Here is a 72,089-nt window from a genome sequence, read left to right as displayed (position 1 = left end):
GGGCTGGTCCACAGCTTGTCCAAAACAGCAAATTTACCATTTTTTCTGAAGATGCTGGAGATGAAAGCTCTGAACTGGCATGTATGGAGCAGGCTGACTCTCAGAGCACCCTGGGAGGCAGTGGCTCTAATACGGGTGGTGGGGGGAGTGCAAGAAAGAAAAGGCAGGTTCTAGTTATAGGGGATTCAATTATTAGAAAGGTCGATTGGGTAATCTGCCGTAAAGACCCTTAATGCTGCTTGCCTGGTGCTAGGGTCTGGCATGTGGTGGAACGAGTGGACAGATTATTGGGAGGGGCTGGGGAAGACCCGGCAGTCTCAGTACACATAGGTACCAATGACCAATTAGTCTAGGTGGTGAATTCCTCAAGAACAATTTTAAAAAACTAGGTGTAAAGTTGAGGCGAGGACTTCCAAGGTAATTTTCTCAGAGATATTATCTTTGCCATGAGCAACGCTAAGAAGACAGCGGGAGCTTAGGGAGATTAATGTGTGCCTGAAAGATTGGTGTAGGGAGGAGAGTTTTGGGTTTTTGGAGAACTGGGCTGATTTCTCAGTTGGCTATAGGCTCTTTGCTAGGGATGGGCTGCACCTCAATGATGATGGTGCAGCTGTTTTGGGGGAGAAGATGGCTAGACGGTTGGAGTAGATTTTAAACTAGGCGTGGGGGGGAGGGTTCAGTAAAAGATTCAGTGGAAGACAGGTTAGATGAGATAGTGGGCAAAGGAAGGGAAAATGGGGGTGGAGATTTGGTAGGGAGGACCACATGTCATATGTTAAGTATGGTACCAGTATTAAATGTATGTTTGCAAATGCAAGGAGTCTGACTGGTAAAATGGGAGAGCTGGAGGTGCTGGTGCTGGAGGGAAAATATGATGTGATTGGTGAGGCCAAAACATGGCTGAATGAGTCGCATGACTGGGCAGTTAATATCAGCAGCTATACTTTGTTTCAGAGGGACAGAGGCAATAGAAAAGGAGGAGGGGTATGTCTGTTTGTTAGGCAGGATTTAAAAGCTTATATAAAGGAGGAGGTTATGTTAGAAAATGAAGGGGCAGAAGCCTTATGGGTGGAGTTCTTCACCAATTGTAAAGATTCCAGCAAATTAATTGTAGGGGTATGCTATAGACCCCCTAATGTAAGTGACGAAGAGGAGGCTAAGCTCCTGATGCAAATAGAAAAGGCTGCTAGTTTGGGTAAGGTAATGATAATGGGAGATTTTAATTACCCAGATATTGACTGGAGCAACAGTACTGCCAGATCAGTTTATGGGAACAAGTTTATAAACTTATTACATTTTATGGCACAGGTAAATGCTATTCTGGATCTAGTGATCTCAAATAACCCAGAACTTATAGCAAATGTGCAAGTCATTGAACCTCTGGGTAATAGTGAACATAATGTTATATCATTTAATGTCTGGTGCAAAAAACAAATATACACTGGGGCAACAAAAACCATGAATTTCAGAAAAGCTAATTTTAGTGCCTTGAGGGCTGCCCTTCAGAGAATTGATTGGGGCATTATGTTTTCAGCTAAAAACACAGAACAGAAATGGTTGTCATTTAAAATGTTATTAAATCATTGCTGTTCTCAATTTATTCCCTTAAGGAGTAAATGTAGAAGTTCTAAGAATCACCCTATGTGGCTTAATATAGAAGTAAAGAAGTTAATAGGAAAGAAGAGGAAGGCATTTAAAAACTACAAATCTGTTGGGACAGAAGCTGCGTTTAATGAATATAAACAGTATAATAAATGTTGTAAATCAGCAATCCGGAAGGCAAAGAAATGAAATGAAGAGTGCATTGCCCCAAGTAGTTTTTTTTAAATATATTAATAGTAAAAAGAGGCAGGTTGAGAGTGTTGCTCCATTAAATAATAGTACCAGTATGGTTGTAACAGATACAGAAAAGGCAAATGTGCTAAATCAGTTCTTTTCTTCAGTGTATACAATAGAGGAGTCTGAATTCATAGCTGCACTGATGGCTCAGCTCACTCTAGTCAGTGGCTGAATCAGGATATGATCCATAAAGCTTGGCATACACCCCTGGGTTCTAAGAGAGCTTAGTTCAGTTTTAGACCAGCCCCTATTTCTGATTTTCTCAGATTCGCTTTCATCTGGTATGGTACCTATGGATTGGAGAAAAGCTGATGTCATTCCAATATTTAAAAAGGTATAACGATCTCAGCCTGGCAATTATAGGCCAGTAAGTTTGACTTCGGTGGTGGATAAATTATTTGAAGGCTTGTTAAGGGATCACATTCAACATTTTATCCTAGTCAATGGCATTATGAGCAGCAATCAGCATGGCTTTATGATGGATAGGTCATGTTAAAAAGATTTGATTGCTTTTTATGATGAGGTAAGTAAGATGTTGGACAGCGGGAGGGCAGAAGATGTGATCTATTTGGATTTTGCCAAAGCGTTTGATACCGTGCCCCACAAACGACTGCTTTCTAAACTAAGGTCTGTTGGGCTTAATGAAGCCATTTGCACATGGATAGGAAACTGGCTGCAGGATCGGGTACACAGGGTGGTTGTTAATGGTACATTTTCTGCTTGGAGTAAGGTTCTTAGTGGGGTCCATCAGGGCTCGGTATTGGGTCCACTTTTATTTAACTTGTTCATTAATGACTTAGGGGAGGGTATTGTAAGTAATATATCAGTGTTTGCAGATGACACAAAACTATCCAGCCTAATAAATTCCATCCAGGATGTGGCATCCTTGCAACAGGATCTTGACAAACTGGCAATCTGGGCAGCTAAGTGGCAAATGAGATTCAATGTTGATAAATGTAAAGTCATGCACCTGGAATGTAGAAATATCCAAGCCACTTATACCCTTAATGTGACTGCACTAGGCAAATCCATTATGGAAAAGGACCTTGGAGTCATTGTAGATGATAAACTTGTCTGTGGCAAGCAATGCCAGTCAGCAGCATCAAGGGCAAATAAGGTATTGAGCTGTATTAAAAGGGGCATAGATTCACAGGAGGTGGTGGTCATTCTTCCACTTTATAGAGCACTGGTAAGGCCCCATCTAGAATATACTGTACAGTTTTGGTCCCCATCACTCAAACAGGGCATTATTATATTAGAGAGGGTGCAGAGAAGGGCAACTAAGCTGGTAAAAGGTATGGAAAAACTTAGCTATGAGGAAAGACTGGCCAAATTGGGGATGTTCACGCTGGAGAAAAGGCACTTAAGGGGTAATATGATAACTATGTATAAATATATAAGGGGATCATATAATGATCTCTCTAATGCTTTATTTAACAGTAGGTCTTTCCAGCTGACACAAGGTCACCCATTCCGATTAGAAGAAAAGAGGTTCCGCCTAAATATTCGGAAGGGTTTTTTTTACAGTGAGAGCTGATGTGGAATTCTCTCCCTGAATCAGTTGTACAGGCTGATACATTAGATAGTTTTAAGAAGGGGTTGGATTGTTTTTTAGCAAGTGAATGAATACAGGGTTATGGAAGATAGCTAATAGTGTCAGGGAGCCAGGATGCTCCCACCAGGGAGGTTGTCAGGATCAAGGAGGAAGCCCACAACGGAGTCAAGGTCGCGGTGTCCGAAGGGTTAATCCAAAGAGTAGTCAGAATCCAGGCAAGAGTTCAGGGGCAGGCAGATAACAGCAAAGTCCAAAGTCCAGGCAGGGGTCAAGATAAGTAATCAGGAACAGGATTAGCAATAACAGCTCACAGGAAACCCAGGATACACTTAGGAAATGTATTCCTATACTTGGGCGCCATTCTGGCGTCTAGATGGCGTTTTTATTTTGAATTTGGCGCCATTGTGACGTCATTGGTGTCCTTGCGTCGACGTCGGCGCGCTGACGTCATCGCGCCGGCGCCACTACCCACGTGGCGGCCATGGGCGCCGCCATTTTGGGAGCGACGCCGGCAGGAGAGGACGCGCCGCCCGGAGCTCCAGGACCTGCTCCGGGCGGCGATCAAACCGTACCCCCCCCTCACGGGGGGCCTCTGGACCACCAGGACTTGGGTTCTGGGGAAATTTAGAGTGGAAATCCCTCACAAGACGAGGAGCATGCACATCAGAGTGTCCTTCCCAGGAGCATTCTTCAGGGCCAAAGCCCTTCCACTTGATGAGGTACTGAAGAGAGCCCCTGGAGATTCTGGAGTCAAGGATCTTTTCCACCTCATATTCTTGTTGACCATCCACAGAAATAGTAGGAGGGGGAGACTGGTTCACAGAAAAGCGGTTGGAGGTAGCGGGTTTCAGCAAAGAGACATGAAACACGTTGGGAATTCACATCTCAGGGGGAAGCTGAAGTCTGACAGCCACAGGATTGATCACCTCCGAGATGGAGAATGGACCCACAAACTTCGGACCCAACTTAGGAGATGGCACCTTCAACCGAATGTTCCTGGAAGACAACCAGACTTTATCACCAACCTTGTAGGGAGGAGAGGGCCTACGTCTACGATCTGCAAACGTCTTGTGAACCAGAGCGCTCTTCTCTAAGTTCGACTTGGTTGCAGCCAAAATAGCAGACATGTGGGCTGCATGGTCATCAGCAGCCGGGACGTCAGACAACACAAAGTCTTGGGGGAAGGCTTGAGGATGCTGACCATACACCGACATGAACGGAGACCTTCCAGTGGAAGTGTGGCATGCATTGTTATGAGCAAATTCCACCCATGGGAGGAGATCAGACCAGTCATCTTGACAAAGGGAGACGTGATTCCTCAAGAACTGTTCCAAAGCTTGGTTTACTCGTTCAGCTGCTCCATTAGTCTGGGGATGATAAGCGGAGGAGAACTGGAGAGTAATACCCAGATCTTTGCACAGGGAACGCCAAAACTTAGCAGTAAACTGAGAACCACTGTCAGAGACCACTTCCACAGGAAAACCATGCAAACGGAAAATATACTGGATGAAGAGCTGAGACAACTCCACAGCAGAGGGAAGCTTCCGCTGGGGAATGAAATGGGCAATCACAGTGTTTCCACTAGAGGGGGGAAGTTCAACAATAAAGTCCATTGCTAAATGAGTCCATGGACGAGACGGGATAGGCAATGGTTGTAATAACCCACTGGGGCGAGAATGGCTAGGTTTGGATGTGGCACAAACGGTACAGGCAGCAACAAAGTCTTTGACATCTTTACGAATAGTCGGCCACCAGACTAAACGTCTAAGGAGTTCAAGAGTCTTTTCTGGACCAGGGTGTCCTGCTTGCTTGGAGCAGTGGGTTTGTTGAAGAATAGGAAGACGTAACTCGGAGGGAACAAAAGCCATCCCAATGGGAGTATCCGGAGGAGCAGAAGACTGTCCAGCCAAGATTCGTTCGGCAAATTGGGGAAATAGAGATGCAATAATCTTGGTGGGGGGAATAATAGGTTCAAGTCTTTCTGGTAGACGATCGCCCGGAGTGAAACTTCTGGAGAGCGCATCGGCCTTCCGATTCTTGGAGCCAGGACGATAGGTCAGAACAAAGTTAAAGCCTGTCCTGACGAGGATTCAGTCTCTTGAGAGAATGTATGAACTCCAAGTTCTTATGATCAGTATAAATCGTGACCGGAATTGAAGAACCCTCTAGGAGGTGACACCACTCTTCAAGAGCAAGTTTGACTGCCAGAAGTTCTCGATTCCCTACATCGTAATTCTGTTCTGCAGGAGAAAACTTTCTGGAGAAAAAGGCACAGGGGTGCAACTTCCCATCAGCAGAATGTCTCTGGGATAGAATAGCCCCAGCACCTACTTCAGATGCATCCACCTCAATGCAAAAGGGTAACTTAGGATCCGGATGACGGAGGACTGGGGCAGAAGAAAATGCATCCTTTAGGGCCTGAAAAGCTTCTACAGCAACTGGAGGCCAAGACCTGGGATTACCCCCTTTTCGGATGAGAGTAAGGATAGGTGCAATACGGGATGAGAACCCCCTGATGAATTGCCGGTAGTAGTTGGCAAATCCGATGAACCTTTGAATAGCCTTGGTGCTCAAGGGAAGGGGCCACTCTTGGATTGCTGACACCTTAACGGGATCCATCTCGAAACCTTCTGGAGAGATGATATAACCCAAGAAAGGAATCTTAGACACCTCAAAGACACATTTCTCCAACTTGGCGAAGAGAGAGTTCTTCCTCAAGCGAGAGAGTACTTCTTTCACCTGGGAGCGATGAGATACAAGGTCTTTCGAGAAGATCAGGATGTCATCCAGGTACACGACCACAGACTTTCCCAAGAGATCCCGGAAGATGTCATTCACGAGCTCTTGAAAGACAGCGGGAGCATTACAGAGGCCAAAGGGCATCACGAGATATTCATAGTGCCCATCCCGAGTGTTGAATGCCGTCTTCCATTCGTCCCCTTCACGGATGCGGATGAGGTTGTACGCCCCACGGAGATCTAATTTAGTGAAAATTTTAGCCCCTTTCAATCGGTCAAAGAGTTCAGCAATCAGAGGCAAGGGGTACCGGTTTTTAACAGTGATTTTATTAAGGCCCCGGTAGTCAATGCAAGGACGAAGGCCCCCATCCTTCTTTTCCACGAAGAAGAAACCTGCCCCGGCAGGGGAAGTAGAAGGGCGGATAAACCCCCGCTGGAGATTCTCCTGAATATAATCTTTCATAGCGGAAGTCTCCGCTGGAGAAAGAGGATAGGTGCGGCCTCTAGGGGGCATGGTTCCAGGCAGAAGATCGATAGGACAATCGTAGGGTCGATGTGGAGGGAGGAATTCTGCAGACTTCTTACAGAAAACATCGGAGAATTCCTTGTAGAAGGAGGGTAGAGTCTTCAGATCAGACGTAGAGATATTTACCCTCTGGAGGGGTTCAGCAGGAAGACAGTGCTGCTGGCAAAATGGGCTCCAACGCGAAATCTGCCCTGCGGACCAATCAATGGTGGGATTATGCAGGCACAGCCAAGGAAGACCCAAAACAACTGGAACGGAGGGGCAGGAAATAATTAGGAACGATAGTCTTTCTTTATGCAAAGTCCCAACCTGCACAGGCAATTCCCCAGTCGTCATGGAAATAAACTCAGCCTCCAGGGGTCTGTCGTCAATGGCAGTGACACGAAGAGGAGTAGACAAAGGAAATAAGGTAACTTCCATATATTTGGCATATAGAGCGTCCATGAAGTTCCCAGCAGCTCCAGAATCAATGAACGCTGAGCCGACAATGGTCTTAGTGGCCAGACGAATCTGTAAAGGAAGGAGAAACCTGTGAGTGTTCTCTTGAGACTTCGGAGTAGTGCCCCCTACATGAGTTACCCTAGATATACCTCGGGGAACAGAACTCGTAGGCTTCACCGGACAAGAGTTCGCAAAATGAGATTGTCCACCACAATACAGACATAGGCCAGCCATCCGTCTACGGAGTCTTTCTTGCTCAGAGAGACGAGCTCTTCCAACTTGCATAGGCTCCTCCGAGGGAGAAGTAGAAGCTTGAGTAGCTGGAGTAGGCAAGAGAGGTCTTTGGAAGCAGGGTGCCAACAAGGGTTGAAATTTTTTACTGCGCTCCTTCTCTACTAGATGCTCTCTGAGATGAGTGTCCACCTTAATGGATAGCGCAATCAGATCTTCCAGCAGGTCAGGGAACTCCCTGGAGACAAGATCATCTTTAATACGAATAGACAGACCTTGATAGAATACGGCCTTATAGGCATCGTCGTTCCAGGAAGTCTCAGCCATCAAAGTTCAAAAGTCAATAGCATAGTCACTGACACTGCGGTTTCCCTGTCGGAGTTGGAGAAGACGAGAAGGGGCATTTGTGACCCGACCCGGGGCATCAAACACAGTACGAAATGCTTGAGGAAAAGCCTTGGCATCAAAAGTCAGTGGAGAATTCTTCTCCCAAAGAGATGTTGCCCACTCAAGCGGTTTGCCCACCAAACGAGACATCACATACCCCACCTTGGAACGTTCATTGGGGAAGTGCGAGGGTTGAAACTCGAACTGGATCTGGCACTGTGTAGCGAAACCTCTACAGGCCTGTGGGTCCCCACTGAAGCGAGGAGGAGGCGGAATACGAGGCTCACCAGACGAGAAACCTGTGCTAGACGAGACGACCGCCATGGGAGGATTTACAGCCGCTTGGGAAGCAGGAGGCGCTGGAGGCACTCGGGAGAGAAGGGTATCGAGTGCCTGTCCTATGCGGTACTGCTGGGCTTCATATTCCTCCATGCGGGATGCCAGTCCGCGGAGCGCTCGTCCGACATCAGGCGTAGCTTCCTCAGTAGGATCCATGGCCCAAGTATAATGTCAGGGAGCCGGGATGCTCCCACCAGGGAGGTTGTCAGGATCAAGGAGGAAGCCCACAAGGGAGTCAAGGTCGCGGTGTCCGAAGGGTTAATCCAAAGAGTAGTCAGAATCCAGGCAAGAGTTCAGGGGCAGGCAGATAACAGCAAAGTCCAAAGTCCAGGCAGGGGTCAAGATAAGTAATCAGGAACAGGATTAGCAATAACAGCTCACAGGAAACCCAGGATACACTTAGGAAATGTATTCCTATACTTGGGTGCCATTCTGGCATCTAGATGGCGTTTTTATTTTGAATTTGGCGCCATTGTGACGTCATTGGCGTCCTTGCGCCGACGTCGGCGCCGCTACCCACGTGGCGGCCATGGGCGCCGCCATTTTGGGAGCGACGCCGGCAGGGGAGGACGTGGTCCTGGAGCTCCGGGCGGCGATCGTGACAAATAGTACAAGTTAATCCAGGGACTAGTCCGACTAGTCCATTTTGGAGTCAGGAAGGAATTTTTTCCCCCTCTGGGACAAATTGGAGATGCTTCAGATGGGGTTTTTGCCTTCCTCTGGATCAACTGGCAGATAGGCAGGTTTAAAAAAGTAAAAAGGTCTAGATTTCTTAAAAAAAAGAAAAAAAATCTCAATTTTCATTTCGGGTGAATAGGATCAACCCGCAAACTTGAATCGAATTCTATTCAAGTTTTTTCTGCGAAAAAAACTTGAATGTCAGGAAGGCTGCAAACAACTTCAAATTGATTCCAGGACGTCGTCCATAGGCTAAAACAGCAATTTGGAAGGTTTTACGTGGCAATAGTCAAATTTGCATTTTGTATGATACATTTTGAAAATCAAATTATTATTTTTTTTTTAAAAAAACTGAAATCGAATTTTAATAATTCCCCAGTCGAAGTTCAGGAAACATCAAAAGATGCCTGAACAAGGCTGGACCCACAAAATAGTAGAGCGAGAGTCAGACGCATATGGACAAAAAATATAGACTTCATTAATAAATCAGAGGACTTAAAAAGTAGATTACTTGAGAGAGGCTATAATAGAGAGAATCTGGAAACGCCATTTAAAAAAGCAGCAAGCACTGATAGAAAAAGTTTATTTAACAGATACAAAGTGATGGAGAAAGTTCATATAGGTAGTGGTAGTAACCCCGGTGCACATCTAAATGTACAGGTAAATAAAAACAAAAATGCTTGTAAAAAGAACTTTTCAGAAAAAATAACATATATCTTAACTTATAGCCCCCAATTTAATAAAATCAAAAATATTGTGAATAGAAAACTAGCCATTAAAGGACACAACTTTGTATCAAGAAGAACACAGACTCTTGGAAACATACTGTCCCCCAGTCTCATAAGGACTAATACTCCAAGAAAAACCTGGTTACATACAAAGGGGAGCTACAAATGTGGCTCAATAAAATGCATTACATGCAAATACATTGTTGTAACTAACCACTTCCACAATCACTACAAAAAATTATGCAATTCAACATTACATTAATTGTAAAACCAGAAACATAATCTATCTCCTTACCTGTGAAAAATGCAAAAAACAATACGGGGGCCAAACGAGTTGACAGTTAAAAGAATTAGAGAACACATTCTCAATAATAATAATAAAGAATGTCACTAGACATTTAGAGGAATGTAATAACGAGACTTCCTCTCTTTTGAGAGTCATGGGTATAAATAGAGCAGTTCCCAACATAAGGGGTGGAAACATTCTGAGTTACTGAGTATAGAAACTAAATGGATATTTTGATGTAGAGAGGGGGCTGGAGATCCGCGCTTGCTGGGTATCTGAGGGGTTAAGCTGCACCAGGGAAGAGTGGATCCACGTATCCACAAGCGAATAATTTGTAAAGCAGAGGTAGGTGCGCTTTGCCGGACTAACTAGTAATTGCCTGGAAAAGAGAACAGGGGGACTCGATGGTGTATTATCCTCTTTTTTAAAGGGGTAGTGTGTGCTACAATTCTGAGACTGATTGCCCCAGGGGGTCAGGAAATATGTGAACAAAGCAAATCCTTCAGAGTTTGTAACCTTTACTCCAGCCTATATGAATCTAAATCCCAATGCTCCCCTGAGTCCTTAGCGTAGTACTTGAATGAGATTTCGATCCCCAGGTAACGACTCATTACTAATATATGGGCCACCCATGAGGTCACGGGGGAAAGGGTAGTAGTGTCCCTCAATACAGAAAAAGCTTTTGACACAGTGGAGTGGTCATATCTATGTGACCTCCTGGCTCGATATGGACTGGGTAATCGATTCATAATGTGGGTGAAAGCTCTATATAACTCTCCAAAAGCCAAAATTCTAGTGAATGCTGAGTTATCCCAGGAATTGGCAAGAGGCACAAAGCAGGGATGCCTGTTGTCGCCCCTCCTCTTTGCCCTGGCCATTGAGCCACTGGCCATAAAAATCAGACAAAACCCTGGCATAGAGGGACTTAAGATGCAGAGATTTGAGGAAAAAATTTAGTTGTATGCAGATGACATAATAGTCTACCTGGCCAACCCCAAACAGTCGCTATCTAAGCTCCTCACTACTGTCAGGCCTTAAAGTTAATTGGGCAAAATTCCTGGTATTCCCTATAGACTCTGCGGTCATTAAGGATCCTCATTATGGACTTCAGTGGGTACCATACTTTACCTATCTCGGTATAGTGATATAAAAAGACTCACTGAAATTCCCAGAACTGAACCTGGCACCAATGATTAGATCCCTCAAAACCAAACTTCAACACTGGTCCAGCCTACCGCTATCCCTCCCAGGCCGTATTAATATCCAGAAAAATGGTATTCCTGCCCAAATTCCTTTATGTATTTCATAATGCACCCATTCTGCCAACCAAGTAGTGGTTCAAAGCACTAGATGCTTCTGTTAGAGAGTTTATATGGGCAGGGGGAACAACCATGAATCACTCTGTCAATGCTCCAGGCTCCGGTCAAAAAAGGTGGCCTAGCCCTCCCTAACTTTTTATCCTACTTTTATGCAAGCCAGTTAGTGTATGCATGGTGGTGGCTTAACCCTGACCCTAATAACCAAGCAACCAACAGTGGTGGAGACAGCAGTGGTCTCCTCATTTGAGGCCCTGGCCATAGAGGTCATAGAGGTCTTCCATCTCACTACCATATAACACCCCCTATGAAAACTGTGACCCAAATCTTTAACAGAATGGATTGCTCTGCTTACCAAAAAACAACCAGCTGGTCTTTTACAGTTCAAGACCCTGCCCAGTGTGGGCCAAAGTAGGAGGAAAATGGTTAAATGACATTGTGCACCCTGGAGGGCTCAAGCAGTTCCCACAGCTGAAAAAAGAGTTTTGTTTACAGAATCAAATGCTGTTTAAATTCCTACAAATTAGGCACGCATTCCAGACCCAGTTTCCGGGGGGAGCCCCCACTATTACTGAATGTACCCTTGAGCGTTACCTCCGCAGACCTGAGCTTACCAAACCGAGTGGTTTGGTAAGCTCAGGTCTGCGGAGGTAACGCTCAAGGGTACATTCAGTAATAGTTGGGTTTTATGCAATCCTACTGCAGGGTGAATTTAATACCATTAGGCACATCAGCTGCAAATGGGCCCAAGATCTCCCCCAGCTAGACTTGGGAGACTGGGAAGTATTGGTCGAACAAATTCCTGAAACTAACATATCTATGAGGGATAGATACTTACAGGTTAAGTTTCTAAATAGGGTGTACCTGACCCCAGATAGGCTGGCATGAATTTATCCAGGGTTTCCAGATACCTGTTCAAAATGTAACTTTGAACAGGGAACATATTTACATGTTTTGGGATTGTCCCAAAATTCAGCAATTCTGGACAACAATACTCCATTTTATGAACACTTCGTTGGGACTTCCAAGCATCCAGACACCGGAATTCTGTCTGTTGGGGCACACTGGAGACCTGACCCTACCCTCTGGAGATAGGCTATGTCTACTACAATTATTGCATTATGACAAAAAGCAATCCTGCTGAACTGGAAAGCCCTGGAGCCGCCGTCTCTGAATAAAGTTAATTTATGACATGCTTCCGCGGCAGAAACTGACATATCTGGCACGAGGATGCCCTGCCAAGTTTGAAAAGAGTTGGAACTGTTGGCTGGCGGATCCACAGACAGACAATGCAGCACTTTAACACTGACTAATTTACTTTGTGGTAACTCTATAGTCTGAACATAGCAGGCAAGAGCAATAGCTAATACTCGTGAGATGGGATTGCCCATCACAACCTCTTTTCCATATCTTCCACCCCTTCTTTTTTTCCCTCTTTTCTGTCAACTTTCTCTTGTTAAAATGGAGAATGTTAATAAAGAAAAGCTTTAAAAAAAAAAAACTTCGAACATTCTAATTCGGAAATTCAAACTTTTACTTCGACCCTTGATAAATCTGCCCCTAATGTTTAATAGCAGAAGCAATGATTTCTCACACTTCTTTACAAAAAATAAAAAACCATGAGGGCTACGAGTGTTGAGACGTGTGAATGGTACTTAATATTTTAATTCATGATCACTGAAGATGCTATCTAAAGGACTGAAGTACTGGAATGACTATAGACTATGACTGTGCACCAAATGAAATTTAAATTGCTTTAGGAGCTATCGATCTAGTCTCCTGAGAAGGGCTTGTGGAATACAAAATCCAAATTTACAGGACAATGACAGATGTGGGCGACTTGCAAAACTAGAAACATCTTTGCCAAAATTGTAAAGCCAGTGTTACCTCACGCAAGGAATTGAAGAAAAAAAATGCACAGGGAATGTGTGGGGGGTCGTACCTTTATATTTTATCTGCATTATATTATATATTATATTTTTGTATAATATTATGTGCCTGGAGATTATTCTCATACTCCTAGATGCATAAGTGAGTTGGCACTTGTATTAGTAGTTAGTTAGGTTATACTGCTCAGTCTGTAAACAGTAACCAAGCTATTCCGACACATGGTTGTGGAAATCTTATGGTTTGGGGCTGCTTTGCTGCATCAGGACCTGGACAGCTCACCATCACAGAATCCACTATGAATTCTTTTTTTTTTTTAACAATTCAAGCTTTATTGTTTATCTCTTTTTATTGATGATTAACAACAGATTACATTACAGTAAGTTATTTTTCAGTACCAATACAATAGAACAATTAAGCTATGTAGTTAAGTAAACATGGTGATGTCATAATATGTGAGATGTTATACAAACCATTGTCTAAATAAAAACAATCTTAATTACAACACAGTAAATGCAAATAAAATCAAGGTATAACAAACCTGAAATAAGATTAAAGTTTGAATAGAATTAGAATTTAAAATTAAAATTAATGTTTAAAGACTAAAATTAAAATTAAAATATCTCTGCTCGAATTCTATTTAAATTAATAATGAATTCACAGTTACTCCATTCTCAGTATGAATGTGTTGGCTAATATGCTTATATTACAAAAGAAAGGAATTCTCCCCAGAATCAATACAATTTAAAATAAACCTTTTCTTATTGGCCTCTATTGTTCTAAGATAAACGGACCATATACCTTTAAAACGCTCCCTTAATTTCTGGTTCCCCGTTTTGCAACGTATTGCCTCTTGTACGCACAGGTTATATAAATAACTCAGTATGGTTTCTAATGATGCGGGAATTTCCTTTATCCAATGTAAATATATTGACTTACGAGTTGCAGCCATTAATAAAAAATAAAAATTTAAAAATATCTTCTGAGATCTTTAATTCTGAATCTTTATTCTCTACTCGAAGAGCATTTTTCCGGTCTAATAAAGCAAACAATGGAGTAATAACCATGTCTATTTTGGTTTTTTCTCTAGCTAGCTGTTGAATTTTATACCATAACTGTCTAATATTTGGACAGGACCATAAGTAATGTAAGACGTCTATATTCTGTTCATTACATTTTGGGCAAACAGATATAGCTAAGGAATTTGGCAGTTTCTTATAAGTTAAACTATAACCCAAATGTACAATTCTGAATTGTTGGTCTCGCCAATTCTCTGAGTTAATTATTCGGTTATAATTTTGGAGACTTGATAATAGCTCCTTTGGTGAAACTTTAGATACCGTGGATGAGGACCATTTTACACTGGCTTTCTACAAAGCACTGTCCTTTTGAAAAGGTATTTTTAGAAGTATTCGTGATATTATTGATGTTTTATTTTTTAAAGGTTCTTCTATAAGGTCAGATAGAGAAATAAATAGAGAATGACTGATTAATTGTGATAATGTACTCAGGTCCAGAAGTTTAATACCATTTTTTAGTTGAGAGTAAGTTAGTCTATCTTTTTCAGACAACCTATATAAGCGTTTAACTACCTCCCATGATAATGGAATGCCATTATCTTGGTCTATTATGTCTTTTATTTGGCTAATACCTTTCTTTTTCCATTTTTGCTTCATCATTTCTCTATCTTTAATAGGAAAGCCTTTCAGATAGAATGGAGAAAGAAAGGGTGAGATGTTATAATTCAATTTATTTTCTTTGAGGAGAAGTTTCCACACCATGGACGTATCTCTGTATAGGGGATTTTTTTTAACATCTATATGTTGTTCCGACCATTTTTTATGAAGGGATGAAACTATGTGTTCCTTTGAATCCAATTTGATTTCTATGTCTAAATCCGTGAATTTCTCTTTTTCTGAGATCCATTCAATGATATACCTCACAATTGAGGCCAAATTAAATTTTCTAAAGTCTGGAACGTTAAGACCCCCCATATTTTTGGCAAATCTTAGTTTGGTCAGTGAGATTTTTGGCCTTCTGTTCTGCCAAATAAACTCGTTAATAGTTTGATCTAATTTCTTAATGTCAGCATGTTTTAGTAAAAGCGGTAGATTCAAAATAGGATATGACATCTTCGGAAAAATTAGCATTTTATTAAAGGCAATTCTGCCTGTAAGATTCAATGGGCAGTTAATCCATCTCTTACACCCAGAAATCAGAGCTTGAATAGCTGGGGTATAATTAAGGGAATATAATTTTGATAAATCAGATGATAATGTGATACCTAGATATTTTAATTTACCTGTGGGTATTATTATCTTAAGGCTTTTAAGTAGGTTTTTTGGGATTGAGTCACAAATATTCAAGATTTGAGTTTTTTCACAATTGACAGTGTATCCTGAAAAAGTTTTGTAATTTTCAAAGAATGTAAAAATGTTGTTAATAGACCTTTTGGGATTTTGGATCAGAAGTAGAAGATCATCAGCAAACGCTAATGTTTTTCGAATTTTTCCTTTTATCGTAAAACCTTGGAAAAGGTCAGAATTTTCTAAATATCTAATTAATGGATCCATTGAGATATTAAATAATAAGGGGGATAGGGGACAACCCTGACGTGTTCCTCTATATAGAGGGAAGGTTTCTGACTGTTCTCCTACTACCACTATTCTTGCCATTGGAGATTTGTATATTTGTTCTATCATAGAAAAAAATTGACCATTTAGACAAACTCTTTGCAACAACAAAATAAATATTCCCATGAGACATTATCAAAGGCCTTTTCTGCATCTAAACTCACCAATGAGCAGGGGACCTTCTCTTTTTTAACTTCAAATATTGCCTGAATTAAGGTTCGACCATTTTTTGTCCCTGTTCTGTTTTTAACAAATCCGCTTTGTTGGGGAAAAAAGTTTGATAGTCTATTAGCTAGTATTTTTGAGAGAATTTTGAAATCTTGATTGATTAATGAGATAGGTCTGTATGATGTGGGGTATGATAAATCTTTGTCTTCCTTTGGGATTAATTTAATGTTTGATACTATACTTGATTGCAATGTATTATTATAGCAGAATAGCTCATTATATACAGTAAGTTGGTTAGAAAGGGGGCTATTTTATGACTTAACATTTTGTAAAATGGGGATGTTAGGCCATCAGGACCTCCTGCTTTATGATTTTTAAGGTTATTAATAGTTACAATAACTTCTTGTAATTCTATTGGAGAGTTAAGATCTTTCAGTTGAGAAGTGGTTAGTTTTGGTATTGAAACTTTAGAAAAAAATTGCTTCATTGCAGATTTGTTTAGTTGAGAATGTGCATATAGATCTTTATAATATTCTCTAAATATCTTAACAATTTCTGTTGGAGAATTTGTCAATTGATTCTGTTTATTTCTAATAAGAATTATTTTATTGGATCTTGTCCAGATACGTGTTAAATTCGACAGTAGTCTATTAGATTTATTACTTAGATTATTAAATTTGGCTTTAGAATAAGACATATTTAAGTCATCTCTTAATCTATTCCAATATTTTAGTTTGTCCAAAGATTCCTTATATTTTTCACTATTTTGTTTAGAGGGATGTAGAATAAAATTTAAGTATGCTTTCCCCTGTTTTTTGCTCAAGGATATAAATTCTTTGTTCATCTTTTTTATAAATTTGGATTTGTAATTGGTGATTTCTCCTCTAATAACAGCCTTCCACGTATCCCACAATACGGGAAGATTTCTTTTGTGAGATTGGTTCTCCTTTAAAAAAAGATCCCATCTCTTGGATAACATATTAGCAAAGTCAGGCCTCTCTGAGAGAAATGATGGAAAAGACCACGGAATAAATGTTTTAGGAGTGGGTTTTAGATATCACTTCTGTTATAACTGGGGCGTGGTCAGATATGTTAATATCGCCAATTGTAATTGTCCGTGTGTTTCTTATTACATCTAGTGAAGAGAAAGTATAGTCTATACGGGTACCTATACCATGTGCGTGAGAAAAAAAAGTAAATTCTTTATCTGAGGGATGCAGAACTCTCCAAAGATCAACTAAATTGGTTTCTTTCAAAAAATTAGTTATTAGTTTGGATTTGCCAAAAGATGGTGAGTGGTTACAACCAATTTTATCTAGTTGACCACACATGAGATTCATTAAAGTCCCCTCCAGTAACCAATTTCATTTGAGGATATGTGATAAGCTTTTGAGTTATATAATTGAAAAAACTCTCTTTATTTATGTTTGGAGCATATATAGACCCATAATTCCAAGTTTTGTCATGTAGAAGAGTTTCCACAAAAACATATCTGCCACTTTCATCCCTGTCAGAGTTCAGGATTTGAATGTTTAATGATTTATGGAATAGTATTGCTATTCCTCCCTTCTTGTTGATAGCTGGAGAAAATACTATTTCACCTACCCAATCTCTTTTCAGTTTTTCAGATTCTATTTCTGATAAATGCGTTTCTTGTAACATTACTATATCACCTTTTAGTCTTTTCAGCTCTGTAAGAATTTTCTTTCTTTTTACAAATGAATTTAGCCGATTCACATTCCACGTAATAATATTAATCATTGTCAAATTTGTGGCAGATAAGAGCAGAATATTCAACATGGAAAAAAATTCTGAGATATGTTGAGCAGAGAGACAAAAGAAATGCCCTAACTAGATTTATCAAGCAGAGAGATAGAATAAAACCCCTATCTAAGTAGGGTATCAAACAAACATATTGTGATATGAGTTGGAAAAATTTAACAATTAATGATAACATAACAAAATATTTAACATAAAAATTAACTAGCTTAGGGTAATTACCCATAAAGCAATATCTGTATAACAGGATATATGACTTCACTTTTTTTCCTGGAGAGAAGGAAGTAAAAAAAAACTCTCTAACTAAGATCAGTAACAGGGTGAACCGAAACCACCACCCTTGCCCAACTTATACTTATTCAGTCTAGTTTTGCTATGCTTTTCTTAATTGATCATAGTGTCATCTGTTCCTGGATCTTTAAGAAGGGGAGATCTTGATCTGGATCTTGACTTTGAGGGAAGATCTATATCCCGATGCTTTTGTAGATGGTGTTGAGGGTCTTTCAGAAATTGTCTTCTTTCCTTAGGTGAGACTTGAATGTTATCCTTTGGTCCAGTTCTTCGGTTTACCGAAGGCATTTTGGTTTTGTATTCCAGTTGATGTACGAAATGTTGTGCTTCTTTAGGATTTTCAAAAATATGGGTTCCTGAAGTCAGAAAAATCTTGAGTTTGGCTGGATAAATAAGGGCAAACTTTATATTCAGTTTAAATAAAGATTGACATGTTGTAGAAAATTCCTTACGCTTCTGAGACAGCAATATTGAATAGTCCTGGAATATAAGAACTTTTTTCCCATCAATGTCTAGACTAGCAATGTTCATTTTTTTGTAGGCTTGGAAGAGTATGTTTTTCTCCGAATAGTTTAAAAACCTCGCAATGACTGCTCTAGGTCTAGTTTGCATTTGGTTGTTAGGTGGCCCCAAGCGATGGAGTCTTTCTATTTTCATATTGGATAGCTCATGGTGTATGCCCAACTTTGCTGGTATTGATTTAGTTATGTTTATATGAATATCCTCGGTATTATAGGATTCTGGAATTCCAATGAATCGTAAGTTGTTTCTTCTTGTTCTATTCTCAAGATCATCAATTTTTGATTGTAATTCACTAGTTTTCTTTTCCAATACCTCTATCCTTGTAAGAGATGAGATTGTGTCATCCTGGATTTCCGAAACTGTCTCTTGAAGATTTGTTATCTGTTGGTCATGTGAGGTAAGCTTATCTGTAATGTTATTTATGCTGGCTTGTAATTTTTCAGTCATATTTTCCATTGAAGTTTTTATAGTCAATTCTATAGTTGGATTGAGAAGTTTTGCGACTTCTCTAGCCATTTCTGAAAAGTTATTTTCATTTGAAGGTTTTGAGAATGGTTTTCTGGTTAGGTTAACTTCAGTAGCCATTTCACCATTTTTTGTACTTTTATATTTATTTTTTTCATAGGTTTTTCCATTTGTTTTTCCATGGAATTGTTGTGATGAGTTAAAGTTCTCCATCCTTTTGCCTGGGGTGCTTTAAGTATTACTAGCAGATAGATTTGCTTTTCCTTTGTTTTAGATAGGGGGTTATCCCCACTATTATATGCTGTTATAACTTGAGTATATTTGAGCAAAAGCACTCTCAAGTATAAATGTTTTTCAGGTCAATATTATTGTGTCCTTTATTTATTTATGAGTTTAAATGTTTGAACAGTAATACCAGTTTCATTCAGTTTTAAGTAATGTCTTTCCTCACAGTTACATAAAAACAAAACAAAACAAAAACCCTCTGCTTTATTCAGTGTAACCCAAATACTTTCACTGGTCTCACAGCACCCAGACCAAGCCTTTCAGAAAGAAGAAGAGACCAGACTACTGCCAAGATAAATTGCAGTTCTTAATTATAAACTTTAAAGCCGGCAGCCGTGATGATTTTCAGAACCCGTCTCCTTAGTTACGCCTCCTTAGTTACCTCAGCGGTCACAGGCAAAGCTCCGAGCTCCATACTCGCAGCTCTTATCAGCTTTTTCTAATCTCTTATTGCAGAAACCCTGCTCTTAGAGATCTGGCTTTTATCCAGGAGGATTACTGTCACATTTTTTAGATTTTAATAGCAGGCAACAGTAGTGTTTCTCAGAGCTTCACACCCGCACCTCCTTCATCTCAGGCGCCGTAACCGGAAGTCTTCAAGCTTTATTGACATTTGTACATGTGTAAACAGAGCATTTCCAGATATAAAAGTTTGTATTGCATATTACACACGGTTGGTACAATATGACATTTCACTGGAATAAACTCTTATGAAATTACATCAAACCTGTGTGGAACTGTGTCTGTTTGAGTTGTTAAGGGGGACGCTAACCTTACTCTGATATGTAATAATATTCATGCTGGAGTATAGTTGTCATGCGGTCTATACTAGGTTACCTATCTTTTGCTTTAATAGGTGGGAGGAAAAAAACAAGGGAGTAAGTGGGAACAACAAGGGGGGAAAGGGGAGGGGGGGATCTCCTCTTATGGTTAATATTTGCTCCAGAGCGATCAAGATGACTAGTTAGAATATATCGCTTTTCTATAGCTATACTGGGTGGGTGGACTAGGTAAAAACCTATAATTCCCCTCGAAAAGGTAAGGTTTTTTTTTTCCTTTCCCCCCCCCAGGTGGTTCACAACTATACATTTAACCATGGGTCCCACACTTTCCCATCTTTGTCTGGGCAGCCCCTTCTTGCGTAAATTAGTTTGTACATTGGGATCGCTTAGTTGACCTGGTTTTTCCATAGTGATAGTGACGGGGGGTTACCATTTTTCCAATGCATGACAATACATTTCTTCGCTGCCATTAGTACTATGGCTAGGAGAGTTCTAGCTGCTCGGGTTTGAACCACATTAGAGACCTGATTTAGTCACATCAGTAAAGGATTGTATATGGATCCCTATGGCATTTGTGAAATATTTGGAGATATTGGTGAGTGATAACACCTGGGGCATTCATCGGAGTGTTGATCTGAGATCTTGTTTAGGCGGTAGGGGGGGAGATAGGTTTGATTTAAGAATTTAAATTGAAGTAAAGGTGGCCATAGACCCACAGATCCTATCGCATGAATCGAGGATTCGTACGATTTTCGGATCGTGTGTGATATGTGCCGACATCTTTCGTCCGGCGGATATCGGTCATTTGGTCGATCGGTCAGGTTTGATTTTGACCCGACCGATCCCGCAGGAGCCCACGGCACATGGTAATCGGATCGTTCGGCCATATAGCCGAACAATCAGATTACACCCGATATAGCCATGTTTGTTACTGGCATATCGGGGAAAGATCCGCTTGTTTGGCGATGTTGCCAAACGAGCGGATCTTTGCATCTATGGCCACCATAACTTGTCTCTGGCTCCAACCAAGTATTCAAACTGTGAATCTAATATTTCCTTCCAGTCCTCTACCGTAATTCCTGGGATATCCTGGGACCATTTCCATAGTACCGTAAGGTCCATGTAAGAGTTTGCCAGAATCAAATAACATTTTGAAAGAGGTTTAGTAAGCATTGTGTTGTGTGCCATATCGACTAGGCACCTGGGTATTATGTCTACTTCATGTCCATGTAACTGTGTGGTTAACCCATGCCTCAATTGAAAAAATCTGAATCACTATGAATTCTTCATTGTACCAGAAGTTGCTTTAGGATAATGTGAGACCATCTGTCGGAAGATTAAATCTCAATTCAAAGTATACTTTGTAACTTGACAATGATCCTAAATATTCCAGCAAATCCGTCAAGGAATGTACTGACTTTTTTTCCACAAAAGGAAACACTATTTTTTTTGTTGAATAAATCATCGCAAAGTCCATATTTCCTTGTTTTATTGTTGTTATGCCTCCATATCCCTATTTAAAGTTGCAATGAAGAGCAAATATGGATATGTCCATCTTAATTAAACAAGGAAAAAGTTTACATGTTGTATACTTACTTTTTATATAGTTATGTATCTAGATAATCTACTTACAGTTATCTGATAAAACATATAGTGCTTGAGCATATTGTGGGGTGTAAGCCTACTGACACCCCCTCTGTGCATACTTAATTTTATCTTGGTGTGGCCATGATTGGGTTGGGTGGGGGGGAGGTAAGGTTGCAGCAGGTCTGGGTCAGCGGGGCCCAGTTTGTTTTTTCAGTCCTGGATAGGGTAGTTGAATCTAGAACCCCGGTACTGGCCATTTCACTCTTTTTAACAAACTTAATGCACAATTAAACTTAATGAACTAATTAAACAAATGATTTCTGCTTTCAAAGTTGGCCACAAGGGGGTCACCATCTTGTAAGTTTGTTAAACATCTTTGCAAGACCAAGACCATGCATGTGCTTAGTGTGGTCTGGGCTGCTGCTTAGGGATCATCATAAATTATCAAAACAGCACAAGTCAAATAATATCTGCCATATAAGCAGATGTGTTGTCATGTAATCTAATGTCGATTTTACAGTTTTTGTATTGTTTAATACAAACTTTCTCCAACCCTCCAGAATCAGTGGCTGCAGCAAAAAAATCCTCCAAATGGAATCCCAGTTTATGTTTAAATATGGGTTCATGATCTTTGTCCCTGCAGCTGGAGTTGGAAACATTAAAGAAGATGTAAAGGTAAAAATAAAACCCCATTTTTATTAAATGAAAAAGAAACCTATCCCCAATATACTTTGATTAAAAAATCTGTACAGTTTTTAAAAGAAACCTGACTGTATGCAGTGACAATCCCCCTTCATTTACTTGCTCTGAATGCTGCAGATATGAATCTCTAAATTGTCGCCGGCTGTTCTACAGGGAAACAAACAAAGCTGCTCCAGTTCTGGGAAGTCCCTCCCCCCTGCCATTTGAAAGTATGATCCTTTCCCTGCAGAGCAGTTAGGGACCGTCTGAAGTTTCCTATCCTCATCAGTCAGAGCAAGTAAATGAAGGGACAATTTCACTGAATACAGTCGGGTTTCTTATAAAAGCAGTAGAATTTTTTTTAATCAAAGTATATAGGAAATAGGTTTCTTTTTCATTAAAGAAAGTAAAAATGGGATTTTATTTTTTTGCCTTTACATACCCTTTAAGCACATTCCAAGAACTTGACCAAGATCTGCTAAATAAGGCAAATAAGTACCCCCCAAAGTATCAGTTGCCTAAAACAGACACACTATCATTTTAGGTTGGTCTGGTTTCTGCATTGTTTAGGGAAATAGTATCCCCTTTAACAGCACAAAAACAGCTTGGAGACTTGTGTGAAAAATAATCACAAGGACAATCATCTAATTTTTTCAAGCAGTTTTATTTCAGTCCAAATCTGACCACTTCCTGCCTTGCATTCATTTAATCCTATAATAAAGACATAATAATGAAAAACACAGTATACAACAATCCAGAGCTACACTCTAAGAACTGTGGAATGGGTGATTTATCAGTACCTGACCAACTACCAAAGCTGGGAGGGTATTCTCACAATGAAAGTCTGCATAGGAAACACTCAAGATATTGGTCACCAAATGTGTCCAAATACCAGCAGATATTGGTGGCCAGTTAAGCTTTTTTTTTTGACCCGACTGACCAAACACTGGACCTTATATTGGGCCAAAATGATTGCCTTTTCAAATACATATCTTTCACAATATCTTTGGGACCATGTTTGCCCCATGTTATTTGCCCAAAGCACTTGAAATAATAGGTTTAATGTGGCCTGTTGTTCTCAGATGCACTCGGGTGTTAATACATTTTCTAATCAGCTTTATTTGAGCAAATCTTTTTGTTCAAGGCCAGGTTGATGGATTAGGAAATCATACAACCAAATCAGAACTATATTTTTTAAGCATATGAATAAGAGGAAATTAAAGCTAGAATTTTCCTGTGTTAAGGTGGGGAAGCATTAAATAAAATGCTTGGGCAGTTCAACAGCACTATCAAGAGAAATCTATCTGAATGTGGTACAAGGGAATAAGGCACTCTGGATTTTGGTTGATGTCTGCATTACAGCATGATAACGGCAATAGCCTAGCCCAGTGCTGCCCAACTGACAGCCCGCAGGCTTTATCTGGCCTTGTTACCTCCCCCTTGTGTGGCCCCCCAAATAAAATTCTGCCTGCTGTGACAGCTTACCTTGTGAAAGGTTAAAAAGTATTATGGAGATTTACTGGTCCCTGCATTGTTTACACCTCAAATTCATACATTAAATTGTTCACACCTGTAACAACTCTATTGCTCACACTCCTAAAGCCTTGTGCTGTTCAAACCTCAGAGCCAGACTGAGAGAGCCCATATTGCTCACCTGTTTACACCTCAGACAAACTACTGGAGAGGCACCAGCATTGTGTCTCTGTATGTAGCACAGTATGAATCAATCATCTTAGAGTGGTTCTCATAGGTTTCCCTTTCTCCTGTTGTATTCTGCCTTCCCTATGCTTCCTGTGTGTACTATACTCTACACTTATGCTCCCTGTGTGTACTATACTCTACACTTATGCTCCCTGTGTGGCATACTCACCTGTCCTAGGGCTTCTTCTGGGGGTTTGTTAACATTTGGAAATTGTTGTTAGTGGCCCTTATGAAGTTTAATCGTGTTCTGGGGGGGGGGGGTCCTGTGCTATCGACAGGGGAGAAGGAGGCATATGGATTTAAGATATGTTTTAATATGACTTATGTTTTTCACATGAGTGATATCTCTGCAGGGAGCACCAACCATTTGGTTTTTTGGTGTGCTACTACCAATAATGTGGATATGGTCTTAAATGTTCTTGTAATAACACTGGCATGGTTTAAAGTGGGTGTGGTTTAAAAACAGCAAGTGGTCAACAGCAGCATCCATTATTGGCCCTCCACCGTGTAGACCGGAAAAATTCCGGGGCGGAATTTTTCTGGTTGGACAGCACTGGCCTAGTCCAAAGTGGTGGGAGGCTAAAGTTTATTTCCCAAAGGAATGGGGGTAAAAGAAGAATTACCTAAATCTCCAGCTAAATAAGAACACAGAAGCTCAGTGTATACAATAACCACTGCAATAAGGGCAACTGTGCAGTCTTCACAAAACTATTATGGCTGAACACAATAACAAACTAACTGCAATTAAAGCACAAACTGTTGTTTCAAATAAAACTTTACAAATAAAGAATATAAATAATGTGTTTATATGTCTGTTTATATGAATGCATATTTTGGTGTAATTGGTATTACTCTTCTTAAATGGCAAGTCATCCTCCAAAATAAAAAAAATCCCTAATAAACGAAAACATAATTCTAAGCAACTTTCTGATATACATTTAGTAAAAATGTTGAGTGCTTTTAAAGTTATTTGTAAAAACACTTGCCATAAAAAGCAGAATTAACTCCTAGCTATTACTTTTAAACAATGTTGCAAATGTCTTAGTTCTCCAGCAAAGACAAACCTGTTAATCAGCCAACTTGTCTTACATTGTTTCAACAGTCTGAGACATCAAGGCAGAGAATTAAAAGGGACACTTTGTATCTACAAGTTATCTAATTCTGAGCAGTGTCAATCTGTGGCTACTAAAGCAAATTCTTGCATAAAAAAAGGACATTAACTCAAGGGATGAAAACATAATTATTCCTCTTTACAGGTCCCTGGTAAGGCCTCCCCTGTAGTATGCAGTGCAGTTTTGGACTCCAGTTCTTAATGGGGATATAAATGAGCTGAACAGAGTGCAGAGACATGCTACTAAACTGGTTAGAGTGATGGAAGACAAATAATGAGGGTAGACGGTCAAGGTTGAGGTTGTTTTCTCTGGAAAAAAGGTGCTTGCGAGGGGACATGATTACACTGTAAATTAGAGGACATTATAGATAACCTGGATCACCGTTTTTTCCCCAATACATCACTAGCAAAACGGTCTCCAACTACAACTCATTTTATCAAATTAATTTTTTAAAACTCAAATAAATTTGATTGTATTCACAATTCGAATGTTATGTTATTTATGAAAATTTTCGGAGCAAAATTTTTACCAAGTTTTGCTCCGAAAATTTTCAGAAATAACATATAACATCTTCAAATAGTTCAAGGGATCACTGCTATTGACTTCTACATGAACTCGGCAGGTTTTAGGTGGACAATAGTCGAATTAGAATGGTTTCCTGGGTCGAGGTGTGATGAATCTCACATTCAGATTCAAATTGGTGGTTTTAATTCGAATTAGTGAATTGTGACCAAAAAATAAAATTCTAAATTAGAACGCCTCTTACAGTCTTTATTCTGAATTCTGTTTTAACTTGGAAGTGTCCCAAATAATACTTGCTGTACATAAAGGTATTTTAATGGACAGTGAGAGCTTATTATGCCAAGAAGGTGACCTACTGTGGTCAATTTCAATCTTAGAAATGAGGAGCAGGTGAAATTATGCTATATTTACTGCTCATCTAAGTATATTGAGAAGTAATTGAAAAACAAAGGCTATGATTTACATCTGAAGAATTTTTAAGTTAAGAAGTGCTTTCCATTTATTGTTTTCATTGAAGTTCTCATAGTAAATGGAACTAAGTAACTGTGCTAGTCCTGGCTTTTACATTACTGCCACGGCAAAATTCAGACAATGCTGTGAATATGGGGTAATACAGGGGTGAACATTTGGGAAGTCAACCCGTAAAAACACAAAAGGTTTGCAGTATCCAGCTGCAGACTGCAGAGTGTGTAAAAACACTACCCTTGGCTCTGATGGCAGAGTGTGAGAAAGCAGGTTTTGCAGCAAGAACTTCTCCCTATCTTAAACCAACTTGGTAGGGCTAGGGTACGGGCTTGTAGAAAGTTTGCTTCAGGAACCTGCTCCCTGTTGGAGGACTTGATGGCATGTCCCCTAGTCTGCAACCTCACTTTAGGTGTGAGGCAGCCGGCACATTTCACAATGGTCTGTACCAGCCTGGTTCATGAAGGTGCAGTGCACACAAGACCACATGGATGAAGATGCAGCATGTGAGGCTCCTCCAATGGCTCCATAATCATGAAGTTCTGAGGGCTGGAGCCCAACTGTGCCTGAGAAATAAGCAGGGATGGGCAAGCATTTAGAAAATGCAAAACAGCAGACTTAACTTGACTAATAGCACAAGAACTGGCAATATATGTTATAACTGTGTCTAGGCCTTACCTCTTTGAAACCAACTTTCACAATATATGTTTAAAGGGATAGTGTAATAGTACCATAATATTAACCTAGTTCTTAACCCCACCCTTTAAATATTCAATTTAATGTGGGATTGTTTGGACTGGTATTTTTGTCAGGGTCATATTAAACAATAATGAGGTGGTAGTCAATGGGGGGGAGAGGGTTTAAAAACAAAAAAAACAATTCCACAGCCCACCAACGGATTCTTGTACTTGTCTGGTAGCAGATCTGGGGGTACCCAATTTGGAGCTGATTGAGAATGAAAGGTGGTAGCCCACGATGCCTAGGACACAGCCAGCTGCTGATACAATCCTGAATGCAATGTAAGTATATATGTAAATATACTCACTGCAAAGCTGTTCTATAGTAGCCCATTGCTCAGATTTCTTCCAGGTTTGAGCAAGTTCCTCATTTCTGGTCCGTACAGCATCTAAGAGCAAACTGATACTGTCCTGCGTAGTCAAAGAGTTACAAAATGTTAACAAGAAAAGAGACACTGATGTAAGTTAACAATACTTTCACTGTCAAGTCATCTATGAAAGGAACAGGATTTTAGGATCTTCAGAATTTCTCACCAATCCCAGATGGTGTGGCAGTTTAGCCTGACATGGACACATTTCACTACCCTGACTCAATTGGATCACTATGGAAGTACAACTCCACCTTATTACTGGCTACCTATAATATCCCTATATATTACAAAAGGGGTTACATCATTCACCATATACAGTTGTATTCAGAATCATAACGTGTGTTTAAAAAGCAAATAAAGCTCAAAATCCTTATAATGGCTTTTATTTCCATACATATATACATACGCACACACTATGATGTTGTAAATAAACATGAAACCCAAATCATTTTTATTATTAAAACATCCATGCCTGTTATAAACTTGTTTAAAAGTCTATTATTATTATATATTGGCTTCTCCTCTATGAGATAGGCATAGGGGTGGGGCAGACTAATACTGCACTTCCTTGACAAGATTTTGGCATGAAGTAAAGCTTGCCTCAATACCAAAAAGTGTCCAGAAAATGGCACCTGCACACTTACTGTGAATTCCAAGTCTACAAAATAGCCCCAAGTTTTAAATATTTTTATAGTGTAATAGAAGTTTATTTTGTTTGCCTAACATTATAAACTAGAATTTTTAATTATTTATTTGGCGACAGGTCCTCTTTAAAGGATTGAAATTAGTAGATGTAGTACTGCATCTATCGCAAGTAAATACAAAAAGATTCATTGAGTTTCGATCACTCTATGGAGATGTATTAAAAAAAATAAGTTTTTTTTTTTTATCCTCTGAGTGGGTAACTGATTACCAGGCAAACACATGTTCAAAGCTACACACTAGAATCTGGCCAACAGGCAGCTAAGCAAAGTGTGACTGGTCTCCTGCCAGTGTGCTTGTTTTCAAGCAAGACAAAACCTTATAGGGACCTTATCTGGCCTGGGACTTTCTCACCACTTTTTCTAAAAAGAGTTCAGAAACCATTGTGCTAGTCTGATTCTGCCTTTTTTTTCTTTGGAAAATTTCCCAAAGACTCCATGGAAAGAATACAGTCTGTTTAAAAATGTACTTGTGGCATTTGCTTTCATGTACAGAAAATACATTTGTTTCTAAAAAACGAATTTCAAGAAAAGCACTCCAGATTATGGATAGTCCCATGAAAGTGCAAGTTAACCTCAACCCCTTTAACAATCACATTTACTATACATTTCTATACATTATAGCTGGCATGATGACATTTTGAAGTATTTATAGAAATGTGCAAGCTGGAAGCTCAAAATGTGCACTGCCCCCCCTGAAACCTGTTATCCAGAAAGCTCTGAATTAAGGGAAGGACTTCTCCGATTCTGGATAACAGGCCCCAAACATGTACAGGTATGGGACCTATTATTTAGAATGCTCGGGACCTAGTATTTTCGGATAACAGATCTTTCCGTCATTTGGATTTTCATACTTTAAAGGGATACTGCCATGGGAAAAAATTTTTTTTTTCAAAATGATTCAGTTAATAGTGCTGCTTTTGCTCCAGCAGAATTCTGCACTGAAACCCATTTCTCAAAAGAGCAAACAGATTTTTTATATTCAATTTTGAAATCTGACATGGGGCTAGACATATTGTCAGTTTTCCAGCTGCCCCCAGTCATGTGACTTGTGCTCTGATAAACTTCAATCACTCTTTACTGCTGTACTGCATGTTGGAGGGATATCACCCCCTCCCTTTCCCCCCAGCAGCCAAACAAAAGAACAATGGGAAGGTAACCAGATAGCAGCTCCCTAACACAAGATAACAGCTGCCTGGTAGATCTAAGAACAACACTCAATAGTAAAAACCCATGTCGCACTGAGACACATTCAGTTACATTGAGAAGGAAAAACAGCAGCCTGCCAGAAAGCATTTCTCTCCTAAAGTGCAGGCACAAGTCACATGACCAGGGGCAGCTGGGAAATTGACAAAATGTCTAGCCCTATGTCAGATTTCAAAATTGAACATAAAAAAATCTGTTTGATCTTTTGAGAAATGGATTTCAGTGCAGAATTCTGCTGGAGTAGCACTATTAACTTATGCGTTTTGAAAAAAACATGTTTTCCGATGACAGTATCCCTTTAAGTAAACTAGAAAATCAGCTTACAACAAATTCATTTTAGCAGGGGGTTGGAGGGTACAACATTTTAAGATTATCCATCTAGGCTATGGGAAAAAAATTTCAAAAAATTCCACTAATAGTCATATTGTCCTAAATGTGACGAGACTAATGCGTCTCTTTTCCATTATTTATGGTCCTGTCCAAAGATTGATCTATTTTGGAGGGAAGTCACTAGTTTTTTGAATTTTAAACTGAAGATAATTAAATTGTCTCGTGCTTTGCTTTATTGCATCTAGATAATATAATGCTTTCTTCAGTTCCTAAGGCAAATTTTATCTCCCATGAGAGTAAATTGACTACTTTTTTTCTAGCTGCTTCTAGGAAAGCTGTATTTAATTTCTGGTTACAAAAGGAATCCCCCTCATTATCGGACTCCATTTCTTATATGAATCAGCTTAGCTGGCAAGAAACTTTAATAACTAAAACTAAAGGGAATAAATCCAAAAATTCTTTTAGGCTGATTTGGTCTCCTTATTTTGAAATTTGTAACTCTAATACTGGTGATCAAATAATGCGGTTTCCTCAATTGTAAGAAGATCTTTCCGGCATTCCAGTTGATGAAGGGGTTTTTTCTGTCTTTTTCTTCTTTTTATTACATGTACATTCACTGGCTTAGTTAATTTTAGTTAGTTCTTGAGTGGTATATCATTTTGATAATATCATGCTATTGTATCGAATGCAACATATTTTTTTCATCTGCATAACATTTGCTGTCATTCTGATTTCATTGTTTAATATGAAAATCAATTAAAATATTTTAAAAAGAAAAAAAGAATTCACTCAAAAAAAAGAAAAAAAAAGAAAATCAGCTTAACATTAAACAGTTTTGGTTCTAATAAGGATGAATTATATCTTAGAATGGATCAAGCACAAGGTTCTGTTTTATCATTACAGAGAATAAAGGAAATCATTTTTTAAAATTGGATTATTTGGATAGAATGGAGTCTATGGGAGACGGTCTTAACGGAGTTTTCAGTGTTTTCTGAATAACAGGTTTTAGGTTTCCGGATAACAAATCCCTAACTGCATTTGCAAAAATTAATATTAAATGGTACTGGCTCTATCATCTAGAAACCCTTTATCCAGAATATTCTGACCTACAGCAATGCCATTTGCCATAGTGACCTATTTATAAAATAATTTTAACTATACATGCAGATCCACAATTGCGAAACAATTTGACCGAGTTTTTTATTTTAAGGAAATAAGTATTATTAAAAAAAACTCAATTCATAGATCTGTATATATGGTTTTAGACTTCCCTTGTAGAAAAATTTGCAAGCAGTGAAACTGGATTGGAATTCTTTTCAGCTCAACTAATTGCAATTGCAAAGTCTGGCAGCAATATAGGCAGTTCAATCATCCTCCACCAGATTTCCAAGATGGCCTTCAGTTTGAAAAATTCCAAGATAACTCTGTTAAAAAGTTTAACTAGCTTTAAAAAAATCTAAAATGATAAATAAAGTATTGTAAAATTTGGCTTCTTAACAAAACTGAACTAAGAATTAATATACAAAACACTCAACATGCGGACGTACGCAACTGTACGTCCGAATGTGCAGTGAGCAAAGTTCAATTTCGAGAGCAATCCCCCATGTTTTTTCCCCAGAATTCAAGTGTCACTGCAATTGCAAGGGGGAGATGCACTGGTGCAATTGTGGTGTGCATACCAAAATAGCATCTGATTCAGCCAAATTACCACAATAGTGCTTGTGGTGTGCATACCAAAATAGCATCTGATTCAGCCAAATTACCACAACAGTGCTCATTTGTTGAAAGTCTGGCTGGTGTAATTTCCTGCATGAATACTTTAGGTTCATGCGTGCTGCTCCTATTCACTCTGGACGCTAGGGAAAGCCTGAAGCTACCACCTGCTCAGGTGGAGGAAAGTTCCATAGTTCCCCCAAGTCAATAGGTGCAGCAGTGGTCAAATCTAAACAAATAAGTGTGCAGTGATCTACTATATTGAAGTGCAAGGAGAGCATTTTGACTCAAGTAACTTTAATGAAAGTGGTTTTATATGCAAATTGCAATGACCGCAACTGCACTTGAGTATGCACATGTGGAGCACCTATCCTCTGTATCCAGACAATGGTTCTATCTCATAAGATAAAACCAAGGGAACCTATAGGTAGCATGAACAAACACACTTCTTTGTACATAAGGCTTATTCTCCAAGTACTAGAAGTTCCATTACTAACCTGTAAAGACATAACATCATTGGTAACCAAGAAGAGGAGCAAATGGAAGTCGGAGATGATCTCAAGGAAAACGGAGGACAGATTCTGGGAAAGGTATGTGGCTAAACTGTGAAAGTCCTGGGGAGAAGAGAGCATAAACATAGCAGATGTTAGGAAAAACATGACAATACACTGGACAGAAATTTTCTTATCAGACTTTCTTGTCCTTAGTGGATGAATCTACCATCTTATATGAATAAGATGCCCTTGTCCTTGTAGCCAGTACAATCATTATATGGTGCACAAACCAAAATGGGAGTAATATCTCTTACCTGTGTCTCACCCAGGACATCCCGGTTTTCGATGGGGAACAAATTAGAGGAAGTGGAAAAGGTGTAGACTGGATCCTTCGGAAAGGTGGTTGTGATCTTAAAAAAAAAAAAAAAAACAGAAATACTAACGCACACTTTTGTGCAAAAGAGGAGTATCCGTATAATGATACCATGCTAAACAAATGTCATGAAATGTTCATACAGCATCAATGAAGTAGTACAAATTCCCATCTACTGCACTGCTTGACTCAAACCCACCCCCCACCCACCAGCCCATAGGCACAGGTCTCTGCCATCAAACAAATCATGCACTTTACAGCAAATACAGGGATTTAGCATCAAGGTAAAAGGGCTGCTGCTACACTTATGTCACCATCACTAGTTTGGGGAAATCAGGTAACGTTGCCCCTTGCTGTTATTGTGTTGGTACATTCCTCCCCAAAACTTGCTTAGACATTATTATATTAGGTGTCATATTAAATATATAATTAAAAATAATTTGTCAATTCACCAGTTTTATAGATGCTTTTATGGGTCCTTGAGGGGGGTTAAATTTAAGAGGAAAGGAAAGCAAGGACAATGCATTATACATAACTGTATATATTGAACATTTTGTTTTGTGTTAGTTCCCTTTTGTATAATCAGTAGGCTGTAAAAATATAGAAATCCTGCATCTCTGGCCCCCAGTTTACTGGTAAGACATGGTTACTCTTATGAATTAGATATTTAGAAATAAAGCAACTAAAGGTAAGATTAACAATAGAACAGAGTAACAACACAGTTGAACTGCGCTATTTCTTTAGATCTTTAACTCTTTGAATTTGTGAGTGACTTGACACAAAATGCAAATTTTTGAAGTGAAAGAACTACTGCATATTATAAAAACAAGACCTGTTCAGAAGCTGCATGCAGACATACTCACGTCAATGATAAGGTATTCTACAGGGAGAGGCCGTGCAAGCTGGGTAATTTCATTACCAAACTTGTCTATGTCCTGCAATGATCAAATCAATACAATAAAAGACAAGTACTGACTAAAAAGAGGCCTGCCACAACTAACGTGAACTAAATCCTAAGAATGAATATGGCTAGAAATGCTAAATTGTATATACCAGTGCAGACATTCAGCAGTAGCAATGACCCAGGTCTTTAAAGTTGTCACAGAGTTTGTCAAACTTTAAAGTTTGTTAAATTTGCATGCAGCATGCAATGCTCGGGGTGCTTTGAGCAGGGAAGCTAGGCTTATGGGTCATCAAAAATATCAAGTGGAAAAGAGGGATTTTTGTGTTACCTGTAAAATCCTTTTCTCTCTTCACTGATAGGGGGACACAGGCACTGAAGGGTTAAACACCACCTTCCTGGAAGGATAGGACACTAAAAGTAGATGAACTTGACAGCCCTCCCAGGGGGCCCGGCTGCCTCTCCTGGCGGGCTACACCACCCTGGGGGTTGAAACTACCTAGAATGTACAAAAGAATTTCAAGTATAACAAAACTGGAGGAACTATGAACAAGTGGTCAAAAACTTGAAAATGTTGGCTTGGACACCTTCGAACACCAAGGCTTGATAAGCGGAAGCTCAATAGGATATGCTGCCAGGGGGGCAAAAAGGTGTATGGAGACTTCCACCGGGAGATCCAAAGAGTGGCACAGACACACTCGAAGAGCAGTCACCTTGACAGACAGGAAGGATATGAAGGGAGGGCGTGCCACACTGAAAGGGTATTCAAAAGCAGTCCCAAGCAAAAATTACGGTGGGATCCGGAATCACGGCTGAGCCTGTACTGCAGCACTTTTCTGCCAAAGGCAACATCCGCAAAGGATGTTACGTGCGCCTGTTAAAAATGTGTAAAGTTATAAATAGAGGACCAGGTAGCTGCTTTGCAAATCTGCTTCACAGAGGCAAGGTTCTTTGCTGCCCAAGAGGCCACCAGAGAGCTAGCGGAATAGGCTGTGACTTTGAGGGAACAGGGCTTACCCACAATCTGATAGGCCTTAGAGACTGTGCCCCTGATCCACCTGGTCAGGGTGGTCTTGGATGACTGTAGACCCTTGGGGGGCCCAATCAGGATGATGAAAAGAGCATCTGACTGAATGCTGCTGATCTCTGAATGTAAACTTTCAGGGCCTGGATGAGATCCAAGGAATGGAGTACTGCCTCCTTAGGATTTTTTGGATGAGGACAAAAGCATGGCACAACAATGTCCTGGTTTAGATGGAAGACCACCTGTGGCAAGAATGATGGGATGGGCCAAAGCACCTTGTCCAGATGGAAGGAAAGAAGGGGGGAGAATAGCAGGACAGGTCTGCAAGCTCTTAGTTGAGGTGATGGCAAAACTGAAGACAATCTTCCTCGTGCGTATCGGATGCTTTTGCAAGGGGCTTGAAAAATTAAGGTCCCAGCTAGGAGTGGGTGGACGGGGGTGGGGGAGCCACATGGGCAGCATCCTGAAGGAAAGTCCAGATGTGAAGATCCAGGGCAATCTGACACTGAAAGAGCACTGAGAGGGCAGAGACCTAGGTTTGGAGAGAAGCTAGACGGAAACCCTTGTCAAGACCTTGCTGGAGGAACTCGAGTTTGTTGGCGGTGTTGAAAAGATGAGGAGGGAGATCGCGGTCTGAACGCCAGAAGATGTAAGTCTGCCATGTACTATAGTAGATCTTGGATGAGAAAGGTTCCCGGGCGGCAATCATAGTAGCGATAATGCTCTTCCCAAACCAGTTGCCATAGAACAGCCAGGCTGATAAGCGGAACAGCCGAGAATTCGAGTGAAACACTAGCTCTGGCTTAGAAGCAGTCTCAGAGAGGTTGATGAGGTCAGCGAAAAAGGCTCTTTTAGGCCAGTGCGGAACAATGAATATGACTCTGACTGTCTATTGAGAACCTTGGGAAGAAGTGGCAAGATGTAAACAACTGGAATGGCCAGGGAGTGGTGAAGGGGTCCACTCCTACGGCGACTAGATTCCTGGACAAGGACAGGAAGTGTGGAAGCTTGGAGTTGGCTCTGGAGGCCATGACGTCGACTTCCAGGATCCCCCAGAGGGAGACCAGCTTATGGAAGACTTCCGGGTAAAGAGTCTTCTCCCCCTGATCCAGGGTATCTCTGCTGAGAAAATAACTTGTCCAATTGTTCACACTGGGGATGTGGCTTGCCGAGGTCGCTGGCACATTCTCCTCTGCCCAGGCAAGAATGCGGGTGATTTCCTGCATTGCTCCCCTGCTGTGGGTGCCCCCTTGATGATTGAAGTTAGCCACTGCAGTGGCATTGTCTGTCTGGATTCTGATGAATTTGCCCTTGAGAAGGTCTGTCTAATGAAGGAGAGCCAGGAGGATAGCTCGTAGCTCTAGGACTCTAGCCCTCTCTTTTTGGAAAGTGATTACTCCGGGGGTAGCCACCTGCCCTGAGCATCTGGTCCTGGCAGACTGCTCCCCAACCCCGAAGACTGGCATCTGTGGTGAGGATGATCCAGTTGTGCAAGGGAAAGGGCTTGCCCTGAGAGAGATGGGCTGGTTGCATCCACCATGTCAATAACTTCCTGGTTGAGGGAGAGAGGGCAATCAGAATGGGTGAGTGTGGAACTTGGAAAAGGGGACTGAGTCTACTGCAGACACCAAGGATCATATGACCTACATGCAGTTCCTGAGGGGAGCTCTTGGAGAGGAGGCTATGGTTTGAGTGCCGGCCAGAAGAGTCTGGACCTTGTTGGGAGGAATATAGGTGCGGCTGGGTGTTGAACACTGTGCCAAAAAGAAGGTCATGTCCTGAGCTGGCTTCAGGCATGATTTCTTGAGGTTGATGATCCAGCCTTGAGATTGCAAGTGAGCCTTGACAAGCAGTTCGTCCAGATAGAGAGATGGAGAATTCCTGTGAACGAAGAAGTGCAATGAGCAAGTCTAAAGGGCAGGGCCACAAACTGGAAGTGCCTCCCTATGACGGCAAATCATAGGAAACAAAGGTGGGCCGAAATGGATGGGAACATGCAGATATGAGTCCTTGATATCGATGGATCAAAGAAACTCCCTGCAATAGCTCTCTCTGCACTAGCGGAGTCGAAAATTGTGGGTTAAAATCCGGAAATTCATCTCTCAAAGCTGCCCCTTGCAACAGGCCGCTCGCTGTCATCTGAGGCAACACCAACTGCGGAAAACTGATCCCGTTTAGTGCCAAAGAAGCGGTGGCCCCATGATCTGGTGATGTTCTGCACGGGGATGGGAAATTACTCACTGTCATGAAAGCCCGCAGCAGATCCAGGGGCCCAGACCGCAGATAAAATCCTGCAGGGACGGCACGATACCCCTGGGAACCCTCCCCCTTTTGTCCAGAGGGTTAGGAGCGAAAGGGACTGAGCTGAAGCTCCTGCCCTTTTGTATTGCTCCGAGACTGTCTGGGGGCTGAATCGCAAGTGCCTGCAAAATAAAATAGGCAAAGTAAAAGTAATGTTGAATGAAATAAATTGAAATAAAATAAAAAAAAACTTAAGGGGAGTTGTGTCCTCCTCCCATAAGGACACTAAAAGAACTGCGTAGTTCCAACCCCCCCCCCCCCCCGATGTAGCCAGTCAGGAGAGGCAGCCTGGACCCCTGTGAGGGCTGTCAATATCTTCTACTTTTAAGTGTCCATTCCTCCCGGAAGGTGGTGTTCAACATTCACTGCCTGTGTCCCTGAAATGAAAGAGAAACAAGGTTTCGATTTATCGTATAAGCTGATGATGCAGGATGATTATTAAATTCTGATCATCATTCAGTTTCTGCCTATTTGAATATGCAAGAAGGAATAGATATGTAGGGAGCAGAATAAAAATGCCCAGCCATAGGCTTATCTGTTGAATGTGCAAGAAGACACATGTAGGGAATTTCTTGAATTTGCGTTTTTTAACATTGAGGCCCAGCATCCAAATGAAAAAACGAAATCAAATGATGAATGGCAATCATAGGCAAATCTGTTAAATATGCAAGAAGGCATAAGTAGGGAGTAGAATAAGAGTTTGCAGAGTTCGTCATCTTGAGTTTTGTTAGAAGTGCCTGCAGCACACACACGCTCATTGCGCTTTGAACAGCTGTTAGGAAGCAAGGCTTATGGTTCATCAAAAACATAAAGTGGAAAATAAGGGGTTGCTTGTCATATAAACAGATGATGCAGGGATGATTATTACATTATGATGCTAATTGTGCTGATTTTTGCTGCCATGTACCAATAATCTGATTTACTTATGTGATATTTACATTATATATAAAAGCTCAGTAACGGACAGAAGCACAGAACATGTACAGTAAATTAGTAAAAAACAAAAAGCTACAGAGGCATCATTAGAGTGACTATTGGATCAGGTATTTTGATCACTAATCATTAGGGATGCACCGAATCTAGGATTCGGCCTATATCAGCAGGATTCGGCCAAATCCTTGTACCTGGCTGAACCGAATCCTATTTTGCATATGTAAATTAGGGTCAGGTAGGGAAATCACATCACTTTTCGTCACAAAAGAAGATTTTTTTCCTTTCCTGCTAATTTGCAAATTAGGATTCGGTATTTGGCCAAATCTTTCACCAAGGATTAGGCCGAATCTCAAATAGTGGATTCATTGCATCCCTACTAATTACGTTGTTGGATCAGTTATTTTGTAGTTCTATTGCAATTTTATTCCTCCATTATTGTTCTTTATCTGTTTTTTAGCATAGCTTTGCAGTTTGGTACTTTTGTGTACAAAGGTGTCTTTTCGCTTGTTGCCAATTGTGTACTTTTTAAAAAGATATTTTTTTGGGAGTATTTGTAAAGTTAGGGGGTCTAAAGGTACATAATATGCAGTATCTGGAATTACAGAACTGATAGCTCAAATTGGATGTCTATAATTGAGGCCCCTATTTGCCACATACTTAGGTAAACTTTTACAAATTATACATACAACTATTCAGGTAAATCAATACACATTGGGCATCAAACTGTGGACTCCTGGCGTTCATATTTAGGGTTTTGCCTTGGTAGCTAATATGTGGGAGATATAATGCTGTAGACTGGAAGCTTTGAGGTCATTAATCAAATTATTAAAAAATGTTTATAAAAAATGATAACTTTAGGAAAGAATTACAACTTCGTAGTTTTAAGATAACTTTTCAGTACAAGATATATTTACCCATTTTGGACTCGCCAGAATCTGTTCTATCTATTGTTAGTGGAATGTTTGGCCTTGAAATCAGAAGTATGCACTTTTGTGGAGCAGTGCTTTGGAAATTTGGTAGTGTACTACTTGGAGTTTTTGAACTATACAAGTGAGAAATCTCCATAAAACTAAATATATTTGGTATTGGTGCATTCAGGAGACATAGAACTTTCAAAATCTGCAGTGTTCTCGTACATAAAATAAATTATGTTTTTGATATATATGTGTTTTATTCTGGGAAACATTCTTTTTATTCCCATTTTTAGACACTTAGAAGTCTATATCTTTTTACAGAAGTGGAATAACAGCAAAATTCTATTATTATTCTATAAAATTATATTTTGAAACCTTAGGTTGTCCTGAAAAAAAAAACGATATATTGTTTTTCTGGGTAAACTAAAAGACCTTCCCAGGAAAGGCCCCTTAAAGTGAAAGAGCACAAAATGTTAAAAAAATGGTCTGGCAATAAAGGTACCAAATCAGACAAATCGGCTGACAGTGAAAGGGTTAATCAGTACAAGATTTAACAACATTCAGGTTTCTGCCTACATTTTGAATAAACTTGTAAGCAGCATTTTTTGAATTTGAGTTGTTTCACATTGAGGCCCAGCATCCAAATGTAAAAACAAAAGATGAAGGGCACAGTCATAGGCTAATATGTCTAATGTGCAAGAAGGCATATGTAGGGAGTAGAAGAAGTATTAGAATTGGTCATTATTTCCCACAAAGCTCTCATTTCAGTTTAATGTTGTGTAATGCAAACTCTTGTCAGCAACAGTACAGTATTCTAATCCTAATATAAGTTCACACATTGGGTACAAGGTTAAAAAAAAATGAAATGAATTACAAATGCAATTTAAATTAAATGCAAAATTTTAAAAAGTTAGATTTATTTAAAGGGGGAACTATTGCGAAAATAAATTTAATAAGCTTTAGCATACTGAAATAAGAAACTTTCTTAATACAATCAATTAAATATTCTGTACTTTTTCTGAAATAATCAAGTTAGTCTTCACTATTCATTCTCTCTTCATGCAGGAGTTGGGTGTCAGATAATCATTGACAATTAGATCCAATACATCTTATACAGGGGCTCGTTTTGCCTAGAAGATGTATTAGAGCTCACTCTATTAAAATCACCAGACATCATGTCTCTCTACATGCAGAACATGTGCAAAAGGCAGTTATTTTGTTAGATTTAGTTTGTGCAGAATCAGTTATTTCAACGATAATATTTAATTGATTGTAGTTAGAAATGTTTTATTTCAGTATGCTGAAGCTTATATTAAATTTTTGCGATAGTTTCCCTTTAAATTAAAAATGTATTAATGCTGCATAAAAAAATATTAAACCATCTGAAATAACTTGAAATGTATAACGTGCTTACTTAATATAAAGCTTCTGTTTTCAATCAACACTATTTTCACTCAGCTTCATTGAAATAAGACAATATAATATATATATATATATATATATATATATATATATATATATATATATATATATATATAATTATATATACAGTATTTGTAGGTCTGTATTTCTTTTGGTAAGGTCCAATTTGGTTAACACTTGCAGCAGCCTCATAGGAAATGTATAGGGCTGTACATAAACTCAAGGGGTTCAAGGGGGGGGGGTGAGATTCAGGGGTTTTTGATTAAAATGCCCTTGTCTATACCCTAATGAAACCCCAGGTCACTGACTCGCTGGTTAACTAAATGGACTGAACACAAGGACATAAGACTATTCAATGCTTGGATTAAATTGGAACAGGCATAATTTGCATAGTTGCTCTTTAAAGAATGACACTGTTAAGGAGCACTGACCTTGTAAAAAACATCTGGTACATATTGCTCACTGCTGGACTCTTTGGCATAACCCAACTCAGGAGCATCTCTGCAGGGCAGGAGGCACTCATCCCGTACAAGTGCCATGCACTGGTTAGACACCTGATATCCTTCAAAGTGCACCTGGTTATCTGGGCCTCCTGAAAAGTCAAAGTAGGACAAGTCATGCATACCATGTTTTACAAATGCCATTTCATACATAGTAACACAGTAGTAACATAGTAAGTAAGGTGGAAAAAAAAGACACACGTCCATCAAGTTCAATGTCGTAGTTTTTTTTTTAGTTTTTTTATCTGCCTAATTGCTAGTTGATCCAGAGGAAGGCAAAAACCCATCTGAAGCCTCAACAATTTGCCTCAGAGGGGGAGAAATTGCTTCCCGATTCCAAAATGGCAACCGGACTAGTCCCTGGATCAAGAGCTATCTCCCATAACCCTGCATTCCCTCACTTGCTAAAAAAGCAATCCAACCTCTTCTTAAAACTATCTAATGTATCAGCCTGTACAACTGATTCAGGGAGAGAATTCCACATTTTCACAGCTCTCACTGTAAAAAATCCCTTCCGAATATTTAGGCGGAACCTCTTTTCTTCTAATCGGAACGGGTGAACTTGTGTCAGCTGGAAAAACTTCCTAGTGAATAAAGCATTAGAGAGATTATTATATATTTATACATAGTTATCATATCACCCCTTAAGCGCCTCTTCTCCAGCGTGAACATCCCCAATTTGGCCAGTCTTTGCTCATAGCTAAGATTTTCCATACCTTTTACCAGCTTAGTTGCCCTTCTCTGTACCCTCTCTAATACAATAATGTCCTGTTTGAGTGATGGAGACCAAAACTGTACGGCATATTCTAAATGGGGCCTTACAAGTGCTCTATACAGTGGAAGAACGACCCCCTCCTCCCGTGACTCTATGCCCCTTTTAATACAGCCCAAGACCTTATATGCCCTTGATGCTGCTGACTGGCATTGCTTGCTACAGCCAAGTCTATTATCTACAAGGACTCCTTTTTCATAATAGATTTGCCTATTGCAGTCCCATTAAGGGTATACGTGGCTTGGATATTATTACATCCCAGGTGCATGACTTTACATTTATCAACATTGAATCTCATTTGCCACTTAGCTGCCCAGATTGCCAGTTTGTCAAGACTTTGTTTACATTCATTTTTATTAAAGCTTTATGAATCATATCCTGAGTCAGCCACTGACTAGATTGAGCCAAGCCATTAGTGCAGCTATAAAGTGAGCCTGGGAATTCAGACTCCACTATTGTATACACTAATGAAAATAACTGATTTGGCACATTTGCCTTTTCTGTATCTGTTACAACCACACTGGTACCGTTATTTAATGGAGCAACACTCTCAACCTGCATCTTATTACTATTAATATATTTAAAAAACTTTTTAGGGTTAGTTTACACCTCTACCGCAATTAACTCTTCATTTCATTTCTTTGCCTTCTGGATTGCTGATTTACAACATTTATTGAAGTGTTTATATTAATTAAATGCAGCTTCTGTCCCAACAGATCTGTAGTTTTTAAATGCCTTTCTCTTCTTTCCTATTAACTTCTTTACTTCTGTATTAAGCCACATAGGATGATTCTTAGAGCTTCTACGTTTACTCCTTAAGGGAATAAATTGAGAACAGTAATGATTTAATATCATTTTAAATGACAACTTTTTTTGTTCTGTGTTTTTAGCTGAAAACTTAATGCCCCAATCAATGCTCTGTAGGGCAGCCCTCAAGGCACAAATTAGCTTTTCCAAAATTCATGGTTTTTGTTGCCCCAGTGTATATTTGTTTTTTGCACCAGACATTAAATGACATAACATTATGGTCACTATTACCCAGGGGTTCAATGACTTGCACATTTGCTATAAGTTCTGGGTCATTTGAGATCACTAGATCCAGAATAGCATTTTTTCTGGTAGGCTCCTCAACAACCTGTGCCATAAAATTGTCATGCAACAAGTTTATAAACTTGTTCCCATTAACTGATCTGGCAGTACTGTTGCTCCAGTCAATATCTGGGTAATTAAAATCTCCCATTATCATTACTTTACCCAAACTAGCAGCCTTTTCTATTAGCATCAGGAGCTTAGCCTCCTCCTCGTCACTTACATTAGGGGGTCTATAGCATACACCTACAATTAAGTTGCTGGACTCTTTACAGTTGGTGAAGAACTCCACCCATAAGACTTCTACCCCCTCATTTTCTAACATAACCTCCTCCTTTATATAAGCTTTTAAATCCTGCCTAACAAACAGACATACCCCTCCTCCTTTTCTATTACCTCTGTCCCTCCGAAACAAAGTATAGCCACTGATATTAACTGCCCATGTCATGTGACTCATTCAGCCATGTTTCAGCCACACCAATCACATCATATTTTACATCCAGCACCTTCAGCTCTCCCATTTTACCAGTCAGACTCCTTGCATTTGAAAACATACATTTAATACTGGTACCATATTGAACATAGGACATGTGGCCCTCCCTATCCTTAACAGTACCCCCAGCCAAATCTCCTCCCCCATTTTCCCTTTCTTTGCCCACTATCTCATCTAACCTGTTTTCCACTGAATCTTTTACCCCCATGCGTAGTTTAAAATCTCCTCCAACCCATCTTCTCTCCCAAAACAGCTGCACCATCATCATTGAGGTGCCTCCCATCCCTAGCAAAGAGCCTATAGCCGACTGAGAAATCAGCCCAGTTCTCCAAAAACCCAAAACCCTCCTCCCTACACCAATCTCTCAGCCACACATTAATCTCCCTACGCTCCCGCTGTCTCCTTAGCATTGCTCGTGGCTCAGGTAATATCTCTGAGAAAATTACCTTGGAAGTCCTCGCCCTCAACTTTACACCTAGTTTTTTAAAATCGTTCTTGAGGACTTTTCCACCTCCTCTAACTTTGTCATTGGTACCTATCTGTACCAAGACCACTGGGTGTTCCCCAGCCCCTCCCAATAATCTGTCCACTCGTTCCACCACATGCCGAACCCTAGCACCAGGCAAGTAGCAGACTGTTCGGCATGTAAGGACCTTACGACAGATTACCCTATCCACCTTTCTAATAATTGAATCCCCTATAACTAAAACCTGCCTATCCTTCCTTGTACTCCCCCCACCACCCGTATTAGAACCACTGCCTCCCAGGGTTCTCTGAGAGTCAGTCTGCTCCATACAGGCCAGTTCAGAGTTTTCCTCCCCAGCATCTTCAGCCAAAACGGCGAATCTGCTGTTTTGGACAAGCTGTGGACCAGCCCCCCTACCCTTCTGTCCCGTACTTCCCCTCCTGACTGTCACAACCCTTCCTCCCTCATTAGCCTCCACTGCCCCTTCTCCTCCCCCACTCCACTAGCACCTGCCAGTGGTTGCTCTGTGAGGGTTCTTTCCTCCCCCTCGTTTGCCGCTGCTCTCAGTGCTGCAAGTTCACCCCTTAGAGTCTGCAGTTCAGATTCCAAGATGAAAACCCACCGACATCTCTCACATGTAAATACTGCATGGAACTGCTGCTCCAACACCACATACATGTGACACAACACACACTGAGTAATACCAGCAAACCCACTTGCTCTCATATTTACACTGGGTACTTACAGTCTCCCAAATGCAATTCCTCACAAATGCCTTTTCAGTTTACGCCTTAAGGTTTTTGACACTGCTTAACACTCACATGCAACACTCGCTTAGCAGCTCCCACTCTCGCTTTGAATTCACAAAGTTAAGGTTTCAAACAAAGCACACAAAGCCTGATCAGAATTTACCTGATTAACTCCTCCCTCCCCCTTAATTAGAAGAAGAGGGAAATAAATGCTTTTTTTTTTTAAAAAAAAAATGTTTCCCTTAGAAACTCTAAAGCTAAAACACAAAAAGAAAATAAATGCAATCAATGTATCTACGAGTTTACCCCAAACAGAGAAAAGAAAAAACGGTTTGTCTCAGTCAGATAACTCACAGAACACACAGCAGTCAGTTATTTGCACTTACTCCCTTCTTGCACCCAGCACTCCCAGCATGCACAACAAACACTAACGCCTTTAGGTTTTTAACGCTGCTTAACACTTAATTCACATGCAACACTTGAATTCACAAAGTTAAGGTTTCAACAAGGTAACCTCATGTTTCTCTGAGACAGCTATTAGTGTCCATGCAGAACAACTAGTATAATTTCTGCGATGGTAGCACTACAGTTGGTTCACATGGAAAGCTTCTGAATAGAGGGCTGAACTAGTGTAAAAAATTAGCAGAACCCTACCTGTTGCCACAACTGTCACAAATTTTGAACCAAAATGTGCATCTGGTGACAAGCGACACAGGTTTGGATACTTGTTCTGAAAATAGCCGGCTGTAATGCATTCTTCAGCACTTAGAAAATAGGTGTCCTAAGGCAAAAAAAAAAAAAAGTTTTCACTGCTAGTGCAACATTGACAATGGATAATAAAATAAAGGAGACAGAGCTTGGTCTAACCTTATTCCTACTGTACCGAACTGTACCTTTCCTTGTGTCTTCAGAGACGAGGTCAGTAAATATCCAGCCAACCTTTATAGAGAAACAAAATAACATTGCTACGTTCTCTTCAAACCAATTTCTACAGCTCTATATTAAATGTACTTAGAACCAGAGTAAAAAGGTTCTATGTGGGCAGATTTAACGGACCCTCAAGACCGACTAGTCTGCAACTTATCTGTTCATAAATGGGGCCCTGCCTACCCGACAGATATCTGGCCAAAAATCAGCTAGATATCTATCGGATCAGCCTGAATTAGGCCAGCATATAGGTGGCCAAAGAGCTCTGCTCTTTTGTCAACTTTGCCATAAGAGAGGATCATAATGAGCATGGCAAACTTACATTCTACTGAATCAGTTTGTTGCTATAGAGGCAGTTTATTGCCAATAGATTAGACACAACAGTGCAAGCTAGAACTCTATATTCATTCTGTAGAATGCTTTACCATACCTTAGCAAACAGTTCTAGAAAATCTCTGTTTGTTTATGATAGCAGCCACCATATTAGCTTGCCGTGACATCACTTCCTGCCTGAGTCTCTCCCTGCTCACTCATAAATCTGGGCTCAGATTACAGCGGGGGGGGGGGGAGAGGAGAGAACTGAGCATGCTCATGCCCATGCCCATGCCCTGGAGGTTTAAGCTAAAAAAAGGAAGTTTGATACAGAAACTGTGTGTACACAATTGAAGGAAAGAAATGCTGTGTTTCTTTTGACAGAGCAGCATTACTATGAGGGTTTACTGGTGTATTCATATAGGCCTTTCTTATAAAATTTACTTAATTTGAACCTTTCCTTCTCCTTTAAGCCTTAAAGTGATACTGACACTAAAAAACTATTTTTCAAAACATTAATGCACATAAAAAAGTATCTATGGATCATGCTGTTTTTTAACTAATATGTCTGCTTATGTAAGTATTTGTTACTTGAAGTTCCTAAACCTGACTGTTTTGCCAACCTGACTGTCCCTTCTCAGCCCGTCAGAGTTTCTAATGCTAAAGGACTACTGATGGACAAATATGGCAGCCTCCACATAGAAACATGGGGGATCAGATAGGTAATGTAAAATCATCAGTAAATACTTTTATGGCAAAATTATAAATAGCATTCAAAGACAATGTTATGATAGATGTAAAAAAAGGTTTAATTTTAGGTGTCACAATTTCTTTAAGCTATGTATCCCTTCTTCAGTCCACCATAATAATTAGTGGTATTTAAATTTTTTATAATAAACGACTAGAGACTGAGAAGAATCATTAGGTAATAATGCAACTTGAGTGTATTTAAAAAAAATAAGTAAGGCATATTATGGATATACAAACAGTACAGTGAACAACACACCCATAGCAAACAATAAACATGTACAGGTATGGAACCTATTACCCATAATGCTCGGGACCTGGGGCTTTCTGTAATTTGGATCTTCATGCCTTAAGTCTACCAGAAAATCATGTAAACATTAAATAAACCCAATAGGCTGGGTTTCCTTCCAATAAGGAACAATTATATCTTTGTTTGTATCAAATACAATGCAATGTTTTATTATTGGATTATTGTAATATAATGGAGTCTGTGGGAGACAGCCTTCCTGTAATTTGGAGCTTTCTGGATAATGGGTTTCTGTATAACAGATGCCACACCTGTAGTATTAACTGATGTTAAACAGCTGTTTAAAAACAAACATTTGATTAGTTGCTATGGGTGACTAGACCTTAGTACACTTGGTGACTCATTACTATTCCATTGAATAATAGAATACCAGAGTCCCTACAAGAAACTGTAGATGGACATGCTTCCCCACATTTATAGGTACTTGCCTTCCTTAGTCCAAGCTTGGCTGCAATCTCATCTACTACTTTAGCCTTTGGATCATCAAGTAGCTGCAGGCTGTTCTGAGTTCCAATCTGCATGCAGACCAGAAGACCAGTCAGTCAATCTGTATTACCATTCAATGTTGGCGTGCTCTACCTTTTCAGGTGTTAGGTGCTATACAGTCCATAGGACACCTGCCCAGGTCAATTGTCAAAGAATCTAAAATTGCTGTAGCACACATCCAAAATTGTTAGTGCGAAAATGCTGGCAATGTTTTGAGCCACACTGGGCCCTTTATCAAGCCTGAATTTACACACCAAGTACTGTGTTGAATAATGAACAAGGAGGTGGGAAAGAAAGTAGGGTGGGGGAAAGAGAGGGTAATTGGGAGGGGAGAGTAAGTGCCAAATGATCCATTAAAGGGCAGATTTATTAAAGATTGAAGTGAAAATTCACTTTTTTTTTGTCAAAACTCTCAAATTCGAATTGTGAATTATACAAATTCAATTTGAGTTTTAATTTGAATTTCGAGATTTGCCATACTCTGGCCCTTTAAGAACTCAAATTTGACGATTCGCCACCCAGAACCTGATGTATTACTGTATAAGTCAATGGGAGAGGTCCAGTGATTAATTTGGTGATGTTTCTAGCCTTCCTGACATTCAAGGTTTTTTCAGAGAAAAAAAAACTAGAATTAAATTCAATTAGAGTTTTCGGAAATTAGTTTGCGTTTTAAAAATTAGATTTTATGAATACATCTCAACTAGTCGAATTACGAGTTAATGAGAGTTTAAAAAAACATGAATTCGAAATTTGACCCTTGATAAATGTGCATCCCTGAGTCCATTACAATTCAATGCCATTAATACTCGTCAATGTCCATAACCACAGTCTCCAATTCAGTTCATGCTTGCAACATTTGTACACAAACAAGTTTTGATCTTCGTAAAAATTATGAGTGCAAACATTTTCATCTCTCATTCTGTAAAGAACAGCGGAAGTAGAGGGGCGCGTCTCTAGACTAGAAGATGTGTTCAGCCTTCTCACAGCCCAAATAAAGCAACTTCAATATCGAAGCCACAAACTAGCTGTCAAACTGTTCGATTATGAAAACAGATGACGGAACAATCTACATGTGGTGGGCCTTCCTGAGCATTCCAAAGGAGATGACCCAACTCTGTTCGCCGAGCAGTGGTTCAGACAAAAGTTAACAGAGGCCCGATTCTTCCTGCAGTTTGTTGTAGAGAGGGCACACCACATACCATCCTGGAACTTACCCCCAGGGGCACCACCAAGGCTGCTGAACTTTAGGGACAAGATGAGGTGCTACAGGCGGCGCGTCGTATCCCGGTGCTCTCCCACGACAACAGCAAAATCGACATATTCCCCAACTACTAAGCTGAGCTTCAGAAACAAACAGCAGCATTTGTCGGAGTCAAACTGCGTCTGCGGGAAGCAAATATCACTTGCGCAATGTTCTACCCAGCCAAGCTCAGAATACAGACAGACGGTAAAGCCATGTTATTTACCTCGCCTAAAGAAGCTTCTGCCTGGCTGGACTCACGAGGGGTCCGGGTGGCTCCCTCAAACAGCAACAACCAGTAAAGGCAGGGAGTATAATAACTGTATCTCAAGGTCAGCTGCTTCAATAAATGCGGTAGCTATGGCGTGAGGGCCGGGAGCGGCAGCCTGCCTCACAAGACCCAACCATATACACGTACTCTGATTCCTTGACGCATGATCCCATACATGAAAGACATAAGCTCTAGTGCCTTGATAGGGTACCTTACACTACCCGGGGTCACAGGGCAATTGGACTAGCTCTGCCATTTGGGTACCCAGCACTGCGAACTAGAGATTTCAATTTAGCCATTTTGGAATCAAAAGGAATTTTCCCCCTCTGAGGGGGAAAACAGGCCTCAAGAAAGGCGAAACCGGTCTGTAGTTGGGAATCTGATCAGCTATTATCCTGGCTTCTGCTTTAAAAACCCAGTGGGTGAGCTTTATCCTATAGGATAAACCCATGTAAATGGGATTTTCTTGGAGCTTGTTTGTAATTCATTCCCAGGATTCCTTGTTTATTTAAATCTGTATGAGGCAGTCTCCTCAACCCTAGTGACTTGTATGCGAAACCACACGGAGACTAAGATACGCTGGTAGAAATGTAAACATGGTTGAATATATAAGCAGTTGCATCTCTGACTGCATTGCTTCTCTCGGACGTCAACAGACAGGGGTATTTATGCATAACCTAGGGTATTATTATAAGCAAGATTGAGGCAGAGCTCCACCTGACAGAAGCAAGTGACATGGTATAGGTGATCCAAACTGCTGATACACCCCAACTAACTGTTTATTTAATTGATAAGGTTTGTTATGGGAACTGAGACCTGTTCATGTTGGAGACAGGTAGGGATGGGAAATGTAAATACCTGATAAGCGTCATAGCAGGAACAAGGGCAGCAGCATCCTATGAGGTCCAACTCCTCCAAATCTCACTAAACCAAGCTGAAGGTCAATACGCAGCTAACCCAGCACCAGACAACCTGGCTACATTTGAGAAAGCCCAAAAGACAGAGCAAGCCAGAATTAAAACAACCCAACAGAAACTACTGTATGCAACACAACGCACCTTTGACAAAGGGGAAACTATTGGCATATCTAGCAAAGACTGGGGGGGCCACAACAGCTATAGCCAGAATCCAGACACCCAAAGACGAAATAGTGACTGACCCCTCAATCAAAGCAGAGGTATTCCTGAAGTATTACCAATCTCTCTACACCTCGAAGGCTAACTGAACCTCAGTTCCACAACTTACTAGAAAGGATCCCAATTCCACGCCTCCCTGCAGAATTAAAGCAAACACTCAACGGCCCAATCACAGTAGAGGAGGTCAAGGATGCCATTAACTACCTACCCTCAAGCCCCAGGCCAAGATGGATATCCCACAGATTGGTACAAATAGTACTGCAAAAAACTGGCACCACACATACACAACATCCTGATGAGACCTTCTGAGAAGCCACAATAGTGTTAGTCCACAGGGAAGGGGAAAATCCACACCTTCCAAGCTCTTACAGACCTATTTCACTGCTAAATGTGGATGCCAAAATCCTTGCAAAATATCAGCCAATAGACTCAAGCAAGCAATCACAGAAATTATACATGAGGATCAGTCTGGGTTCATGCCACAGAGATCAACTGTAGCCAATATAAGACCACTATATACCAACTTACAAGACACTCATTCCAATATAGGAACAAGAGTGGTGACATCCCTAGACACAGCCAAAGTGTTTGACTTAGTGGAGTGGGCCTTTCTGTAGCAGGTCCTTGCCACGTTCAATTTAGGAGCAGACTTTATCAGATGGATTAGGCTACTATATAAATCCTCAGGTGAACGCATACCGGTAAACAACTGCATATCCCACCCATTCCAGCTGCAGTGGCACTAGGCAGGGCTGTTCTCACTCCAATTTGCACTAGCAATTGGGCCTCTGGCAATATTAATTAGATCCTCAGCAAATATCAAAGGACTGCTTCTGGGGAGGGTTGAACAACGTAATTTCCCTATATCTCAATGACCCAGGGCCATCATCGCAGGAAGTATCACACATAGTATTTTTCCCCTAGACAAGAACATAGACCCCTCAGCATATCCGGCCACCCCCTACCATTGTGGGGTAATTCACACTTACCCCACTTTCGGCCTTTGACGAGTGTCTGGATTCTGGATGGTGGTCTTTTTGACCATTAGTCCATACAAAAACTCTCCAGTTCAGTTAAATTTGATGGCTGCCATGCATGGACAGCCTGCTTCAAATCATCCAGTAGATTTTCGATGATAATCAAGTCGGGGGACTATGACGGCCATTTCAGAATATTGTACTTCTCCCTGTGCATAAACGCCTTTGTAGATTTCGAAGTGTGTTTAGGGTCATTGTCATCCTGAAGAATTTGTTGATATGGAGTTGAATTCATCCGACCCTCGACTTTTAACAAGGGCCCCAGTCCCTAAACTAGCCACACAGCATGATGGAACCTCCACCAAATTTGACAGTAGGTAGCAGGTGTTTTTCTTGGAATGTGTAGTTGTTCTTCCGCCATGCAAAGCGTTTTTTGTTATGACCAAATAACTAGTTTTGTCTCATCAGTCCAAAGCACTTTGATGAAATGACTGGCTTCCTTAAATAAGCTTTTGCATACAACAAATGACTGTTTGTTGCATGAGTGCAGAAGGGGCTTCTTTCTCACCACCCTGCCATATAGATGTTCTTTGTGCAAATTGTGCTCAATCATAGAACGATTACACCATCTGCAGCAAGATGTTCTTGCAGGTCTTTGGAGGTGATCTTTGGGTTTACTATAACCATTCTCACAACCCTTCGTATTTGCCACTCCTGTATTTTTCTTGGTCTGCCAGACCTGGGTTTGGCCTTCCATTTTCTGATTACATTCCTTACAGTTGAAATGGAAAGTTTAAACCTCTAAGATAGCTTTTTGTAGCCTTCCCCTAAACCATGATACTGAACAATCTTTGTTTTCAGATCTTTTGAGAGTTGCTTTGAGGATCCTCAGTCTTCTGAGAAAAGTCAAGCAGAAGTACAACTTGCAATTGGATACCTTAAACACCTTTTATCATGATTGGACACACCTGCCTATGAAGTTCAAGGCTTAACGAGCTAATCCAACCAATTTGATGTTGCCAGTAATCAGTATTGAGCAGTTAAATGCATTCAAATTAGCAAAATTGCAAGGGTTCCCTGATTTTTGGACAGACAGTTTTTCACATTTGATTTAATTACAACGGTATACTGCTTCACTAAAAATCTTTTTCCAGAACCCCCCCCCCCTTTCTGGGCAATGAAAGACATAGCACGGTTATCTTTTTTGTTGAAAGTGGTGTAAATTATTATGCAGGAATAACGGATGATCTAACACCGACCAATCCCACATGGAATCTTTGGAGATTTGTACTTTACTACGCAAGAAAGACATTGATAATGACATGGATGAGCGTAACCCCCCCTCAAAAAAGATATGCTTGGTCTCAAACAAAAACTTGTGACTTATCCAACTGACCTACCTAGCCAGGGGCTGCCCAGGTAAATATAACAAAACATGGGATGAATGGAATGAGGCATGCTCTTGAAATAGATGTGGATATGGGTATAATGTGTGTAGTACCAACCATTACCTGTATTTTAGTAATAATATCAGGACGCATGAAAGACTTAAACTGTTATTCTGTAGTTATCTGCCATAGTATTGCATATTCATGACTCTGTTCCCCACCCCATTTTTGCCTTCTGTACCCCAACCCAAGCAAAAGCATAAATAAAAACTACATTCTGTAGTGTTTCTGAAATAATCAAGTTTATGTTCACTTTTCCTCTCTCAGCATTTGTTTCTTTTCATTTCTCACTTCATATAGCAGTTGGGTGTCAGATATTCATTGATAGCTATATCCAATATATATTATAGGGGGCTTCCTTTTGCCTAGAAGATGTATTAAGACTCACTCTCTTAAAATCACCAGACAGCATGTCGCTCTACATGCAGGATTTGTGCAAAAGTCAGTTATTTTGTTAGATTTTGTTTGTACTGGAATCAGTTATTTGAGTGAGCACAAATTCATCTGCTAGGAAAGGAAGCCCACCCAGCACTGGATTTTCTAAACTATGCCTTTCAAAGCCAGCTGCCTCTTGAGCCCCCCTCCTCAGACGTGCACGCACGCACAGTTTTACAGTTCTTCTGCTCCCAGTTCTGCTTCTCCTGGTGAGGCGCGTTGATGTGGCTGGGCGGCATGCTGCCCCTAAATATGTGCCGCCCTAGGCCTGGGCATTTTGTGGCCTTGCCACAAATCTGGGCCTGAGCCCTGCCTACAAGATATATTGGTTATAACTGTCAATGATGCTGAGAGAGGAATAGTGAATAAGAACTTGATTATTTCAGAAATAATGCAGAATTTTAAATTGATTGTATTTCAGTATGATGAAGCTTATATTAAATTTTCATTTTCGTGACAGTTCTCCTTTAAAGGCCAACGAAAGGTTAATCAACATGCTGGCTGAAAGCAAAGGCATTCTCCCTTATCACTTACTGTGCACAGTGAATTCTGTGCCGTGCTTTCATTCATATGTAAATGAACTGCCAGCAGAATCCAAGCCACAGAGCTGGGTGACGTCAGCAAAATCTCTTCATGTTCCCACCCCACCGCCTCGGGCACAGAACAGACTCTTAAGCTAATTTTCTTTCACTCTGCGCATGCATCTAATTAAAACACTCCTTCCCTCTGTCCTGGCCTCCTCCTAAATTCATTTGCATGCTCTTCATTTGCCCGCCCACCAGCCAATAGGAATCTATTCTGCTGTTTTCCTTGACAACGCTCGATCCCTTTCTTTCTCAGAGCTGCCGGCAGGTTCACAGTTCGCACAGACTGCAACTAGAGCAGAGTGAGGGGCCAGTTTAACTCTTTTATATCACTTAATTTTCTTTCCACCACGGGTATAATGAGAAACACGTCAGGGGTAGAGGAATGTTGGTGCATGCGCATTGATTATTATTGCAGCAATGTGTCCTTTTCTAAGATGGCAGCTGTGTTTCAATCAAAAGGCAGAGACTTTACCCAGTGGAAATCTTTAGTAAAACGAGTTACTTCTTAAAAAAAACCTAGCGATTGGGCAGTGCTCTATGAGGCCTACTATCAGGGACACTATATAGATTTTGACTTTCTCTCTCCTTTAAATTAATTAAATAACATAGTATTTGGTGTGTAAATTCAGGCTTGATAATGGCCCAGTTTGGCCTGAAACTTTGCCAACATTTACGTCTACTTTTGAGCCAATAAATCACTAATTTTGGATCAGTATGCTAAAGCAATTTTGGATTTTTTAATCTGTATTACCATGGCATGTGGGAAATGTACAGGATCAATTTATGCTTATGTAACTGCAAATTACATTGGAATTATGGGAGAAATCATGCATTATGGATAAATAACATGGTGATTTGTGTCCCAAACGGCACTTTTATAATGGACTCCTATTATGTCTGTACACAGCAGTAGCAACACAGAAGTGGTATTTTAATATCACAACAAAAATTCAACTTTACATTTAGGGATACTGTATTTATTAACAGCAGAGACAAACATCACAGATGATGTTGCCCTTAGCATCCAATCAGATCTTTTTTCTTTAGTTTTCTAACTTGTACGTGACTGTTGAAATCTAATCGCCGATTGGTTGCTATGAGCAACATCACTTGTGTCCCCTTGGTGTAAAAGAAAAAAAGCAAGTTTATGTCAAGCAGGCATATTAATAAGAACTGGACTTTGACTATGAACAAATGAAAAAAGAAAAGGGATAAGATGATCAAATAGTATACTGCAGCAACCCTACTGGCATAGGCATGCTAGATGCAAATGCTTGAGCAGTGCAGAAGTACATTTACCTGCATCACCTCATAGCTAGAAATACTAAGGAGGTGGAGGGCTTAACTGCAGTTACAGGCTGTACGGCATAAAGTCTAGATATTAAAAATCATCTCACTTCAATATTATTAACAATAGCCATTAGAACTTACTTGTGGAGGCTCATAGATAGCAGCCACTTCTGCCCTTAGACCCAGAGGAATATCCTTATGCTCAGTGTATCGGCCATATAGATAACCAATACGCTGGTTTCCAGTCTTGCGCCAGAAGTCTAGGAAGCGATCGGCAATGGTGTGATTCTCAAACATAATGTTGTCCACATGCCTATATTTCTAGAGTCAGAGAGAGACAATAAGGAATGTAACCTGTCTCAAGCAGGAAACATACACAAGCAGGAAACATACACTTGTGACTCACAGAACAACACTGCTATTAGACATTCTAATTCTGAGAAAGAGTCATAATCTTCTAAAGTTTATATTTACAAATATCTCCCAGTGGGTGCATTAATGAAGTCTATGAGCAGGCTGCAGACTAAAAAACACACAGATTCAAAAATAGAATTGATTCAAGATGGTTAGGTGTTTCCCTAGAAAAAAATACTTTTATTTAGCATTATGTTATTTAGCATTGCACAGGCTTGCTATTTTCTGGAAAATTAACAGTTGTGCTACAGATTCCTTAAACTTAAGTGCTCGCCCACTAAAAATAGTTCACGGCATTTAACCTAATCATTATGCCATAACCAGTCAGCTGACTAGTGGTTTGGCAGTTTCTACATTTCCTACTATATCATCCTTCCACTGATCAAATAAAAATACATCAATTCTAAGCCCTAACAAATCAAAAACAAATACTGACATTAAAGGCACACTTCTGTTTTTTTAAGTATAGTAAAAAGATGTATAGTAACAAGATGCAGGTTAAGAGTGTGGCTCCATTAAATAATGGTACCTGCGTGGTTGTAATAGATACTGAAAAGGCATATGTGCTAAATCAGTTCTTTTCTTCAGTATATAGGAGTCAGAGTTCCCAGACCCACCTCATAGCTGCACTGTTGGCTCACCCACAACCTACAGTGGCTCAGGATATGGCACATAAAGCTTTACTAAAAATTAATGTTAACAAGGCGCCAAGGCCAGAAGGAATACACCCTTGAGTACTAAAAGAGCTTGGTTTGCTTTTAGACATGCCTATATTACTGATTTTCACAGACTCGCTTTCATCTGGTATGGTACACTACGTATTGTAGGAAAGCTGATTTAATTACTATATTTGAAAAGGGATTACAATCTCAGCCTGGCAATTATAGGCCAGTAAATTTGACATCCGTGGTGGGCAAATTATTCCAAGGCCAAAATGTTGTCCTGGCAAATGGCATTATGAGCAGCAATCAGCATGGTGTTATGAAGGATAGGGCATACAGACAAATTAATGATAAGGTAAGTGAGATGCTAAACAGAGGGGGGGGCAGTAGATGTGATTTATCTGGATCTTGCCAAAGCCTTTGATATTGTGCCTCACAAACTGCTTTCTAAACTATGGGCGGTTGGGCTTAAAGGGGAAGGAAACCTAGTCGGCGCAAACCCCCCACCCATTTGTTGCCCACCCTCCATCCTCCCCCCTGGCCTACCCGTTCCGCTGGGCAAATGCCCCTAACTTGTTACTTACCCTTCTGCGCAGGTCCAGTCCAGGGAGTTCACAGACGACATCTTCTTCCACGCAATCTTCCTACTGCTGTGAACGGCGTTTTGGCGCATGCGCAGTAGGATCATTTCGCCGGTACGGATCTGCGCCAAAAGTCACGCGCATGCGCAGTAGATCGTACCGGCGAAATGATCCTACTGCGCATGCGCCGTTCAAAGCAGAAAGAAGATCGCATGGAAGAAGATGTCGTCTGTGAACTCCCTGGACTGGACCTGCGCAGAAGGGTAAGTAACAAGTTAGGGGCATTCGCTCAGCGGGACGGGTAGGCCAGGGGGGAGTAGGGAGGGTGGGCAACAAACGGGGGGGGGGGGAAGGATAGGGCATACAGACAAATTTATGATAAGGTAAGTGAGATGCTAAACAGAGGGGGGGGCAGTAGATCTGATTTATCTGGATCTTGCCAAAGCCTTTGATATTGTGCCTCACAAACTGCTTTCTAAACTATGGGCGGTTGGGCTTAAAGGGGAAGGAAACCTAGTCGGCGCAAACCCCCCACCCATTTGTTGCCCACCCTCCATCCTCCCCCCTGGCCTACCCGTTCCGCTGGGCAAATGCCCCTAACTTGTTACTTACCCTTCTGCGCAGGTCCAGTCCAGGGAGTTCACAGACGACATCTTCTTCCACGCAATCTTCCTACTGCTGTGAACGGCGTTTTGGCGCATGCGCAGTAGGATCATTTCGCCGGTACGGATCTGCGCCAAAAGTCACGCGCATGCGCAGTAGATCGTACCGGCGAAATGATCCTACTGCGCATGCGCCGTTCAAAGCAGAAAGAAGATCGCATGGAAGAAGATGTCGTCTGTGAACTCCCTGGACTGGACCTGCGCAGAAGGGTAAGTAACAAGTTAGGGGCATTCGCTCAGCGGGACGGGTAGGCCAGGGGGGAGTAGGGAGGGTGGGCAACAAACGGGGGGGGGGGAAGGATAGGGCATACAGACAAATTTATGATAAGGTAAGTGAGATGCTAAACAGAGGGGGGGGGCAGTAGATCTGATTTATCTGGATCTTGCCAAAGCCTTTGATATTGTGCCTCACAAACTGCTTTCTAAACTATGGGCGGTTGGGCTTAAAGGGGAAGGAAACCTAGTCGGCGCAAACCCCCCACCCATTTGTTGCCCACCCTCCATCCTCCCCCCTGGCCTACCCGTTCCGCTGGGCAAATGCCCCTAACTTGTTACTTACCCTTCTGCGCAGGTCCAGTCCAGGGAGTTCACAGACGACATCTTCTTCCACGCAATTTTCCTACTGCTGTGAACGGCGTTTTGGCGCATGCGCAGTAGGATCATTTCGCCGGTACGGATCTGCGCCAAAAGTCACGCGCATGCGCAGTAGATCGTACCGGCGAAATGATCCTACTGCGCATGCGCCGTTCAAAGCAGAAAGAAGATCGCATGGAAGAAGATGTCGTCTGTGAACTCCCTGGACTGGACCTGCGCAGAAGGGTAAGTAACAAGTTAGGGGCATTCGCTCATCGGGACGGGTAGGCCAGGGGGGAGTAGGGAGGGTGGGCAACAAACGGGGGGGGGGTTTGCGCCGACTAGGTTTCCTTCCCCTTAAATGAGGATGTTTGCACATGGATAGGAAACTGGTTACAGGATCAGGTACAGAGGGTGGTTATTAATGATACATTCTCTACTTGGAGTAAGCTTCTTAGTGGGGTCCCACAGGGTTCTGTATTGGGTCCACTTTTATCTAACGTATTCATTAATGACTATAGGGAAGGTATTGTTAGTAATGTATCAGTGTTTGCAGATGACATTAAACTATGCAGTTCAATTAATTCCATTCAGGATGCAGCATGCCTGCAGCAGGATCTTGCCAAATTTGCAATCTGTGGCAGATGAGATTCAATATTGATAAATGTAAAGTAAACTTATACCGTTAATGGGACTTCACAAGGCAAATCTATTATGGAAAAGAACCTTGGTGTCCTTGTAGATCATAAACTTGGCTGTAGAAAGCAATGTCGGTCAGTAGCTTCAAGGGCAAATAAGATCCTGAACACAGATTCGTGGGAGAAGGGGATTATTCTTCCACTGTATAGAGCTCTGGTAAGGCCCCATCTAGAATATGACATACAGTCTGGGTCTCCAGCACTCAAATGGGACATCAGTAAATTATAGAGAATCCAGAGAAGAGCAAGGAACTTACTATTATTACTTACTATTATTGGTTATGGCACTTTAGCACCTACAGAATGTTGTAAATAATCCCTAACATTAGTGTTTAAGAAGAGAAAACAGGGTTTTGAGAAAAATTAGCAGCCAATTCTGTAAATCAGCCCTGAAAAGTTCATTTGCACCATTAGCAGCATACTAAAAGCTGACAAAGCCTTACCTGTCTGTTGAGTGTTATTGCACTGGGTTGGCATTTGGTACAGATTCCCTCTGGCCACGGTGGGTGGCCCTCACAACCAGATTTGATCTTGCAGCTTATATTTTCTAAGGCCACGAATTTTCCTCTAAACGTAATTAAAGAAAATTAAAAATTCCAACAACAGTCCCATTAGTATCAGGGTACAGTATAAAGGATAGTATTATAACTTGCCATATCTTATTTAGTTAAAAAGCCAGTAAACCCCCTTGTTCGACAGCAGTACAATTAATAAGGCTTGTGATCAACATAGAATTTACAGTTTATTATAGTAATATAGGTTGAAAAAAAGACACTTGTCCACTGAGTTTATCATTTTACATATACAGTAAGTGGAACCTGCCTAGTTTTATTTCATCTAGAGGAAGGCAAAAAAAACCCATATGAAGCCTTTCCAATTTGTCTCAGACTCCAAGATGGCAATTGGACTAGTACCTGGATCAACTTGTGGAGTGATTATCTGTATTTCCTTACTTGCTAAAAAAATAATCAATTCCTTCTTGAAGCTACTGCTATACTGTATATACTACTGTATATTAAGATGGAACCTCCTTTCCTCAAACAGACATCAATGCACTTGTGTCAGCTGGAAGGACCTACTAATAAAAAAAAAGAATCTGTTTATTGAATTTCCCCCTTATATATTTATACATAGTTTTCACATCCCTCATTCATGTAGCTCTTTTCCATCAAAAACATTCCCAGCTTGGCCAGTCATTCATAATAGCAGAGAGTTTCCATACCCTTTTGCCAGCTTAATTGAGCTTCTTTGGACTCTCTTTCAAAAACATCTAGTTTGAGCACTGGAGACCAAAACTGCACTGCATATGCTAGTTAGGGTCTTTCCTGCTCTCTTCCCGATAATTCATTTATTTTTTATTACTAAACTTTGTTTGCCCTTGAAGCTACTGACTGGCATTGCTTGCTGATATTGACAAGCACCCCAAGGTGCTTCTCCTATATGTTGCTAAACTACTACAGTCCTATTTAGGGTGAAAGAGGTAAGCATGTATTTTTTTACATCCCAGCACATAACCATACATTTATCTACACTGAACTTAATCTGCCACCTAGTGGCCCAGAATGCCAGTTTGTAAAGATCCTGCTGCAAGGATGCCACATCCTGGATATCATTTATTGGGCTTGATAGTTATTTTATCATCTACAAACACTGATACATTACTTAGAATGCCCTCCCCCCAAAAATCAATGCTTTTTGTCATTTCTTAAGGCTAAACAAGTATCTACATTATCAGCGCACAAACAATGCATCTGAATAATGCATTTTACACATGTGCACACTGGTAATCAAGTTGTCTACGTTGCAAGAACCAAATACGGAGTAGCTTCAATTTCCTTGTTTAGCTCAAAAAATAAATAAAATGTTTTGTCATTAACACAATATATAAAAACATTTTTATGCATAAGCTCTTTTCATTATATTCATGTCATACTGTCCTCTTCAAATGGGATGCAAACAGAATGATTTTAAGCAACTTTGCAACATATATTATATTCGATAGTTCAAAGTTACTTTGAATAAAATTAATTGCTGTATAAAGTAATATATGTCTGCCTGTTTATTTTCTCTACATTCTTTGCACATTAAACAGCATAGAAGTCCGGTCTGTGAAATAGTCAAACCCCAGAAAATGTAAATGCTTTCAGTTGCATTTAAACATAACTTTAAAACCACTGACATTTTGAATTATCTTATTAGGGTGGAGATTCCCCTTAAATCTAAAAACATGCTAAATCTAACATTAAATGGGAAAATGTACACTCGCTTCAAATAAACAATCTTGACTTTTGGCTTGTCAAAAAAAAGACAGACACTACTGTTTTCAGTAGTGCAGCCCAGAACTCAAATTCAGAAGACACACAATCAAATTATGGCACAAGAACTGCTCCTTGGTGGTTATTCTTCCACTGTAAAGAGGAAAGGGTGCAGAGAAGGGCAACTCAGCTGGTAAAAGGTACGGAAAAACGTAGCTATGAGGAAAGACTGGCCAAATTGGGGTTGTTTAAGAGGCACGTAAGGGGTGATAACTATGTATAAATATAGAAGGGGAACATATAATAATCTCTCCAATTCTTTATTAACCAGTAGGTCTTTCCAACGGACACAAGGTCTCCCATTCCGAATAGAAAAATAAGAAGGTTCAGGCTAAATATTCAGAAGGGGTTTTTTTACAGCGAGAGCTGTGAAGATGTGGATTCTCCCCCTGAAGTAGTCGTACAAGCTGAGACATTAGATAGCTTTAAGAAGGGGTTAGATGCATTGAACTTGATGGCCGTGTATCTTTTGTAAGCTAACTTTGTTACTATGTTACTATGTCTTGTGCAGTTTTCTCTCCTATTGTCACAGCACAGTCAGCTTGTTTTGTGCAATGGTGGGCCCTAAACTTTGGTCCTCCAGGTGGAACTTGAACCAAAAGAGTCTGACAAACATTGCATTATATGATAATCCGCTAATCATGTTTCGTTGGTTTCCAACATTCAAGAATGGATCATTATCATACAAATACCATTACAGACTTCTCCGATAGTATGGCCACATTAAAGGCAGTGAATGCAACAAGTTAAGCTACTGCACAGCCTAATACAAAGAACAATAGAGATATCTAATCCTCAAAAGGTAGAGGCTCTGCACCTCACAGGAACAGTTCAATGCTTGACAAAGTGGCATGACCCCGAAACATCTGCATTAAACACGCAAGGCAGACTTGCTTGCACTAATGCTGTGTGCCATTGAATTTCTTTATTGCACATTAAAGGCAGCTAATATTCCTGAACTTGTTTGTTGGATGCAATATATACATAATATTCTAATCTTGTGAGCTTGGCAAGTGACCCATTTTGTCTTTCAGGGTTATGAATATCTTACAATAAGTTAGTATGGATCAGGGTATATGGCCTGACTGCACAAGTGCAGTAAAAAACACAAAAAATTAAGTTTTTCTATGTTGGATGTTTGCTGAAACAGCTTTAGGTAGAACAAACAAATTATTTTGTGGGGAATCGTTTCAGGACAGAAACGCTCCCTTTGGGGTTTCTGCACACTAATTGTCTTTCACTGCCTGCATCTGCCATAAAGAGAATGTTTACAATTGCTCTGTCATGGGAAACAGTGCCACATAATTTCAGGTGTTTTGACTGTCTTAGATATACATTGGAGCTTGTAATGCCCTACACCGGACATGTAGAGATGCCTCCATTGCTCATTTCTTACTTGTCTGCACCTCCTGTCAGCTTTCTGATGTAGGCGTGGAATGACATGTGCTTGACTGGGGGATCAAGGTGATTGAGATAATCCTCATCAAAAGGCTACAAAGCAAAATTAGAAAAAACAGTCCATTTATTTGATGTTATACCTATTACAGAATAGTGAACTTACAAATTTCTTAACATTGAAGCAATCATACCTCTAGTGGAACACAATGTACACATTTACCCATGGGGCCATGCCGACACCTATAGAAGAAAGCAAAGATCAAAACCCAAAAGGAATATGTTAAGATTTCAACAATTTCTCTGAATGCAAAGCTGGCTATATACTTGTATGGTCACCAAACAATTGCATCTAGCTTCACCTCATATCTGGTTAATTCAATGGTTTGGCCCTTGGCCTCAAACAATCAGATCATGCCACTATGAATCCAGGTCGAAGGGGCAAGGACAACATCAATGAGCCGTAGCGGTCCTTGCTCTGATGGGATATATAAACCTGTCTTATAAATTCAAACCAGAATTTTGGCCAGGCAGAGGGGCCCATACACAGGCCAATAAGCTGAAAACTCAGTCTGTGGCCTGTGTATAGAAGGATGGCCAAACACCAGGTGTTCCAGGCAATAGTAGCACACAAATGTCATTAGCAGCATCAACAGGAGGTTCAAAAAATAATGTTCCAGCTATCACAAAGCTGATTGTTGCATTGGTGATTGTCTGGCTGGGGAAACAGTGATTATTAAGAACATATATTTCTCCAAAAGCAGAGGCTTCTGTTAAACTGTCATTAAGACAAAGGAAAAGTCTGAATAAGTAACCTTGACAAAGTATACACCTCTACTATGGTGATGATGGCAATGATTCAACCTGACAGCAAATAGTAGCATATGAAGCATTCAGGCAGTGTCACAAAGAATATTTGTTGAGGAAAAAAAACTATAACTAAACCCTCCCAAAACTAGTATAACTAATTAATTTGCATTCAGTACATACAGCTGGGGGTCTCTGTTCCTGTAGATTTTTCCATCCTGTTTGCTCAGATATTGGTCAATTTCATCATCTACCACCTGTGGAGAGCTTATGGGCCTAGAACCTGGAACTGCTGCACTTATATCCATGACTTCAGTGGAGGGGCCTGCAGAGCTAGATGGGAACAAGAACAGCATATCCCCATGCCTGGAAAAACAAAGAAAGCAAAAATACTTGTGCAGTTTATTACTACAGCAAAGCAAATAAAAAGACATCAGTTGAATATACAATTGGCTAGAACAATGTTCTGAAACAGCAGTGCACAGTTCCACAGAAAGACCATGAGGTCCTGTTTACCAAACACCTTCTGCGGGCTCAGTTTCAGCCAGTGGAAACAGATGTGTGTGTAGATTTTCTTTCAAACTTAAAAAAAAAATCAGACTGCGTGATACATAGTAAAGTTGACTGTAAATTAAATGCACAGAAGGCCTGTGGGGTACAGGGCTAGAACTAACAAATGGTCCTATGGGATTGAACTTAAAAGAGCATTATTTTTTTGTAGTGCTACCACTTCCCCCAGTAACGACTACAACCACAGAACCTGAAAATCCCAAGCAAAGTCAAGTAAATTTACCTATGATGCAGCATACAGCAGTTACAGATTTAAAAAAATAAAGAAACAAGTATACAGGCATGGTGTATTTTCCACACTGGCAACATGGTCTAAAGTAATTATTTACTTTATCATTAAACAAGGCAATATATATATATATATATATATATATATATATATATATATATATATATATATATATATATATATATATATATATATATATTCCATAGGGTGGCACACCGTTGCAGACGTTGAGTACCCAGGTGCACGGTAAAATAACGTACGTAGCATTCAAAAAGAATGCAACACCGGTAGTTTAGTGAAACAAAAAATTTTATTCAAACGTGCATATACAGCCTGGCTGTATATGCACGTTTGAATACAATTTTTCTGTTTTCTCCCGGTGTTGCTGGTCTTTTTGAATGCATATATACATACACACAACAAGTCCAACATGTGTATTGCACACTCGCTAAGAAGCAGTGATTAAGTTGTACTGGGTGCGTTATCTCAAAATGTGGTGAGTCACTCCACTAAAAATATTGTCCAACGAGATCGCACACTATGATATAAAAGTTTAAAACACTGCTTTTATTTTGTAAGTATAAAAACAAAATAAACGCTATGTTTTAAACTTTTATATCATGGTGTGTGATCTCGTTGGACAATATATTTCCCCAAAATAATCTTTTATTATACCAGTTTAGATTGTATAATCCAATTGACAGAGCGAGAATGTATTGAAAAAAATCAGTGAAGATTTAAAGGGCCTTGAAATTCATATGTCTTTGTGCTGGAGATCATCTGGAAGATCTGTTGCACAAAGAGGGGGTAGTGCAAATTCCACTCTTTAGTATACAGAAATACAGTTGACACATTATAGAATGTTAAAGACTATGTCTTTAAAATTCTAGAATGTCAACTGAATTTTTTACCTTTAGACCTGACAGCAAAGGAATAGGAAACTGTTACATTAGGAATTCTTAGTAACATCAAAATGACTGACATGTGTACTTTAAAATAAAGTTGTCCTTTCTCTGGAATAAACATTTACAATTCATTGTTTTATTTTGTTTTTTTAATATAAGCATCGTCAACCACTAAGCTGGTTTACAATCTAAACTTCAGTAAAGTTCTTGGAACAATGCCTAAGTGCCAGGGTAAACAGAATCATGGCTCTGCTGTACATGGAGCAGAGATCGCCTAAATATGCAAAAGCAGGCATTTTTGGGGCTATCTCCTCTCTCTTCACCTGCACTAAAGCAAAAGCTGCACATTTCAGTGCAGACCAACAGAGCTCGGGAAGGAAGCGGATCCGCTTCTCTTACCCTGCTAAAAAGGAGAAGAAAAAAAACACTGGCTGAAAGCAGCAAAGCCAACACTCCATATGCCCTTAGCTTAAGGGACAGAGGCATGATGCATTGTATTTGTGTACTAAAGATTTTTTATCACTGTTGTTTTTTCCCCCACAAAGACTTTGCTGATACACAGAAACACAAGCATTAGCATGTGACAACAATGGTGTTCTCATCTTGATGTGTCATGACACAGTTCATGTAAGATAAACATCCTATTTTTACATCCAGTTCTAATTTAAAACCATAGAGAAACAGGTCATAAGCAGGCTGTTTTATCAGTGAGGTTACTGAACCAACATTTGGTGCTCTGCAACTTACTTGATTTTAAGAAAATGGAGGGACTTGTTTTGGGAAGCAGAAATTTCTCCTGTCCGATTTCTATTCACATATACTGAAAATCCATTATTCCTGAAACCAAACTCTTTGGCTACCTGGAAAAATATAGTGACAGTTAACTTGGGTTGAATAAATTAAACGTGTTCATCAAGTTCAACACTTTTTAGTGCATAGCCCATGGAACAGTAACTGAAACAAGATTTGAATCTTAAATTAACCAAAATGTATTTTTATATTAGTGCTGAATTACAGCAAGCACATCTTATAATTACTTACAAATTTCCCATCCCTATTCATTGTATAGTCAAATAAATAATATACTATGCAAACAGATGCTAAAATGGCCATATAGTTACATAGTTAAATCGGGCTGAAAAAAGACGAAGTCCATCAAGTTCAACCCCTCTAAATGAAACCCAGCATGGAACCTATAGTTCTGCACAATTTGGTATCATGGGCAAAAATAGAAACAGTACTTTCAATGCCCACCTTCAGGTCATTAATAAATGAGTTAAAAAGCAAAGGGCCTAGTACAGAGTCCTGGCTCCACAAGTGTGAAAAGAAGACTGCACTGGAGGTTAATAATGATGGAATGGTCATCTGCTGAACAGAGGATAGATGTTAAACATGGGTCAGAACTAGTGTCATAGTTCAGCAATATATACATGGAAGGCCCAGCTAGCTGGTAGAAGTACATCATGAAACATCCTGATCATAGTTATGAGGACAATACCATGATAAGGTTTTGACTTTCTGTATTGCTGACATAGCTTGGCATCACTTTTAACATTTAAGCTACTACAACAGAGTGACAGCTTATCATACAGTGTGTTTTGGCTCACTGGGCAGGAGAGGTTAGATATAACAAACCTTTTTAAGAAACGTTGCTGCAGTTTCCCTCTTGCTTGCATTAATTCGCTTAATGCCATCTGGAGACTGAATGCGAATTATCTGAGGAAATATAAACAGATTTTATTTCAACCAGAAGACAAATATATAGAATAATATGGGGAGGGATTGGGGAGAGGATGGGATAGACAAAAGGTATGGGGTGGTTGGTTCGGGATATGGAAATTTCTGTAGTTTGTTTTTAATTATCAAAGTTATACTGGAACGTAATTGCTACTTGCCAACTGTGCAACAATATAACTGACAAAGTGGCACCTGGGTAACACCCCCAAGACAGCAAACAATAGGCAATGTTATTAGGCAGACAGATGAGCATATCAAAGCCGCCATGAACCTCTTATTTTTACAAACTGTTTTTTATTTTTATCTAATGCGATTGTTTGCTTGTTTTTTAACCAAAATACAGATCAGTTTATTTTAAGCAGTGAACTGTAACTAAGGATTTTCATAGCTTTCCTATAGTCAATCTAGCTGTTGTAAAAATATGCAAGAATAAGCTAATATAAGTTATGGAATAAATCAGCTTGTATACCCTATGAAATGTCTAGAAATGTCTTATTTTAGGACATGTCTGGTTTACCATCTGCTTTTTTGGGAATAATTTTGAACACTGACTTCTACATTTCTATTCTGCACATTTAATTAATACTAAATGGCCTCCAAAGAAGGAGATCTTTTAATCTTTAAAGTTGATCACTACTTTAAGATCCTGTAACACTTAGGGGCAGATTTATTAGGGTTCGAATTGGAAATTCTAATTCTAATAGCCTAAGATAAGAAAAACAATGTTTAAGACCACGGGGCCCCGTGGTCTTAATAGGGAATACACCCCAGCCAATTTCATTTTTTGAGGTAAATACCGTTGTCCTGTGTGTGTATATATATATGCATAGATGTTACATATCTTGATGTCTTTGAATTTTAATAAACATTGTTTTTCTTATCTTAGGCGATTAAGGATCTACATAGAACACCCTGAGTGCTGGCAACACATCTTGCATATCATAAGGTGTCTCAGAAAAGTGCTGAGTGCGATATGCAGAGTGAGTCATATTGGCGTCTCAGGTATGTTAGATCACAATATGTTAGATCACAGTGATGTTACTAAAGTAGCAAAATATCAAATTGTGTTGCAATTTCTGATACGAACAGGCTTTATTTACCTTGGATACTTTTCTCAACCAATTATGTCACAGTTTTTTTGATACAACGGATTTTATTTTTTTGATACAACGGACTTTATTTTTTGGATTTTTTGGATACTTTTACTTATCCAGTTTGCCTTTTTGTTTTTGGACACTTCACTGTTTCACTACCTGATTTTGGGCTGGATGAGACGTAAAGGATTTATGTATATATAATGTTGGTGATGTCACTGGAGAGGGGGCTGGGCATGTAGTCACACCCCCTTCCTCACCTTAAAAGAGCATTGTATGGTGTAACACAGGGCTTGATAAAGGGCCTGGTAGGCTCGAAACGTTGCCTTTTGCATATGGGCTAAATAAAATTTCCTTTTGAACACAAGTGCAACCAGACTCAGTGTGCTGCTGGCTTTCTTCTGGATATCTATTTTTGAATTCCAGGCTTGGAGGCAAGATTTGGTTGTATAAAAACCAGGTGTAATAGTAAACAGAGTCTCCTGTAGGCTGCTAGTCCACATATGGGCTACCAATAGCCAATCACAGTGCTTATTTGGCTCCATCCAGGAACATTTTTTATGCTTGTGTTGCTCCCCAACTCTTTTTACATCCGAATGTTGCTCACGGGTGAAAAAGGTTGGGGATCCCTGCTGTACACAAAGCATGTAAGGAAAATTAAAAGGGCTGTACAGAGAAACACTCAACAAGGACATGTCCACAGTACCTAGGTCTCAGCCACTCCTCCCAATATCTCAGATTCACTCCATAGTCCAATTGCAGCCACACAAGCTTAATTGGCGATAAAAATTGGGGTGGGATTTTCACTTTTAAAACCCGCCACTACATTTTAAAAACAGCCAAATTTGGCTGTAAACCCGCCAACCTGGCAACCCTGGGTTAGGCTGAAAAGAGGCATTGGAGTGTCTCTTCATTCTCCCACACAAAGTGGTCATCATAGTGACTAACAGGCTAAACTCAGAAGTAGCAGGGGAAAAGCCCTCCCACAAAACCTCTGCCACCCAACTGCCTGTGTCTATCTCTGTTCCCAGCCTATACACAAAGCTGTCTTATACTGCTGGATGCTCAATACTATATAACACTATATTTTACATGCTCAACACAAAGCGAGGGATGTAAATGTAATAAAATCTGTAAAAATTCTAATACTAATATTGTGCAGGGGAGGGGGAGAACATTCAGTGCAGGGAGGGAGGGGGGAATCTATGAAAGGAGTGAGTGGAGAAACAATCTGTGCAGGGAGGGGGGAAACGATGTATGCAAGGAGTGAAAGTGGAAACAATATGAGCAGGGAGGGGGAAATCTGAACAGGGAGGGAGAAGAAGGAGCAGATTACATGGGGAGGAGGAGCCGAGCAGACTGATATGCTGTGTGGAGCAATGCAGGGAAGGACTGAGAGTGACATCACTAACAGCACAGCCCATCTGCACAGCCCAGTCTTTCCTCAGTGGATGCTGCTCTCAGCTGCTTAGGAAGAAAGTGTCGGCGGCTCCTAAGCCGTATACTGGAGACTCCTTGACAGGAAATTTGCAGGGGGGCGACTGAGAACAGTTTTCAAGCTATTACAGATATTTCTGACCCCAAAGATATTTAAATAAACAGGTTTCCTTCTATTTTACATGATTTAGTGCATTGTGAAATATGTATTTTCTCAACTTTAATACAAGTTGAGATCATGGCCTTTCTGCCCAAACCTAGCCCTTCTCATAATTACTATTGACGGTATGACCATTAACCCTCATAATTCTACACACTGTCTTTTTGTTATCTTTCACCAATTCCTCACATTCTCAATGCCACTCCCAACCTAGCATTTTTTCTTCTCAATTATTCTTAACCCTTTAGATTACTACAATTTTCAACTAACCGGTCTCCCACCTCACTCTCCTGCAATCAGTCTTTAACTCTGCTGCTAGAATCCTCCTGCTTTTTCCTAAGAGGGAACCAGTAGCGTAACTAGAGGGGGGCGGGCCCTGGTGCGTGACGCGCAGCCGGGCCCCGCCCCCCTCTGTACCACCCGCATTTTCAGTGGCGCGCGGGCTGCCGGGGGGTCGCCACTGGAGGGAACATGTTCTGCACCAGGTAAAATCTTTAGCATGGCTGCTTGTTAAGCACAGGATATAGTACAAAATCCTTCTGCTAAAATTCAAAGTCATTCACTGCATTCCTGTACTTGTCACCATCTTTTTACACTATCCACACCTACTGCTATTGCTATCTATCTCGCTGCACTTTACCTCTAGAATACCATCCCTGAATTCCTCCGTAATAAAGAATCTCTCATTCTCTTCAAAAGGTACTTAGATTCTACCTTTTGGACCACTATAATATTTTGTAATGTAGTCCAATCCTGGCACTTAATGCCAATCTCCAAAACTTTATGCACTGTATGTTATCCACCAATTTTGATTGCAAGCCCTACAGGCAGGGACTTTCTTCTTATGGTGTCTCCTACCACATGGCACTTAAAGTGGTCCTGTCACCCAAACATAAAAAGCTGTATAATAAAAGTCCTTTTCAAATTAAACATGAAATCCAAACTCTAATTTTTTATTAAAGCATTCATTGATGTTTTAAACTTAGGCATAGAGGTGGGACAGGCAATCACTTTCCATTCAGCACTTCCTAGATGTAACTACTCTCCCCACATTTCCCCTGTTCTCTTAACCATTTAATTGTATAGCCTGTGCATGGGAATGGACATCAGGTCCCCCATTCTGGTGCACAAACAAGATTATGAGATGATGCAAGCCTTGCCACAAAATGGCTCCTGCCTGCTTGCTAAAATTATGAAGCCCCAGACCAAAGGAAACAAGTTTTAAAAAATGTATACACTGTAATTAAAGTTAATTTTGGTTGACTAACATTATAAAATAGGATTTGGAATATTATTTTTAGGTGACCAGTCCATTTTAATCTCTCTATTGCTTATTTATTATAATGCTTGCCCTTCATACGTGTACTTTTCTAAATAGCAAGGTTATACTGTGCTGCACATTCATATAGTGCTTTATTAATAAAGTATGCATACATACATACATTTAGCAGATGAGATCAAAATGTAGATCCCAAACCATCTCGACAGGAACAGTGTTTGGGAAAAGCCAATAACTTTTGGCTAAAGAAGGGTTGACCAGCCTGAATACAGGCCAAACTGTAGAATATTGTGTAGATTTAGGTAGGAGCTGCGCTCTCTCAAATCTGCATATGCCAATTCCCTCTCCAACAGTAGAAAATGGAATTAGCTAGTTGCAATCTGGCTGATTGCAGGTTGTTCCACTGCCAAGTGTCATACATGTCCAAACTTTCAGGTATCATGTACAAAATCGGCCAAGTCCAGGCATGTGTGGGCAAATAAGGCTATTTACACATGAGCCAATTTTTGCCAGAATACAGAAGCACACATGCCATGCTAGGCATTCCCAACCAACTTATTGAAGTTGCCAATTAGTTAAAGAAAATTAAATATTTCTACATACCCTTATAATCATTTGGCATGGAGACTAGCATGAGCAAATAAGTCAGACCTCATTTTGTATCCCCATGTCATTTTGGGGTACTGGGCTGGCAAGTACCTGCATCCAAGAAAAATAAAACAGCTGCATGGAAGTTTAGTCAGTGTAAAACTAGGTTATCCAGCCTTCTGGAATGGCAAATTGATTTTCATGTATTGCAAACATTCCCTGACTATGACATTAGGGTGGAGTCTATCTGATACTCTATCCAGAAACGGTTTTAATGCTTGCCACGTCAGATTATGTGTTTTGTAGTTGAAGATCCATGCAAGTGTTATAATAAAAACTTACTGAGCTCCTCTGCCAAATAACATTATGCCCTGGCATTTTATAAAACCAGTTGCAGGGTCTCTTTCCTCTACAATGCCTCGTCCATTCATGTATAAAAATAACTTGATGTGACATCACAATTACAGGTCTATAAACACTACCAACGTATCTGACAACTGACATTTATTAACATGTAGCGTGGGTTTCGTGTAATCTACTGACAATACTGATATTTGGCTTTGTGTATCCCGGATCCAATAGAATTACCGACACACTGTACTTCCGCTACGGGCCCTTACTGTTACATCTCTAGGCCACTTTCCATAGTGACCCGCCCAAGCTGTTGTTGCAATACAACTTCCAGTAACCCCTGTGCATTTTGTTTGCAGTTTAAGAAGAGCTGTAGGGCCGCAGGTTGAAGATACCTACTATATCGCGTTACCCTCATTCAATCTAACGTCCCTTTCCCCTGAGGACTCACAATGCTCTCCGACATGACTGTCACTCCAGCAGATAATTTTGCTTCGAGACCTCGCTGTCTCTAGAAATTCGCCAAACGTAAGCTACCGGCAGCTTAGAGTCCTCTTGTGGTAGCCAAAAAGCGTCTCCCTCTGAATGCAGTTAAGCAAGAGGGTTCCGGAACAGCTTTGTTCCGCCTAGACAGGTCTGTGCAACTGAGAAACAGTGCCCCGGGAAACACAGAGTCATGCTACGTCGAATTGAATATGACGAAACGGGATTGCTCGGAAACATTTGAGGATATGCTTTACAGAAACAAGCTATCTCTGTAAGGGCACATGTTAAGCTTTACTGACTTCTGCCGATTTACTCTATGTTGACACTGACAGTGCTGAGATGGGGCATATCTCCCAACTGTCCCTTTTTCGGAGGGACAGTCCCTCTTTTGACAGCTCAACCTGCAGGCCATCATTTGTACTGGAAAGTCCCTATTTTCTCTGCACTGAACATCCAGAAAAAGAAACAAAGTTTCTAACTTAATTGGCTTTTAGCAGAGAGCAGGCCTGGACTGGAAGTCAAAATAGGCCCTGTCATTCCAAGTACACAGAGGCCCAAACAGCCCCCTACCAGCCCACTATATGGTAACTTTCTATGGAACCATACAGCAGCCCCTCTGGCATTTGCCAGAACCCACAGATTGCCAGTCCGGGCCTGGCAGAGAGCCCAGAGCAGCTAACAGGTGCAAATAAGATACTTTGAGACACAAAAAACAGTTTAGATAACTTGCAAATTTTGTAAAATGAACATGGTAATTAGGGGGTGTGACCACGGAAAAGGGGCGTGGCCAAAATTGCTGCGCTACGCGCAGAACAAATTTTTGTCCCTCTTTTTACTTCCAAAATGTTGGGAGGTATGTTTTACACAAATGAATTTGCTGCTCCGGTATGGTGATATCACATAACTATCACATCTACTTGGAGTATGGTTCTTAATGGTGTCCCTCAGGGCTCAGTATTGAGTCCACTTTTATTTGACTTGTTTATTAATGACTTAGCGTAGGGTATTGTAAGTAATGTATAAGTGTTTGCAGTTGACACAAAACTATCCAGCCCAATAAATACCATCCAGGATGTGGCATCCTTGCAACAAGATCTTGACAAACTGGCAATCTGGGCAGCTAAGTGGCAAATGATATTCAATGTTGATAAATGTAAAGTCATGCATCTGAGATGTAAAAATATCCAAGCCACGTATTCCCTTAAAGGACCAGTAACAAATTTTTTTTTTTTTAAAAAAAAAAAATAGTTTCTTTTTAACGAAAAAAGAAAACGCCAAGACAGTTTTAACTGTTAAATCGCAAAGTTTTTAATTAAGAAATTACTTACCGATTCTCTGCATATGCTCCTCTTCAGAAACGGCAAGAGAGCGATGATCCATCATGCGGCGCTTAATTTCTCCTCCCTGGCTATCACCTATAGAAGGCAGGAAGGAGAAATCGAGCGCCGCACAATGGATCGTCGCCCTGTCGCCGTTTCTAAAGAGGAGCGCATGCAGGGGATTAAGAGGGGATACAGGTTTATGGAAGATAGCTCATAGTACAAGTTGATACA

At 40.3% G+C, this 72,089-nt stretch overlaps 1 protein-coding gene across 1 annotated transcript; it reads right to left on the bottom strand.

The window, feature by feature from the left end:
* Positions 1-25,714: 25,714 nt before the first annotated feature.
* On the bottom strand, positions 25,715-70,560 carry nploc4.S (NPL4 homolog, ubiquitin recognition factor S homeolog). The gene is made up of 17 exons (NM_001086958.1): positions 70,502-70,560; positions 65,040-65,120; positions 64,152-64,264; positions 61,884-62,066; positions 61,088-61,136; positions 60,895-60,989; positions 57,627-57,750; positions 53,735-53,914; positions 46,152-46,238; positions 44,298-44,369; positions 44,085-44,211; positions 39,793-39,953; positions 32,730-32,801; positions 31,808-31,903; positions 31,497-31,613; positions 26,987-27,089; positions 25,715-26,507 (listed from the first exon to the last, which is right to left on the bottom strand). Exons 1-17 carry the CDS (start codon positions 70,514-70,516, stop codon positions 26,350-26,352), a joined length of 1,833 nt encoding a protein of 610 aa, NP_001080427.1. The 5' UTR covers positions 70,517-70,560; the 3' UTR covers positions 25,715-26,349.
* Between the last annotated feature and the right edge of the window lie 1,529 nt (positions 70,561-72,089).

The sequence above is a fragment of the Xenopus laevis genome, chromosome 9_10S, assembly GCF_017654675.1.
Source record: "Xenopus laevis strain J_2021 chromosome 9_10S, Xenopus_laevis_v10.1, whole genome shotgun sequence".
Lineage (NCBI taxonomy): Eukaryota > Metazoa > Chordata > Amphibia > Anura > Pipidae > Xenopus > Xenopus laevis.
The sequence above is the reverse complement of the archived record's forward strand: the minus strand, read 5'-3'. Positions and strand labels throughout refer to the sequence as shown.

Excerpts from the sequence above, each read along its gene's own strand:
- nploc4.S (NM_001086958.1), bottom strand. Across the intron at positions 44,370-46,151 it reads CCAAGCTTGGACTAAGGAAG|GTTGGCTGGATATTTACTGA; the intron begins GCAAGTACCTAT and ends TTCTCTATAAAG. Across the intron at positions 31,904-32,729 it reads TAGAATACCTTATCATTGAC|ATCACAACCACCTTTCCGAA; the intron begins GTGAGTATGTCT and ends TTTTTTTTTAAG.